This window comes from Arvicanthis niloticus, chromosome Y, assembly GCF_011762505.2.
Source record: "Arvicanthis niloticus isolate mArvNil1 chromosome Y, mArvNil1.pat.X, whole genome shotgun sequence".
Taxonomy (NCBI): domain Eukaryota; kingdom Metazoa; phylum Chordata; class Mammalia; order Rodentia; family Muridae; genus Arvicanthis; species Arvicanthis niloticus.
This window is the reverse complement of record NC_133431.1, coordinates 11400860-11472948: the sequence shown is the minus strand read 5'-3', so window position 1 is coordinate 11472948 and position 72089 is coordinate 11400860. Positions and strand designations below refer to the sequence as shown.

The 72089-nt window shown below is 39.5% G+C and overlaps 1 protein-coding gene across 1 annotated transcript; it reads left to right on the top strand.

Annotated features, from left to right (window-relative positions):
* The first annotated feature begins 24273 nt into the window (after positions 1–24273).
* Positions 24274–50361, top strand: LOC143437398 (uncharacterized). The gene is made up of 6 exons (XM_076922234.1): positions 24274–24307; positions 24513–24573; positions 25841–26079; positions 26578–27249; positions 36925–36931; positions 49989–50361. Exons 1-6 carry the CDS (start codon positions 24274–24276, stop codon positions 50359–50361), a joined length of 1386 nt encoding a protein of 461 aa, XP_076778349.1.
* The last annotated feature ends 21728 nt before the right edge of the window (positions 50362–72089 follow it).

Genomic DNA, 72089 nt, shown 5'->3' with positions numbered 1-72089 from the left:
TTACCTGAGATGCTTTTGCTTAGATGATTCAATCACAGCAGCAGAGTAGCAAGTTAGAACAGCAACAACAACAAAATGGTATCAAAGGGTTATTTTGCTGTTGTACAGAATCTATGTTGTAGGTTGTATTCTTGTGGACAGGTCAAATTTTGGGTAGAAAGGTATTTGGATTGGTTGGTGTCTCTAACTCCCCACTGGGGGTCCTGCTTGACTGCATACGTGGTCTCTTCTGCATCCATATCTAACTCCTATGCATCTCAGCTAAGATCAACCTTAGACTCCTTGTCGTCCTCCAATTTGTGGTCTCTGACACATCCTAAATATACCCCCTTCCCCCAGCCAGCTGCAGATTTTGATTCATTTTCCCCCTCTGGCCCTCTGTTGTCTCTCACCACACCTGTTCCTGGTTCTCCCCCATTCCTTCTTCTTATCTGCTCGAACATCCAGTTTTCTCTCTTTTATCTGTTTTCTTTTATTGCTTTATTCCCACTTTTGAGTGAGATTCAACCATGTTCATTTGGGTCTTTTTGCTTGTGTAGCTTCTTTGGGTCTATGAAGTGTAGTGTGGGTTTCCTCTACTTAGTGGTTATTATACACTTGTAGGTGAGTACATACATGCATGTGCTATTAGGTCTGGGTTACCTAACTCTGAATGATAGTTTCTAGCTGTATCCATACACCTGCAAAATTCAAGATGTCCTTGTATTTAACAGCTAAATAGTTTCTGCTTTTGTAAATTAACCACATTGTCTATATTCATATTTTGGTTGAGGGGCATCTGGATTCTTTCCATTTCCAAGTTGTTATAAATAAAATGGCTATGAACTTAGTAGAGTCCCTACTCTAGGTCACCTGCCTTCAAAGAGTCCCTCCAATATCACCTATTTGTCCCTTGAGAGGGTGTGGGCACTTAGCTACCCATGATGGTGTATCAAGTCTCTATTGGGTTAGGTGCATCCTCTCCACTGAGGCCAGATGTGGCAGCCCAGTTAAAGTAATAGATTCCAGTGACAGACAGCAGCTTTAGGGACAGCTCCTGCTGCAGTAGTTGGAGGACCATCATGAAGACTGAGCTGCACATCTGCTACTTATGGACCATGGTCTTTTTTCCAGTCTCTGTATGTTATTGTTTGTGACTCAATCTCTGAATGTCCCCAAGGATCAAGGTTAGTTGTGCCTGTCGGTCTTCCTGTGGAGTTCCTATCCACTTCAGATCCTTAAATCCTTTCCCCAACTCTACCATTAGAGTCACCAAGTTCTATGTAATTTTTGACTGTGAATCTCCTCTTCTTCTTCAGTCAGCTGCTGGGTGGAGCCTCTCAATGGATAATTATGCAAGGCTTCTGTGTGGGAGCATAACAGAGAATCCTTAAAAATATCAAGGATTGGAGCTTGTCTATAATGTGTGTCTCCAATTGTAAGAGGTTTCATTGTCTATTCCTTCAGTCTCTGCTCCAGCTTTACCTCTGCATTTCTCTTAGACAAGATAAGTTTTGTAATGACTGCCTCCAGTGTTGTGGTTGAATCTGATCCTTGGTCTATAATTCTCGTTTGTTACTGAGTCTTTATATGACTTGATATTTGAGTAACCATGGGTTCACAAAACAAATTGGCTAAAGTTTCTTTTTTTATCTATATTGTGGACTACTTTGAGGAGTATCTCATGAACTCCTCTTTGGAAGTCTGGTAGGATTCTACCCTAAAATTCATGGCCCTGGGCTTTTTTTGGTGGCAGACTTGTAATGACTTCTCTTTTTCTGGATGTTTAGGCAGTTTGAGTTGTTTCCCCTTAGTTTGATTTAACTTTGGTAATAGAAACCTATTGAGGAAATTTTCCATTATTTTTAGTAATTCCACTTAGAGGGAGTTGAGGCTTTTTAAAACTATGTCATTACCATTCTTTAGATTTCTTCATTGTCTGTTATTTTGTCACCACTTTTATTTTAGATTTCATTAATTTGGATATTCTCCATCTCTTACTAAGGGTTTGACTATCTTATCTAAAAATGGCTCAAAGGACCAATTCCATGTTTCATTAATTTTTTGCATTCTTCTCTTTCTATTTTGTTGATTTCAGTCCCCAATTTGATAATTTACTGATATCTAATCCTTTTTTCATTGCTCACTTGTTTCTGTTCTAGAATTTAAAGCATGCTGTTGAATTGTCAGTATGCGAGCTCTCCAGATTTTTCATGTAGGGCATTTTTGCTATGACCCTTCATCTTAGAACCAGTTTCATTTGTTTATATTTTGTAAAATTGTGCATGTTTCATATTCACTTGCATTGAATTCTAGAAAGTCTCAAATATCTACCTCTATGTTTGTCTTAAGCTATTTTTCAATCACAGCGAGGTGTTCAGCTTCCATGAGTTTGTAAGCTTTGTGATCTTTCTGGTTTTGTTGATATCCAGCTGTAATCCATGGTGGTTTGATAGTATTCATGGTGTTATTTCAGTTTTCTTGTATGTATTCAGGTTGGCAGTGTGTCTGGATATGTGTTCAGTTTACAAGTAAGTTTCATGAGGTGCTGAGCAGAAGGCATATTCTCCTATATTTCAGTAAAATATTCTCTAAGTATCAGCTGGACTCATGTGCATGTTGTCAGTTAGCTGGAATATTTCTCTTTTTTTGGAGGGTAGAGGTGTCTGGAGAATTTGCCCACTGGTGAGAATGGGGTATTTAAATCTTGGAATATAAGTGAATAAGTGTTATGTGATTTTAGGATTAAAACACTTTCTTTAACGAAGGTTGGGGACCATGTGTTTAAGGCATAGATGTTAAAACTTGAAATGGCATCTTTGGTGATTGTTTTTTCCTTTAAGAAATTTGTAGTGTCTTTCTCCAATTTTTTTGATTAATTTTGTTTAATATCTATTTTGCTACATTTTAAAATGACCACACCAGCTTGCTCCTTTGGTCCATTTGCTTGAAATATATTTTTACATTCCTTTACCTTGAATTAATGCCTATTCTCCATGTTGAGCTGTATTTCTTGTCAGCAATTGAAGGATAGATTTTATTAGCATCTATTTGGTTAGCTTTTGTCTTTTTATTGGTGAACTGTGGTCATTGATTGATACTGAGGGAGTCAATGAACAGTGATTGTTAACTCCTTGTATTTTATTGTTGTTGCTGCTGGTGGTGGTGATGCTGGTGTTGGGGTATTTGTGTGCTTTCCTTTCTTTTGCAGATAATACAAGATTATTTACTACCTGTGTTTTCATGTGTATTGTTGACTTTTTTGGGTTGGATTCTTTGTATATAACTTTGTGTAAGTTTGTATGTGTAGATAGATATTGTTTAAATTTGACTCTAGCATGGATTATCTGATTTTTTCCATTAATAGAGATTAAGGTTTTTTTTTTTTTTTTCATTTTTTTTAGACAGGGATTCTCTGTGTAGCCCTGGCTGCCTGGAACTCACTCTGTAGACCAGGCTGGCCTCTAACTCAGAAATCCTTGCCTGCCTCTGCCTCCCAAGTGCTGGAATCAAAGGCATGCACCACCACTGCCTGGCCAGCTTTTTTTCTACATATAATCATCTGGGCATCTGTAGCTTCTGCCTCATATATGTCTAAGCCCTTCTTATGTTTACAGAATCCTGTGAGAGGCCATCTACAGTTTTAATAGATCCTTATTGATATGGATCTTGGCTTTTGATCTTTGCAGCTTTTAGTATTCTTTCTTTGTACTGGATGATTTGATTATTATACAGGAAAGACAGATCATTTTATGGTTCATTCTGTTGGTGTTTTGATGATCCATTTACTTTGATAGGTTCCTCCCTCCTTATGTTAGAAAATTTTTCTTCTAAGATTTTGCCATCAATGTTTTCAAATATGAGCATTTGATCTAATATTCTCCTTTCTTTAGTCCTACTAGTCTTATGTTTTACCCTTTAACAATGTCCTAGATTTTCTGGATATTTTATGTCAGGAAGTGTTAGATTTAACATTTTCATTGTGTGATATTTCCATCCCTTTTATTGTAATCTTCAATGCTTGAGATTTTTCTTCTATCTCTGTATTGTGTTTGTGAATTTTGCCTCCATAGTTTTTTTTTCCAGTCCTAAACTTTTGTTTTCTTCATTCCTTCACTTTGTTTTTTTGTTATTGTTTCTGTTTGTACTTTTAGGTATTAAACAGTTTTGTTTCCTTTTAATCTTGGTTTGTTTTTCTTGTCCTTATTTATAAGATTGGTTGGTTTCCTCCACTTTTTTGTTTGTGTTTTCCTGGCTGTCTTTGAGGTATTTATTGATTTTCTCCAATTGTTTGTGCTTTCCTTGATTTTTAAAAGTGATTTCATCAATTCTACTTTAAGGACCACTATTATCTTCATACAGTTGGTTTCAAAACCTTTTTCTAGTACTTCAGCTATGTTAGAATATTTAAGACCTTCTTTGGCAATATAAATGGGTTCATGATCATTCACCAGAGCATGATAAATGTTAGTCCTTATTACAGAATCAAGTACCAACATCAGGTAATGGAATGTGCCTATAACTTCTGGAAGTGAAAGGGTCTATTTTATGTCAATATACTTTATATACTATAGTTTGTGTTCACACAGTGAAATTTATGGTGGGACCCACCATAGGTTCCATGATAGATTCTATGAAGTATTCAGCTTACTTTTAACCCAATGTTTGATTAATGCCATGGTTGTTTTTTTCTCCTTAAATTGGGCAGGGAGGCAAATGAAGCACTTTTAAAATAAGTTACTTTGTTGAGATGATGGTTTTAATAACATTGCTTCCAATCACTAACCCTGGAGTCACCATTACAAAAAGAAAGACCAGATGGTGATAGGGTAATAATTTTCTAAATTAAAATTTAATAAATTTTCTTATTTATTTATGTCAGGTGAATGAATGAAGACAAACTAGATTAATATGTTTATAATTTATGAACTTTTGCATATCCAAGGAATATTGAATTTCCATCTTTGAAGACATGTCCAATGCACTTTCAATGTTAAGTTAGGTCAGATGATTGAAACATAGGCCATTGGCTGTAGCTGTGTGTGTCATGTTACACATCACAGAAGCTAACATTGCACATAGCAGCCATGTCAAAGAATAATAAGTTAATGCCAATTTTTTCTGCCAGGAAACAATCTATCTGCTCTTTTTCAAACTCAATGTAGATGTATATTTTTTCAATTACTTTTTAAAATTTTTTTAATTAAATTTTAAAAAAAAAATGTTTTACATTCCAACATTGCCCCCTTTCCTGGTCCCTCTTCCCTGAGGTCTTCTCCCCATCATCTTCCCTGTTGACTTTGAGAGGTTTCTCTCCCACCCACCCACCCTCCAGGATCTCACCTCCACTAGCTTCCCTTTTCCCTAGGGCTTCAAGTTTTTACAGGGTTAAGTGCATCCTCTCCCATTTTGGCTGCAGATATGCCCAAGGCCCTGAATTATCCCTTCTGTGCCCCTTGGTTTTTGGCTAAGACTCTGAAAGCCCTAATGTGTCCAGGTTAGTTGACACTGTTGTTCTTCCTATGGGGTTGCCATCCTCTCAACTCCTTAAGTTTTTCCTCTGACTCTTCCATATGAAACATTTTACCCTACAATAATATAGATAGATGATAGATGATAGATAGATAGAAGATACCTCATGGTATCTTCTCCAAAAATTGACCATGTAATCTGTCACAAATCGTTGGGCAATGCTGGTATACTCTTTTAATCCCAGCACTTGGGAGGCAGAGGCAGGTGGATTCCTGAGTTCCAGCTAGCCTGGTTTACAGAGTGATTTCCAGCACAGCCAGGGCTACACAGAGAAACACTGTCTCTAAAAAAACACACAAAAATTCTGTCACAAATGAAGCCTCAACAGATACAAGAAAACTGACATATTCTCATGCATACTATGAAATCAGTACAGAATAATCTGGACTTAAATAATAACAAAAACATCAGAAAGCCACATATTGAACAACTTCCTATACAATGATAACTTGCTCAGGAAATAAAGAAATAAAAGACTATACTCTAGAATTCAATGAGAATGAAGACACAGCATACCCAAACTTTTGGGACACAGTGAAAACAGTGGTAAGACAAAAATTCACAGCTCTAAGTGGCCTCATAAACATACCAGAGAGACCCTACACAAGCAACTTAACAGGACACCAGAAAGCTTTAGAACAAAAAGAAGCAAACACACCTAGGAGACATAGACACCAGGAAATAATCAAACTCAGGGCAGAAATGAACCAATTACAAACAAAGAGGACAGTACAGAGACTCAACAAAACCAAGAGTTGGTTCTTTGCCAAAATCAATAAGATAGAAAAACACTTAGCCAGACTAACCAGAGGGCACAGAGACAGTATCCAAAATAACAAAATCAGAAAGGAAAAGGGAGACATAACAAGAGAAACTCAGGAAACTTGTAAAAATCATTAGTTCTTTCTAGAAACTGGAAAATCTAAATGAAATATGTAGCCAGAAAAAATGGATAATTATCTAGACAGATGCTATAAACCCAAATTAAATCAAGATCAGGTAAATTATATAAACTGTAGTATAACCCCTAATGAAATCAAAGCAGATATTATAAACCTGCTATCCCAAAAAAGGCAAGGGCTAGGTAGTTTTAGTGCAGCATGCTACCAGACTTTTAAAGAAGAGCTAAGACCATGTTGGATTATTCCACAAAATAGAAACAGGAAGAAGACTACCTAATTCATTCTATGTGTATTTGTTTTAAACATCAATTATTGATTTCAAATGCAACACTGCTATATTCTCCTTTTTGTTTTCATTCACCTTCAATTCCAAGTCATTAAGAATTTGTTTTTATTTTTTTCAACTCCTGCTGATTATTTATTTTTGTTCATAGGAATATTGTCTGTAGCTGAGGCTTGCCTCTTTGTATGTGATTGAGAATTGGTTTGAGCATCAATCATTTCTCTGCTTCTCAGTGATGAAAAGAGTGTCTTCCATCTCTTCCAGACTGGTCCTTGACTTGTCAGTTCAAAACAAAAATAAAACAGTGAGTGATTTTCCTCCAACCTCTCTGGCTTTTCTTGGGCCTTAAATTCAAGAGGGCCTGTGCAAGAATCAAGTTCTATGACCAAGGTTGAAGCAGGGTTACTCACAGCACAAAAACAGATGGAAAAATAGGGTAAAAGCTTCCCTGAATTGACAGTGATTGATATTAACAAGGAGTTGTGAGGTAATTAATTGTAGATGATCAATGAATGTCCTGATTGGTAATTTCTTGTGTCTGCACACTAGGCAATCAAGAGTCTGGATAAAAAACTGAACTTCTGTTAAATCAATTTACACTAGTTACACTAGTTCAACCAAAAGAGATAATCTGGGTATCATGATGTGACCCTGTTTAAAAAGACTATTATTTTCTGGGTTTAATATGTTCAGCCTGAGAGAAAAAGTAAAAATAATATTTGATGTGTCCAATACAGGATCGTAGACTCTGGACACATGATATAAAGCCTGGTTCAACTTTGTACAATAATTTTTGGGACAGTAATTACATCATTTCTATTTTTTTACTGTCTTCCATGTTTGCTTAATAAAGATGCCCAAAGCCTGAAGCTGGGGAGAAGAAAGGTAGATGGTGCTTCAGGTCCCCAGTTTGGTGTCTGGGGAAGAGACCATGAAGCAGAGAGAAGAGGGAAAAGGAAGAAGGCACCATGGGGAAGGTGGAGTGTGAGTGCATGGCAAGTAGGTCTGGCCTGGGAGTATGAGCAGCCTAGGAAGAACATGGAATGTGATATCTCACAGATATTAACAGGGAAATAGACAAAATAGCAATAGGGGGTTGATATCTGTCCAACACTGTTGCTTTACTGCTTATTGTAAATACAAAGTCTTTTGTGTCTTTTATTTGGTAACTCTATAAGTGGGGTAAGAAACTCCCAAATAATATTTAACCACAACAAAATGGCTGTTATTACGGTTTGTGTCCAGTGATTGAGATGGAATGGAAAGTAAGATGATAGAGGATACTCAGTAGTCCTGGCTCTGGTTCTTTCTAGAAAATGTCACACTGTGCTTTCAGATGCCTTTTCTTCAAAGAAGATGAAAGGAAGTGATTGTTCCAGTAACCATTATTAGATGTTGAAGCTGAAACACGAGGTGCTGCTCCCTGTGGTGGCCATGCCTAAAATCTCAGAACCCAACAGACAAGGCTAGATGATCATAAGGCCAAAACCCAGCTCAGCTATGTAATGAATTTGAGGCTAGCCTAAGCTAAATTAAATTCAGTTTCACTTCCACCTCAAATATGTTCCTCCAAAGAAGATGGAAAAATGTGTTATATTCATCTATTCATATGTACATATGCCTTTCTAATTAATATTTTCATGTCCATATATCAGCATAGGGAAAACAAGGAGAATCAGTAATGTTATATTAAAACAATTCTCTGTGTGGGGAAAATAAAGTTTACTTTAGATTTGAGTTTTCTATTTGCATCTGTATTTCATCCTTTTCTGTGTCATTAAGTTAGTTAGAAAGGATCTTGATCATCTGTGTCTTCCATAAAATATGATATTAGTGCTCTAAAGTACACATTATGTAGAATTGACCTAGGGAACATGAGGTATCAACAAATTGGACTCACTGCAAACCCATAAGGGAACCAGAGGACAGAAAATAAACCCATCCAAAATTTAGTAGTTTTTTTTTTTTCTTTTTTGGTTGTTTGACACAGTTTCTCTGTGTAAGCCTGGCTGTCCTGGAACTCACTCTGTAGACCAGACTGGTCTCAAACTCAGAAATTTACCTGTCTCTGCCTCCGAAGTGCTGGGATTAAAGGTGTGAGCCACCACTGCCAGGCAATAGTCTTCTAATTTAGTAAAATGCTTAGGAATCTAGTGCTGTAGGGTATTCAGAGATATTAATTCTAAGGTGAAAGATAAGTCAGTGCACCTGGCCAATCCCACTGTAAAGAGAGAAGCACAACATTTACCGACCAATTAGGATTTTGGAGACAGCACACTCCTCATTTGGGTGTGTTACCCCAGTCAGTATATCTAGTAGCTCAGAAAGCTAGAAGAAGGCTCTGTAACAGGACCAGGCTGCTGTGCAGGCTGTGCTACCAGTTTCATGGTTAGATAGGAATGTTATTTGGAGCCTTTGGCACATATTTATTGTGAATCATAGATTTTGAATATTGGAGCAAGGCACTACCATCAACTCTATCCAACTATCTTCCCTTGAAAAGAAATATCTTGGCCTGCTATTCCATGTTAGTAGAAATTGAACATGTCATGCCAGGGAAATGTTAGTGATCCCCAAAAGACACACACAGGAGCCGATCTGATGCAACTCACAGCAGGGTCTTTATTCTATTTGACCTAGCTTGCCCCCATTCCCAATGCACCAGCATCAGCCAAGACTGTTTTGGTGATGGTGGAGCCCCATATGTCTATGGGGAAAGGATTTATTGTAAGCAGCAAGTGGGGAATTGTAGGAGGAGGTAAGGTGGGTGGAGTCAGAAGAGGAAGAGGAGGAGCTAGGGGAAGGTGACATGAGAGAGGGGGAACATAGAAGCAGAAGTGCCTGTGTCTCTAGCACCAAAAAGGTAGTTGGTATATCTAGATTGGGTATTGGGTTACATCTCTGATTGTATAGGCATCTTGTTATTGAGCATTACCAAACATAGAGAGCCTTTGGATAACCTAAGCATTGGCATAGCCATATCCCATGCTGGCATCTTCTGGGTGGCAGGGCTTGTGTCTCTGACCACCTGAGCAGACAGCTTGAGCTGAGCAGTGGGGGATACAGCCACAGCCAATTCTGGCCACAGGCCTAGGCTAGTCAAGGATATTGCATGTGATTAAGAAAAGCAAGATTGAATGCCGCCATTTTAAATGTCTCTTGCAATAGGGAGGATGTGTGCAAGCATCTAATTAGAAAGTTGCTGTGGCCTTTAACCTAAATGGCTGGTGCTGGGAATCACATCATAAACTTAACTTCACATCCCCTCTGCATTAGTGGTTGTTAGGCACGGTCTTGTAACCCAAGGTGCAGGTTTGTTGGGGGAATAACCTGGAGACCCTGGTATTGTTGACGGTGTAATTTGAAAACTCTAGTCTTGTTTGAGATTAGCCTAGAGAGTGAAGCTAGGCTTGGGTATTGCTGGGGAGGGGGCAACTTGGAAACTAATGCTAAGTACCTGACTTGCCTAGAAGCCTATAGTTTCTATTCCTGTACAATGCCCCTAGTGTTATACATGCACCTAGGACTTCCTGGTACAGGCCCTATCATCAAATGACTGAGGAAGAAATAACTAGGCCCTGCTTTACTAAGGGTTCTGCCTGTTATGCAAACCCCATCAAGAAGTGAACAACTGCAGCATGAAAACATGTTTCTGGGACAATCCTGAGAGACACCAGTAAAGGGAAATCACCACACTTCAGAGCTTCATGCAGTAGTCATGCTCATGCATTTGTCTGGAAATGTGTGATCATTCACTGAATCATCAGCTATAAACAGTGGGACAGCTTAACTGTCAGAGACTTGGAGACAGAACAATTAGAATATTGATGAGAAAGTCATAAAAGGAAGAAGTATGTGGATAGATCTCTCACAATGGTCAAAGAAGCCAGGCAGTGGTGGCACATGCCTTTAATCCCAGTACTTGGGAGGCAGAGGCAGTGGGATGACGGTGATAGAATAACGATCAATAATCAATGCTGATCTGTAATCAATAATCAACAAACGGTAATCAATAATTATCAATACGAAGGCAGAGGCAGGGGAAGTTGGTGATGGAATAACGATCAATAATCAATGCTGATCAATAATCAATAAACGGTAATCCATAATTAATAATACTAATTGATAACCAGTAATGATCAATAACTGATGGCATGCAGTTTTAATCCCAGCATTCAGGAGGCAGAGGCAGGTGAATGACGGTGATGTAATAACGATTAATCATCATGTTAATCAATAATTAATACTAATCAATGGCCAATAACCAATGGTAGTCAATAACCAAAAGTGATCAATAGTCATAATAATCAGTAATCGATAGTGTCCCATGTAAATGCTGATCAAAAAGTAAGTTCAGCTTTGTATACACTCAGTAACCAAGTAGTTGAGGTGATCTATTCTGTGGGAAGTCAGCCATGTCCTCAGCTATATCTGTCATTTTCCAATGGGACCATGAACATAGTGGCCATGGTGGACACAGTGGGGTTTATGCATTGATACAACAGTAGTGTCGTCCTCTCACCAAGCCTGACATGGCCACATCTGCTGGTGAGTTCCAGATCTACCAGCAGTAGAGACCAACACTGAGCCCTAGATATGGAACTATATCCTGGGTTAACTGTGTGACAGGTTGACTACATCGGATCATTGCTCTTGGGCAAAGAACAAAGATTTCTACTTCCAGGAATAGATACATATTCTGCTTATGATTTTGATTTTCATGCACACATGGCTTCTGCCAAATCCATGATCCATGGACATACCTAGTGCCTCATTCACCACAATGGCATTCCACACAGTATTGCTTCTGACCAAGGAACTCATTTCACAGCAGAGAAGTGAGACAGTGGGCCAATGATCATAAATTATAATGGTATTAATTACCATTAATACCATAGTCCTTGTTACCCTGAAGGTGCTGAACTGAGAACAAAATACAATGACCTTTAGAAGACACTTTTACACAGCCAATTATGGGACATCCACCTGGAGAGCTGGGCAGGGTCCTAGGCTGTATGTATTTTGAATCAGCTTCCAATATTTGGTACAGTTCCTCTCACAGCCAAGATCCATGGTTTCAGGAATCAAGGCTGTTGGAAACCTGTGTGAAGGTCACAGTCCCCCAAATCTGAGTGAAACTCAGCTCAAAATGGAGGACTCCCTTTATCAGAAGGACTTCAATTTCTTTCTTTTGTTTATTATTTATTTATTTATTTTTATAGGGCTTCCATTTCTTTCTGTTATTTATTTATATATTTATATATTTATTTTTTACATATTCCATTTCTTTTATTTATTTATTATTTTTTTATTTAGGGCTTCCATTCCTTTCTTTTATTATTTATTTATGTATTTATTTTTATTAGGGTTTCCATTTCTTTTATTTATTTATTTATTTATTTATTTTATTTTTTAGGGCTTCCATTTCTCTGCCTCAATGTATCTAGACATTGTCCCTGAACGCGGGTGGATGTACTTATCAAAAGATTGTCCCTGTGTGAGCTACTTAAACTCAGCACACAAGTCCCATTCTGGCTTCCCTGCCCACATGATACTTAGATATACTATTATGACCAATTAATCCTTTCCACCTGTACCCATAAAAGCCCTCATATACCTTATTTCTGGAACAATAAAGTAGAATTGACTCACTGTGCTGGTCTCCGGAGTTAATTTTATAATACAGCCATCTCAAGCCAGATTGCCATGGCTGTTCCCTTTGTCCTCACTGTTTGGTGGCTAACAACCACCCAAGAATAAAGAAGACCCACAACAAAGCTGCCACCCTTAGTGGCCCAGTAGGAAAAATGTCAGTGTGTTTTACATTCCTTTGTTTAGCCTTTCCCATTCTTCAGGTTTCTCACAAATTCTCCTGTCTTTCCATGAATCCATCACTGGTGATGCTGTGACAAGATGAATATGAGTAGACTGGCACTGCAGTCACCTTTGAGAGGATATCTGTCCTTTTTGGTGTTTGTACAATGGATCCTTCTACATTGTTAAACTGACCAAAGGGGTGATATAGAAAGAGCAGCAGTTATGGTGCCTCAGAGAAGAGTCCTTTTAAGGGGACAAAATAAAACAAAAGAGATGACAAAGATTCTTCAAATAAGACAGTCATGGAAGGCAGCACACATGGAAGAATTCTGTTATGTGAGTCGGGTAACATTCACAATACACAAAAGCCAGACTGTTAGGACCATTATAATTTCTATTCAGGACTTAGTTAAGAATATAATCAGTGTGGGGAGCAGCTCCGGATGGGTTCCACCAGAATCTCCAGCTTGGATGAGGACAGGTCTCTGTTGATGCCTCTGCCTGCAGGGGGTAGAGGGTGGAGTGCCAGCAGGGAAGGTCTACTGCTGCCTCTGTCACAGCCTCCCACCAAGTCTCTGCAGTGGAGAGGGGAGAATCCTGAAGGCGTTTTGGGAGAGCTGGCATCTTCTGAATTGTCACAGCTGTTTGCTAAGTCAGGAGGTGCCAGCCAGGTTGTGGGGAAAAGAACAGATATCTAGCACAGTGTTAACAGCTCTCACTGAGCCAGTGAGGTGCCCTGTGAGACACCACTGTGAAGAGTGGAGGATCCGTGACAGAAGCTCTCAGGCAATGGGATGATTCTTTCACTCACTTTACTTCTGAATGAGGCTCAATATATACTGTTGGTGGTGGGTTAAGGTTTTGGCAGCAGGTAACCCCTACTGGCTTGGTCTGAGAACTTGGGGATGCCTCATCTGCATGTGGGGAGAGCCTGAGGCATTATTCCTTATGTGACCGATGGCCATAGACCTTTCTCTGTGGGAGGGGCTGTGGAGGGCTGAAGCTGAGAGAGCCAGGAGCACAGGCGGAAAGCTGACTGCCTTCCATCCCAGGGGGTTCTCTGGGGTTCAAAGCTTATTCAACCAGGCACCCAGCTGTCTCTCATAGCTCAGAGCCCCACAAATTAGGGCAATATTATGCTTCTTATAGGAAGAAAATAGGCAAGAGTCCCACCTAAAAACCAATGTCATGCTTTGTATTGGGTGTTAGAAGACTGACATTTTTGACATTTTTGTAAGGCCAGTACTTTGGTGAAAAAAATTGAGAAATTTTGGACAACCCCTTATAAGGTTAGATTCAACCACTGATTCTCTTCTATTACAATCTTGTGTGATATATGAAGAATTAAATTTTGAGGAAATACTCCTAGCATCATTTTAACATGGGTTATGTTTTATCAGGTGAAATGTGCACCTATTATGAGTTGGACAATATTCCATAGCCCTTCACAAAAGGATATAACTTGAGCCAGCTGTTCGCTTCATCAGAACTTGCATGAAGAGCCTGTACCTGCTGCTCCTACATCACATTTAAATCAGGGAGCAGGTATGGTTAGTGTAGTGAAGGACACAGTCTATTAGTGAGAAGTACTCTTTGATAGAGAGATGGTGTTCTATATTTGATAAATATTCATTGCTGTTGATTATTGATTACTATCGATTATTGATTAGCATTGACTATGATCAGCATCAATTATTGATTATTGATTGGTATTGATTGTTGATGGCTATTGATTACTTATTAACATTGATTATTGATCAGCATCAATTATTGATTATTGATTGGTGTTGATTATTGATTATCATTGATTTAGACTTGGCCTCAGTATTTAAAAAGGCTGTTCAGTTTTCCTCAGCTGTATGTAGACCCTGGCATGCTGAAGTAAGCAAAGGGCTTTTCTTTCATCTGGGATATTGAGATACGTCTATATATGACAAAGAGAATCAAGAGTGAGAATTTATTTTCTACATAACATTTCACAAGATCAAACATAAGTTTGAGGACTTTTGTCCCTTGAATTACTAAAGAGACTCACTGCAGTTTGAAAGTGATCATCCTTTACACATGCCTGCTTAGGCTTAAGATTACACATTTAGCAAAATCAACTTCTGTTAAGGTCTGTTGAAATTTCATGTCTAGGTTATCCCTTGATCTTCTGAAGAATCTCTGTATCTTCAAGCTTTTCTTTGTACTATTTTACCTCTTAGTGAACATTACTCGATATCCTTGCTTGGGCTGAGTATGACTTCCCTTGAGTATGACTTCTAATGGAATAATCCTGTGTTTTGACTCTCCTCAATGTAGACTGGATACAGGATATGATTGAACTTAGATGACAGCCAGTTTGTCATAAATGTTGATCTGAAGACAGATACTTTAATCCCATAGGTATTTCCCAAAACTTTTATGATCTAAGTGCCTTAAATAACTCATTTATTTCTTCAGAACTTCCAAAGGCTTTATATGCTTTCTTTTCCAAAGGCTTTATATGCTTTCTTTTTCAAAGGCTTTTGTATGCTTTCTTTTTCTTTATTGAAATCATTTACATCTTTAGATCATTCTAACATTTTATAAATGTTAATACCATAGCATACAATAGGGTTAACAAAAAAATTTACAATCTATTGTGAAAATATTTATTCAGGGGTGGGAAAGAAGCAAATTATTCTCTCTCTCTAAGTTCTCAGTGGCACCACATTTCAAAATTATCATAATTCACCCTAGGATAATGGTGAACTAATTGGTTTTAAATACAGAAAATTGACAAAGTGTTTCTTATGAGACTGTAGACATCCTGCAATCAGTCACATTAAAAATACTTTACTCAGTACATCTGGAGACAAATTTACATTACCTTAATAGTTATTCCCCTTCCAAGTTGTACAAATACTGGACAGGCATGTCATGGTTTTTTGTTTTGTTTTTTGATCGAGGTTTAGTAACAGTTAAAAAGCCCTGCTGTGATTATTTTAATTCAACAAAGCTGAAGGTATGAAAATGGTTGTGGTTTAATTTAGAAGATAAGATAAGCCCTGTGCTGGATCTGCCTATCTTTGTATATTTATCTATTTTTAAAGAGGTTTTACTAGATATAAATATGTTTTAATTTATTAACATGTTTATGCCTGCATAAAATTTAAAATATGTATATATCATAATAAAGTCATAGATGTGTTAGTCTTGTATGAGTGAGGAGAATGTCCAGTATTAATAACATCTTCTGGTCTAGGAGTAGTAAACTCTTTAAAACATGTTACCCATTCCAAGGAAAGATTCAGCCCCATGTTATCATTTTAAAATTTTTGTCCAACATATCCCTGTGTGGATATGTTGACTAAATATATTTTTGTCCTTTCATATCAATTTTTAAGTTTATATTCATTAGGAACAAAAAGGAACTAGGGTCAACTTCACAAGTTTAATTTAATTTTGAAGTGAGAAACCCTTTATTAATCTTGCTTTTTTGAGATGTTCAGATTCACCTTTAATCTGGGCTACAGATTCTTTTGACAACCTACATATATAAAGGACATTGGACAGGGCAGTGTTTTTGTTTTTTCTACTTGTCCTACATTTTTACAAAACAAAGGTGATTTGTTTGTGTTTTAAGACTGGCATTACAAAGTACTTCTCTCTTCAGAATCCCATATACACTGCATATCAGCTGTAATATCCTGCATCATGAAAATAACCAGTCCTTGTTTTTCTAATTTACCTTGTCTAACAGCCTTTATTGGGAGATTCTATTAAATCCCCTTTTTACATACATAGATTCATTCTCTCTAAGATTTGAGATATGTTTATCAAGAGAACCTGTACTAATACAACTCAGGTTTTTCTGCACTTTGCCACTGATGTACTGGCTAACAGTAGTGCTTAACTGTGTTTCCCTTATGAACCTGGATTTTTTTCCATGTTTGATTGAATCCTATCATCTGGTAAAAGGAAGCTTCAGTTTCCCTGAGCCTAGCATGAAGCCACAAAATAAGTCTCTTGTTTCCTAAAATCCCTCTTTAGTGTTAATGGTTTTATCATTCTGTTTAAAACTCTACCTCACAGTTACCTGGTGACAGCCAGGTATCCTCCTCCCCATAGTTACCTCTCTTTAAAGAGAGATGGAATATGTTCTATTGGTGTGAGGGGAGGTGTGGGGGAAGGGGATGATTCAGCAGGCTCATGCCTCCTGCTGAGATATTTCTTCCCCTGGAAGGACCATGCCTCATGCTGAGACAGCTCTTCCCCAGAAGCAACCCACCACAAGACAGTACAGTATAGAATATAGTTTATTCAGGACATGGAGAGGGGAGTTAAGAGGGTAGTAGAGGCAGAGAAAAGCAGAGAGAGGCAGAGTAGAGAAGTAGAGGCCAGGCATGAGCATGTGGAGAGAGAGAGGGGGAAGGGAAGAGCCCAAGAGGGCAAGAGAAAAAGAGAACAAGAGATCAAGAGATCAAATGAGAGGAAGGGGCAAGTAGACACATTTACAGGGCGTCAGTCCTACCCTGTATTTGCCAGGTAACCGTGGGGAGGAGCATACCTAGCTGTTGCCAGGTAACTGGGGTGGACTTTAGACAGAATGCTAAGAAACAGCTGGAACATCCTTCCTCTTGTGGGTCAGATTGATGCCTCCACTGCACACTGAGTACTGGGGTATGGAAGCTGTTCACCTTGATTACAGGAAGAAGAAGGCAAGTGCTGTGAGGAAAACTCAGGTAAGGTCTGGAGTCAGGTCCTGGTATCTGCAGAATCATTGCTCTCAGAGGGGAGGAGCAGGCAGCTGAACAGCCAGAGCTGGAATGCTGAGTTCTCCCCGAGGGCTGGGTGGGGTGAGATTCCTCTTTGAAGACAGAAACAAATGCTAATGGGGTGCAAACCCCACCCCCAGATCTAGAAAAAGTCTGACCCTGGACCGGAAGCTCACTTTAACCTTGAGGAGTGCTAAGACTCACTGGCCAATCAAGGCTTCCAGGCAGACCTGCCAATCAGACAAGGAGGCAGATTCTTCCGGGTGCCAATCTGCAAGTTTGCTGTGCCTGTGCAGGCTTGTATGGTCATCTGTGTCCTGCTCTGAGCTCTGCTGTGGGTGCTGTGTGGAGACCTCAGGGAAGCTCTGAAATCCAGTCATGGTGAGCACAGGATCACTGCCCACAATGGGTAGGGGCAGGTGGGTGAGCAGTGGGAGCTGGGGTGGGGGGTCCTCTCTGGGGCTGTATGAAAAGCATCAGCCAGATGTGACCACCGGTGAGGTCCCTGGTGATGCTCCTCACATGTTAGGTCAGGAGGTGACCTCTGAGTAACTTCACTGTCATCGCTGATCCTGAATCTGCCCCAAACATTTGGACCAGTTGCTTTCTTGTAGAAACATGGGTGGTTTCTCTGACTCTGCAGCACATGTGTCCAAACCCTGCTGTCTTTTATAGTATACATTAAGAAGACAGGCGTAAATCTAAGAGATCTGCTTTCATACATTACTTGTTTTGTTTTGTTTAGTTTTTGTTAATTTTTTTCTGGAACAGTTTTTTATGTTGTTTTATTTTTTATGTTTAGTGTTTGATTATTATGTAGTAACGGGACTTTTGTTTTTCTCCAATATTTTGAGTGTTTTGGATGTTACGTGTACATTAACAGTCATCTTCTTTGGTTTAGGAAAAGTTTCCTGTATGATTTCGTTGAAAATATTTTTTATAAGCCCTTTGTGCTGATAATCACCTTTCTCTATTCCAATCATCTATAGTTTCCCCTTCTCATATGTTTCAGAATTTCTGGTTGTTTAGGGCCAGAAAACTTTTCGAATCCACATTTTTTGATAATGTATCCATTTTGTCATAGTCATCTTTAATGTCTGAGATTCTCTCTTTTTTTCCTGTTCTCTGAGTGAACCTTGTCTCTGTAGTTGTCAGTGCACAGGTAATTTCAATGCTCTGCTCTCAGGGACTTAGCAACTGCTTAAGTCATTCCCTGCCTCCATCAGCTGCTGCTGTTGTCAGGTGTGCTTTATATACACGAACCACCAGCTACACAACTCTCTCTGTTCCCTGTCTAAGTTCATGCCTTCTCTCTATTCTCTTTGTTTACTCTCAGCTCTCTCTCTCTCTCTGCTCCCTGTTTCTCTGTCTGTCTGCAGGTCCTCTTCTGTGCCTGTATCTCTTCCCCAGGTTCTCACTCATCTCCCTGCCCCCAAACAACCTCTTTTGCACCATATCTGTTGCATGTTTTAATTCCTCAGGACCTGCTGTGATAGGATAGCTTGGGGATTTTGGTGACTTATTTTTCAGGCTGTTATTTATTATATTCCTATGCTGGTGTCTAGGCCTCTGAGATTGAAGTGATTATTATCTCGGTGGTGATTTCCGTATTTGTCTTGCTTGGGTGGGAGTTATGCTCCTGGGTTGCTATTTGATGTCTGGATTTACAGAGAAAGTTGCCCTGATGTAGCCTCTTTTACTGACATGTTTAGTGGGTATCCTCAAGAGGGAATGCTTGCTAATGTTGGGAGCAGGAAGAAGCAGTGGGCAGAAAGAGATGATCTTAGCAATCCACAGGACAGAGGTGAAGCTGCCTCTGGTGTTTAGTACAGTGCTAGGGGAAACTGTGATCATTGCATCTGGGATAACAGACAGTGTGGTAGATCTATAGAAAGCTTACCTGTGTCCTGGCAGGTAAAGCATGTGGTTGAACAGGAACTGTCTGCCCAAGTGGGGCTGAGACACAGGGATGAGGCAGGAAAGGAAGGGCAGGTGGGCATTGTCTATCTTATCTATAAGATGATGCACAGGGAGACAGGCAACTTCCACTGGTATTCTGTCTCAGAGTAAGTGCAAATGATATTAGGATCTGCAGTAAGAGATAGTGAAGTAGGTCTTTGGACAAAGTACCTTTTCTACTGAAATGCATAGCTTGTGGTTGAACAGGAGCATCTTTCAATAATAAGGGCCTCAGGCACAAAGATGAGTTTGTAAATCCCAATTAATTGTGTTTCTGAGAGTACACAATGTCCACTTGAGCAAACATCCTATGACAAGCCCACCTTGTCCACAGCCAGTCAAGGTACAACTGCAGGGTTAAGCTACATATTGATAACTAATACACCTTACAGAGAAAAAGTTAGTCTACCCATTATGGTTGTCAGATGATTTTTTGCCCTTTTGATTGGTTCCTACAGATTATGCCAGACATGTAGTTTTTAAAATGTTAAGTTGCTGACCTGTGTGTTAATGTCCCAATCTCACTGTAACTACAATAAATACCCAGCACCTCTAGACTTGTTCTCTCAGTTTAGATCTCATGTGAGGCTGACTGGTGAAAATCCTTATTACAGAGCTCATAGTAAAGACCTCCATGTGTTTGCATTGCAATAGGCTCCTTGTTGGTCATTGTGCCCTCTGTGGCTTGGACATAACATCTTAGTGCATTGACCCAAGATACTCAGGACTCCCAACTAAAGGATTGAAAGGCCGGTTGTTAAGATGAACCATTGTTCTGCCTGTGTCAGTGACTTCTCTGCCAGATTTTTGTGAATGCCTTGGTTTTCAGGTTTTCCTTGAGTATATGTGGAGGGAGATGACTAAATTGAACCTGGAACCCTGCTATACTGGATATGCTGGACAGTCGCAGCCCCAAAGGGCTTCAAAGGTGTTTTAGAGCTTGGTATAGTGGACAGTGTTTCTCTGGTCTTAATTTCTGGTAAGGGTAGAGAAGACTTGGAACCCTGCTACAGTGCTCACAGCTACCTGCCTGTCTTCATTTTCTCCACTGTCCAAGTGGTAGAATCGGCTGGGTAGCCTTTACTGTCCCCTTGTGGCTGTTTATTTTGTGTGTGGCACTTTGTTATTCTCTCATTGATGATATAAGACAGACTCCACCCTAGTCGGTTTAGTTACTAGCCCCACACCTTGGGTTAAATCCTTCTTAACAACAGGACCTAGACCCATTGACTAGTCCATGACAGAGAGCTCTTCCAGACAGCATCCTGGGCAAAGTCAGGCTCTGCCTACCTTGTTTTATAGCGTGGAAAGAGAACGATCTCATTTCCCACCTCATGAACTACCCTCTGCCCAGTCCATATGTGACTCTGTAGTTTTGAACTTGGAGCTGTCATAAGATGGAAAGTCATTCTTCATCAATTCTAACAAATTTAGCATATCTTCCTTGGACCAGAGATCCTGACCTTTGCTGGTGGTCATTTGAGTTGTGTTGGACAATCTGCTTTTCTGTCTACCTTCCAGCTGCTTTAGCCACATCTTTGGTAGCACTGGCCTGGGAACCCAGTGTTAAAGACACCTCACCCCAGAGCAGCACAGTCTCTGAGGTCCCCATTCCAGTGTATCCTTCCCTGCTCTGAGCCAGGTGACATCCCTATTTTGTCCTTGCTCAGCCACAACTCCAACTTTTTCATGGGGTAGCATGGCCTCTTGTATTGACATGGTTACCCCATTGGTTTTGGGATGTTACAACTTTCTTATTTATTATTGTGTCTGTGTCACAGTTGTCTTAAATTCTCAGAACTTCAGAGCTACAGTCATCTGAAGGAGCCTCAATCGAGGGTGTGTCCTCATCAGAATGGCTGGTTGCTATGTCTGTGAAAGATAGTGTTGATGATTGATTAGGAAGGCTCTTCCACTGAGGGTGGCAATATCCCTAAGCAAGTGGTCCTGAGCTGGATGAGAGAGCAGGCTAAGCATGAGACAGTGGTCAAGCAAGAGAGCAAGCCAGGAGACAGTGTTTTTCCATGCTTTTTGCCTTCATTTTCTAACCTAGCTCCCAAAATAATAGACTGATCTGACCGAACCATGCAGAACAACCATTTATTACCTGAGAGGCTTTTGCTTAGAGGATTCAATCACAGCAGCAAAGAAGCAAGTTAGAACAACAACATGGTATCAAAGGGTTATTTTGCTGCTGTACAGAATCTATGTTGTAGATTGCATTCTTGTGGATAAGAACAAATTTTGGGTAGAAAGGTTTTTCTATTGGTTAGTGTCTTTAACTCTCCACTGGGGGGTCCTGCCTGACTGCAGATGTGGCCTCTTCACCATCCATATTTCACTGCTATGCATCTCAGCTAAGATCAACCCCATAGACTCCTTGTCACCCTCCAATTCATGCTCTCTGGCACATCCTAAATATACCCCGTCCCTTCCCCAGGCAGCTGCAGATTTTGATTCATTTTCCCCCTCTGGCCCTCTCTTATCTCTCACCACACCTGTTGCTGCTTCTACCCGATTCCTCTTTCTTATCTGCTCTCCCATCCAGTTCTCTCTCTTCCATCTGCCTCCTATGATTGCTTATTCTCCCTTCTGAGTGGGAATAATTCAACCATTCTCATTTGGGCCTTCCTTCTTGTTTAGTTTCTTTGTATCTATGGAGTATAGTGTGTGTTTCCTGTATTTTATAATTATTATTCACTTGTGAGTACATACATGCACGTGCTTTTAAATCTAGGTTACCTCACAGAGATGATAGTATTTAACTGTATCCATTTGCCCACAAAATTCATGATGTCATTGTATTTGATAGCTGAATAATGTTTCATTTTATAAGTGAACCACATTTTCCATATTCATATTTTGGTTGAGGGGCATCTGGATTCTTTCCAGTTTTAAGTTTTTGTAATTAAAATGACTATGAACTTAGTAGAGTCCCTACTCTAAGTTGCCTGCCTTCACAGACTTTCTACTGTATCTTCTGTTTGTCCTTTGAGAGGATGTGGGCCCCTGGGTACCCATGATGGTGTATCAAGTCTATATTGGGTTATATGCATCCTCGCTACTGAGGCCAGAAGTGTCAGCCCAGTTAAAGGAACAAATTGCAATGATAGACAGCAGCTTTGGGACAGCTCCTGATACAGTAGTTGTAGGACCATCATGAAGATTGAGCTGCACATCTGCTACTTATGGGCCAGGGTCCTTTGTCCAGCTTGTGTGTGTTAGTATTTGTGGCTCAGTCTCTGAATGTCCCCAAGGATCAAGGTTAGTTGAGTCTGTTGGTCTTCCTGTGGAGTTCCTATCCTCTTCAGGGCCCTCAATCCTTCCCCCAACCCTTCCATTAGAGTTACCAAGGTCTATGCAATGTTTGACTGTGGATCCACTACTGCTTCAGTCAGCTCCTGGGTGGAGCCTCTCAATAGACAATTATGCAATGCTCCTGTGTGGGAGCATCAAAGAGTATTCTTAATAATGTCATGGATTGGAGCTTGTCCATGTATGTCTCCAATTGAATGAGTTTTCATTGGCCATTCCTTCATTCTCTGCTGCAGATTTACCCCTGAATTTCTCTCAGCCAGGACAAATTTTGTTCTGGGTGTCTCCAGTGTTGTGGTTGAATCTGATCCTTCTGCTCTCTTCTCATGCTCCCATACATTCCCCATTTGGATTCTGTCCTTAAATCACATAAGATAGTGTGCACTTATTTGCAGTTCAATGCTATGCTATTTTGCAAACCTGGTGGTTTTATATTTTAACTATATTCATTCTGTTTTTGCATTTCTAGACCAAATTTCCCTGTGAAGCACTTCCTGTTCTAATTGTAGATATAGGAACCACATAAGCCACCTGACATATATTTGTTAAGTAGGCACATGATTTTGTGCTGCTCTTAGTCTACATCTTTCATTTTGAAATTCAGCAAAATATATAGATTATATTCTATTTCTCCAGGTGGCTTCTGCTCACATCATTAATATTATCTGATTCTTCAGAGTCATTGAATTGCAGGTGTATGATATTCTGCCTAACTCTTGTGTTTCTTCTGAAATTTTGGATAAATAAGTGTTTTATACATGTGTGCATGAATGTGTGCCTCAACTTTACTGTTGTCAGAAGATGGCCTCAGAATTTATGATCATGAAGAAATGGACAGGTGTTGGTCCACATGTGTATGTCAGAAATTGACCACGATTATGTGGAAGACCAGCAAGAGCTTTCAACTCCTAAGCTATATCTCCTGAACTACGTTCTTTATTTCTGATCAACATATACATTACTAATATTTTCACTTGTCTATTTTTAACTGTTTAAACATACATTCCTTTCTAGTAAAATTTAATTAATATTGCTGTTTAAACTGGTTCTCTGCATGTTTTTGCAAGATGAATACAGTACTGCAGTGAATGCATAATTCTTTGCAGTAACTTCATTAAAGAACTGTGAGTTCATTCTGTCATTTTTGTTTCCTGCTTTATTTTTGTAGCAGAGTTAGGTTCTTAACATGTAACTTTTGCTGTCCTGAAACTCATTGCATAGACCATGCTGGCATCCAGCTCAATGATACCCACCTGCCTGTACCTCTGCAATTAAAGACATGAGCAAATACACACAGCTTGCCCATCACTTTTGTAGTTAGTAATTTTTCATCCAGCTTTTCAGATGTATGCTCAGTACAGTTGATCTGTTTCCCCCTGCATATCCCTTTCGATTGCCATTTGTGTTGCAAGGCTATATCCTATTCTAAGGGTTCAGGAGTGACACAGGTGAACCCTGTTTCAAGGGTTCAAGTGTCAATATTTCAACTTTCTTCTAAACTAACATGGTGATTATATTATAAATCATGTGTCAGCAAATAATTGAAGGAATCATGTGAATTATAAGAATATATTGTCTAGAAAGCATAATGTTACTTTGTAGTGATGTCAGTATCGTGCATTGTGTTGTATACATGTATGTGATATTTTAGGAAGCAGTGAGTTTTGATGATGTGCATGTGAACTTCACTGCAGAAGAGTGGAATTTGCTGGATCCTTCCCAGAAAAATCTCTACAAAGATGTGATGCTGGAGACCTACTGGAACCTCACTGCTATTGGTAAGACTGATTTTTTTTTTTTTTTTTTGCTTCTCAAAATAAGGGAAAAATGTTTCTGGGTTACTGATGATCATCTCTTATTTCAATAGAGAACAAGTAATATTGAGTTGAATAAATCAGGTTCATTGCTGTGAAAATTCAGAGTAACTTGAATTTTGTCTAATTCCAATACCATATCATTGATTTTCTTGTACCTTGGTTTTAGGCTATAATTTGGAAGTCCATCATACTGAAGAACAACATCAAACTTCTAGACGTCATGAAAGGTATTTTGGGGGGGGGGGTTCAAGACAGGGTTTCTCTGTGTAGCCCTGGCTGTCCTGGGACTCACTCTGTAGACCAGCTGGCCTCGAACTCAGAAATCTGCCTGCCTCTGCCTCCCAAGTGCTGGGATTAAAGGTGTGCACCACCACTGCCCAGCTATGAAAGGTAATTTTAATGTTTAGTCGAATACAAATATGCCTGTGAGAAAATTTTAATATGATCTGGATGCTCTAAAGGACAGCAAGTTTGTAAAATATGAGTCATTTTATTGTAGCTATGATTATAATATTCTCCCAAACCTATGTACCTCCATGTCAGTTATCTGATTGGTGTTTGCAAGGCATTTCTGTAAGCAAGAAGAGAAGGAAACAATGCCTTAAGAGATTCCTTTAATTGATTTGTATCTCCATTAGAGCTATGTTGTGGAACTACCAATTTGTATAGTCTCATAATATTTAGATGTTGCACATTGAATAGTGATAAACATATATCGTATCCATAACCTTCTAATAATCAAATAGTCCATGATAAAGTTGGTGACACTCGTATTCTTATAGTGAAATTTTTAATTTTATTGTTTTGTCAGTTTATGAGAATCGAGAATGTTATTTTGGAGAAACATTAATCACGTCTACAATGAACAAAAAGTCAATGCATATGAATTCAATGTGGAAACATTCCATTTGTTCTGCTTTTTTAATGGCAGTATCAGTTGTCAGAATGGATGAAACCATGTGAGCATAGGGATACTAAAAAAAACCAACCTCTGTCTATTTCACAACAATGAGAAGATATGTAGTATTCTGCCGTTGGTAAACTTTCTGAATATGATAGGTGTTTACAATTAATTGGTTTTCTGACTTTACCCAAATTCACACTGCAGAAAATCTTTATGGGTACTAGAAGTTTGCAGTTCTTCTGTTCATCCTGTTTCACAGTGCTGTTGTGGTGCGATGCACACTACAGGAAAAACTAAGTATGCAATCAGAGTTTTAATGATCTTAGTTGTTCCATTTTATTCTGACCTGTGAATGCATCATGTAGAAATCTCATATAGAAAAAGGATGTTATAAATGTGAGCCATGTAGTAAATACTCTTACTATCACAGGTATTTTCAAGTACAACAGTGAACATCAAGGTGATAAAAAGCATAAAATCTGAGTGTTCTTTATTATGAGACCAACTGTAAAATTTATTCATATGGATAAAATGATTGATCAGGCTAATAAATGTGGTAAAGCTTACACATGTGCCCATTACTGTTGCAGGCATGAAAGAAGTCATACTGGAGAGAAACCTTATGAATATAACCAATGTGGTAAAGCCTTTTCATATCACAGTTATCTCCAAAGACATAAAAGAACACATACTGGAGAGAAGCCTCATGAATGTAATCAATGTGGTAAAGCCTTTTCATGTCACAGTAGTCTCCAAATTCATAAAAGAACACATACTGGAGAGAAACCTTATGAATGTAATCAATGTGGTAAAGCCTTTTCACAACACAGTAATCTCCAAAGTCATAAAAGAACACATCTTGGAGAGAAGCCTCATGAATGTAATCAATGTGGTAAAGCCTTTTCATGTCACAGTAGTCTCCAAATTCATAAAAGAACACATACTGGAGAGAAACCTTATGAATGTAATCAATGTGGTAAAGCCTTTTCACAACACAGTAATCTCCAAAGTCATAAAAGAACACATCTTGGAGAGAAGCCTCGTGAATGTAATCAATGTGGTAAAGCCTTTTCAGATCACAGTAATCTCCAAAGACATAAAAGAACACATACTGGAGAGAAACCTTATGATTGTAATCAATGTGGTAAAGCCTTTTCATGTCACAGTAGTCTCCAATGTCATAAAAGAACACATACTAGAGAGAAACCTTATGAATGTAATCAATGTGGTAAAGCCTTTTCACAACACAGTAATCTCCAAAGTCATAAAAGAACACATACTGGGTAGAAACCTTATGAATGTAATCAATGTGGCAAAGACTTTTCAGATCACAGTAATCTCCAAAGACATAAAAGAACACATACTGGAGAGAAACCTTATGATTGTAATCAATGTGGTAAAGCCTTTTCACGTCACAGTAGTCTCCAATATCATAAAAGAACACATACTGGAGAGAAACCTTGTGAATGTAATCAATGTGGTAAAGCCTTTTCAGATCACAGTAATCTCCAAAGACATAAAAGAACACATACTGGAGAGAAACCTTATGATTGTAATCAATGTGGTAAAGCCTTTTCACAACACAGTAGTCTCCAATATCATAAAAGAACACATACTGGAGAGAAACCTTATGAATGTAATCAATGTGGTAAAGCCTTTTCACGTCACAGTAATCTCCAAAGACATAAAAGAACACATACTGGAGAGAAACCTTATGATTGTAATCAATGTGGTAAAGCCTTTTCACGTCACAGTAGTCTCCAATATCATAAAAGAACACATACTGGAGAGAAACCTTGTGAATGTAATCAATGTGGTAAAGCCTTTTCAGATCACAGTAATCTCCAAAGACATAAAAGAACACATACTGGAGAGAAACCTTATGATTGTAATCAATGTGGTAAAGCCTTTTCACGTCACAGTAGTCTCCAATATCATAAAAGAACACATACTGGAGAGAAACCTTATGAATGTAATCAATGTGGTAAAGCCTTTTCACGTCACAGTAATCTCCAAAGTCATAAAAGTACACATCTTGGAGAGAAGCCTCATGAATGTAATCAATGTGGTAAAGCCTTTTCAGATCACAGTAATCTCCAAAGACATAAAAGAACACATACTGGAGAGAAACCTTATGATTGTAATCAATGTGGTAAAGCCTTTTCATGTCACAGTAGTCTCCAATGTCATAAAAGAACACATACTAGAGAGAAACCTTATGAATGTAATCAATGTGGTAAAGCCTTTTCACAACACAGTAATCTCCAAAGTCATAAAAGAACACATACTGGGTAGAAACCTTATGAATGTAATCAATGTGGCAAAGACTTTACAAGTTCCAGTTATCTCCCATATAATAAAAAACCCATACTAGAGAGAAACCTTATGAATGTAATCAGTATGGTAAAGGCTTTACACAACTGGGTCATCTGCAATATCATTAAAAATCCATACCAGAGAAAATTCTTAGATATGTAATCAATGTGGAAAAAATCCTTTATAATTGAAAATTCTCCAAAGACATAAACGTTCACATACTGGAGAGAAACTGTGTGAATGTAATTAATATGGTAAAAGCCTTTTCAGAAAATTTTTGTCTCCAAAACCATAAAACAACCCATATTGGAAAGAAACATATGAATGTAATCATTGTGGTGAAAGTGTTAAAATTTTTCAAAAATTTCTCACATGCTGAGCAGAACCAAGAATACAGGTCAGCTCATTCGTGAACTCTGTGTTTCAGAAATTTGGCTGACCACAAGATGGTTGAGTATGAATAGGCTGTTGAGAATAGTCTATACAGAATATCCTCCCTGACTGTTACTTAGACCCTGTCACAAACTGAATAATATGCTGGGACTTTCCACAGGTGCTTTCCAATAACCCCCCTTGACTCCCCCTGGATCATGGTTTTTTCCTTGTGGTTTTGCCTTTAAATTCCCTGTGCCTCCAAAGCTCGGGGTCAAACCCCACTGCCCCTGCATGGGTTCTGGGTCTTGACCTCAGCATGCTGGTCAAAATATACCTCTTGCTGATTACATCAACTTCTGTGTCTTGTGAGTTATTGGGTGACGATGAATTCCTGAGGCTTGGGTGGGGGGAGTTCCTCCCTTTTGTGAGGACTTTATAGTGGTAAAAGTCTTTCTATAAAGATTTTTTCCAAAACATAAAAGAACCTGTATTGGACAGAACTATGAATGTAATCTTTGAGCTAAAGCCTTTGCATGTCCCACTAATCTCAAAAACATAAAAGATCCCACATTTGAAGAAACCTCATGAATGTGATCAACATGGTAAAGACTTTTCAGAACTTTAGCATCTCCATTATTATAAAAAAAACATGTACTGGATAGAAGCCTCATGAATATAATCAGTGTTGTAAAGCATTTGCAAGTCACAGTCATCTGCAATGACAGGAGGGATCACATACCAGAGAGAAACCTGCTTGAATATTCACAATGTGGTAAAGACTTTGCATGTCAGAATTCTTTACACACACACAAAGAAATCACACTGGAGAGAAGCCTCATTAATGTAATCACTGTGGAAAAACTGACAATTCAGTTTTATCTGCGACTATATAATGGAACACATTCAAGAGAGTGACTCAGTGTCATCAAGGTGCTAAGCCCTTGCATGTCACAGGCATCACCAGATACATAAAAGAACACATAATGTAGAGAAACTGCATGAATGCCATGAATGAGGTAAAGTCTTTGCATGACATTGTACTCTCCAAATACTTCAAGTAACTTACTTTTCAGAGAAACCTTATGAATGTGACAAATGTGGAAAAGCCTATCACTGTAGTCTCCAAAGAGATAAAAGACCACAAATTGCACAGAATTCTTGTGAATGTACTCAATTTGGAAAATCCTTTACATGCCACAGTATTCTCTGAATAGAAACATCAACACATACTAGAGAGAAACCTTTTGAAAGTAATCAATGTGGTAAAGCGTCTACATGTCCTATTCATATTTAAATGTATGAAAGAATTTAAAGTAGGAATATACTGTGGTGATTTAAATATGCTTGTCCCTAAGAAGTGACAATATTAGTATGTTTGGCCTTGTGGGAGTAGATATTACTGTTTTGAAGAAAGTGAACTCCTAGGGTGGTGGTCTTTGGAGCTCCGGCCAGTACAAAGACTCTCCTACCACCTGGCTGGAAGACAGTCTCTTCCTAGATGCCTTCTCATGAAAATGAGAAGCAAAACTCTCAGCTCTTTCTCCAGCATCATGGCTGCCTGCATGCTGACATTCTTCCTGCTATGTTGGTCATGAACTAAACACTTGAAAGTGTAAAACAGACTGAATTAACTATTTGCCTTTAAAACAGTTGCCTTGGTCACAGTGTCTCTTCTTAGCAATGGAAATTCTAAGACAGAAGTTGGTACCCCAGGCTTAAGTATTCTTATTGGTAGGCCTGACCATGCTTTTGTTGGAAGCAATGTGGGTTTTTAGACTTTGGATTTGTACATGCATTAAGTGGAACTTCATGGGGGGTCCTAGTACAACACATATGCGCTAAGGGTGATTTGCATTTTGTATATAATTTTTATAATGTTTTGATGAAGAATGTTACTGTCTTTTGCTCTCATCTTAAGGTAAAGAGGTTTACTTTGTTAATTGCATTGAGAAGGAAATCTCAGGAAAGCCACGCATAGTCTTTGGCCTGTGTTTTCTCTCAGGGTGTTTGTTTTGATCATGCTTAGTAATCTTAAAAAGGAAAAATATAAAATGTTAGGCTCAAAGAGAAAATCTCACCAGGAAGTTGAATGAAGCTAAATTTTATGATCAAAGATACACAATGGTATTAAAGAAATGGTGATATTATGGCAAGATTCCATCCACCTAAATATATAGTTGTGATGTTCTATGCATAAGAACTGTATAATATTAGGCATTATTATTAACTGGTTATTGTTTTTATGTGCACATAAGAAGGTACAAGTATGTGTCAAAATGACAATGGACAGATTGTGGTTACTATACTGGGTTTTCAATTTAAAATCTAAAAGGATATAGGATATACTTAGGTCCAGGTATGGTGGTTGTGCCTTAAATCCCAGGAGATCAGAGTCAAGCAGATTTCTGATTCAAGTCATCCTGGTACAGAACAAGTTTTAGGTAATGAAAAGCTTAGGTATGGGCAAAGTGTTGCACACATTATATTCAAGCATTCAGGAGACAGAGCAATGCAGATCTGAGTTCAAGTTTTATCTACAGAGTGAGTTCAAGGACAGCCAAGCTTAGGCAGTGAAGTTGTTGCAAAATAGAAACCTGGTGATGATATAATAGAAGGGGCCATGTTTGGGCCCCAGCAAGCAGAGGAACTCAGAAGTTTTGTCCATGTGACTCTGCTTTTAGAGGAAAGAATAGAAGGACTGACTGAGACAATTGATGCTGGTTAGCCATAGTTAAAATATTAGTGGTGATGAAGAAACCAGCATCACTAAGGTGAAATCTTCTCAGAAGTGTTGTCTGAGAGGACAAAGAAGCTGTGTTCCAGAGGTAGCTAAGTTTGTACCTTGTTGTTCACCTGGAGTTGATCATGTGTGAGAATCACCCAGGTGGTATTGGTTTCAGAGGCATAAATGAATCTGTCATGCACAGCAGCTAAGACTTGGCCCTGTGAAGAGAGTGTAGGAGAGCAATGCAGTGATTCTTAGTTACAGCAGAAGAACCCAGTGTATTGAAGATGTCAGTCCCATGGGATGAGCAGAAAGAACAGCAGCAGCAGTAAAGTGGAGTCAAGTAGAACCTAGAGTGGAATAGATGGACGAGCAGCAGAAGTGAGCAGATCTCTTTTGAGGAGCGCAGATGATCCTGAGTGGATCCCAGATACTGGAACAAGAAGCTGTAATATTGAAGTTACCTTTGAAGCCCTAATACTTTGAGATTCCAGAGCTGTGGGGTACCTGCTCAGGTAAACAGTTTTAGGGAATAAAACCAGCCAAAGAGAAAGAATTGTGTTGTAGTGAGCAAAGCAGGAAGGAGTTGGAGATCTGAAGAATGCTTTGAGATCAGACATGAAGATGCAGTTTGGAGATTTCCTTGTTGGCTTTTGGTCTTCTTTTAGCCCAGTACTTCCTCACAATGGCATTTAAGGATAGTGAAGTACGTCCTGTGAATTTGGATGGATATGATATGCTATTTGTTTTTGATGATGTAGGGGATTACAGTTACATGATTGTATAAAACTCAAAACATACTTTGAACTTGAGGAATTTGTAGTGTCTTTCTCCAATTCATTTGATTAATTTTGTTCAAAATTGATTTTGCTATATTTTAAAGTGACTACATCAGCTTGCTCCTTTGGTCCATCTGCTTGGAAAATCTTTTTACGTTTCATTACCTGGAATTGATGCTATTCTCAATGTTGAGCTATAGTTTTTGTATGCAATTGAAGGATAGATTTTACTAGCATCTATTTGGTTAGCCTTTGTCTTTTTACTGGTGAACTGTGATCATTGATACTGAGAGAGTCAATGAACAGTGATTGTTAACTCCTTGTATTTTGTTGTTGCTGCTGCTGGTGGTGGTGCTGGTGTTGGGGTAATTGTGTGTTTTCCTTTCTTTTGCAGATAATACAAGATTATTTACGACCTATATTTTCATGTGTATAGTTAATTTCCTTGAAGATCATCTGCAATTTTAAAATATCCTCATTTATATGTTTATTGGCTTTTGATCTTTGTAGCTTTTAATATTTTTTCTTTGTGCTGGATGTTTTGATTATTGTACACGAAAGAGACTTCATTTTAGGGTCCATTCTGTTAGGTATTTTCATGATTCTTTTACTTTGATAGGCACCTCCCTCCTTATTTTGGAAATTTTTCTTCTAAGATTTTGTTATCATTATTTTCTGAGAATTTGATCTAATATTGTTTTTCCTCTAGTCCTAGTATCCTTATATTTTATCCTTTCACAGTGTCCTAGATATTCTGGATATTTTATGTCAGGAAGTTTTATGTTTAACATTTTCTTTGTGTGATATTTCCATACCTTCTATTGTATCTTCATTGCTTGAGATTTGTCATTCATCTCTGTATTCTGTTTGTGAATCTTGCCTCCGTAGTTCTTCTTTGCAGTCTTAAAGGTTTGTTTCCATCATTCCCTCAGTTTGTGATTTTGTTATTGTTTCTATTTCCTTCTAATCTTGGTTTGTTTTTCTTGGCTTTATTTATTTATTTTCATTTGTTTTGAAACAGGGTTTCTTTGTATAGCCCAGGTTATCCTGGTACTCACTCTGTAGACCAGGCTGGCCTCAAACTCAGAAATCCACCTACCTCTGCCTCCCAAGTGCTTGGATTAAAGGTGTGTGCCACCACTGCCCAGCTCTTGCCTTTATTTATAAGATTGATTGGTTTCTTCCACTTTTTTGTTTGTGTTTTTCTGCTGTCTTTGAAGTATTTATTGATTTACTCCAACTGTTTGTGTTTTTCTGAATTTCTTTAAGTTAAATAGTCATTTCTACTTTAAGGGCCTTCATCATCTTCATGCAGTTGGTTTCAAAGCCTTTTTCTTGTACTTCAGCTGTGTTGTTGGATTATCTAAGACCTTCTTTGGCAATATAAATGGGCTCACACTCATTAACTTGTGGGTGATATATGTTAGTCCTTATTACATGATCAAGTACAAACATCATGGAATGGAATGTGGCTATAATTTCTGGAAGAGAAAAGGTCCATTTTATGTCAATGTACTTAATATAAAGTAGTTTGTGTTCACACAATGAAATTTATGGTGGGACCCACCATAGGGTTTATGATGATAGATTCCATGAAGTATTCAGCTAACATTTAACCCAATGTTTGATTAATGCCATGATTGTTTTTTTCTCCTTAAATTGGACAGAGAGGCAAGTGAAGCACTTTTTAAAATAAGTTACGTTTGTTGTGATGATGGTTTTAATAATGTCACTTCCAATCATTAACACTGGAATCACCATTACCAAATTTAAAAAAAAAAAACTTGTGGTGACAGGGGATTAATTTTTTAATTTGCCAGTGTGTATTTATTCAGATCAGGTGAATGAAGACAAACTAGATTAATAGGTATAATTTTGGAACTTTAGCATAATCGACAAAATGTTGAATTTCCAACTTTGGAGATCTGTCCAATGCACTTTCAGTGTTAAGTCAGGTCAGATGATTGAGACACAGGTCATTGGCTGTAACTGTGTGTGTCATGTTACAGATCACAGAAGCTAACATTGCACATAGCAGCCAGGTCAAAGAGTAGTGAATTAATGCCACTTTCTCTGCCAGGAAGCCATCTGCTCTTTTTCAAACTCAATGTAGATATATATTTTTTCAATTCTATTTCTATTTTTTCTTTTTAATTAAATTTAAAATTTTTTTTTTACATTCCAAAGTTGCCTCCCTTTCTGGTCCCTCTTCCCTGAGGTCTTCTCCCCATCTTCCTCCCTGCTGCCTCTGAGAGGTTTCTCTCACACCTGCCCACCCACCAACACCTCATCTCCACCAGCTTCCCTTTTCCCTGGGGCATCAAGCTTCTACAGGGTTAAGTACATCCTCTCCCATTGTGGCCAGACAAGGCAGTCCTCTGCTGCACACATGCCTGGGGCAATGAACCATCCCCTATATGCTTCCTGGTTTTTGGCTTAGACTCTGGAATCCCTAAAGTGTCCAGGTTAGTTGACACTGTTATTCTTCCTATGGGGTTGCCATCCTTTTCACCTCATTAAATTTTTCCTCTGACTCTTACATATGAAACATTTCACCTGAGAGAGAGAGAGAGAGAGAGAGAGAGAGAGAGAGAGAGAGAGAGAGAGAGAATAGATAAAGAAAATCAACAAGATAGGAAAACTTTTAGCCAAAGTAATAAAAGGACACATTGACAATATCCTAATTACCAAAATCATAAATGAAAAGGGAGACATACAATTATATATATCTTCTCTGCAGCATCTCATGTCATCTTCTCCAAAATTGACCATGTAATCTACCACAAATCTTCGGGCAGTGGTGGCACACTCCTTTAATCCCAGGACTTGGGAGGCAGAGGCAGGTGGATTTCTGAGTTCCAGGCCAGCCTGGTCTACAGAGTGAGTTGCAGGACAGTCAAGGCTACACAGAAAATCAAAGTCTCAAAAAATCGACAAAAAAATCTGTCACAAATCAAGCCTCATCAGATACAAGAAGACTGAAGTATTCTCATGCATCTTATGAAATCAGTACAGAATAACCTGGACTTCAATAATAACAAAAACATCAGAAAGCCACATACTGAACAACATTCTACACAATGATAACTTGCTCAGGGAAGAAATAAAAAATAAAATACTTTCTAGAAGTCAATGAGAATGAAAACACAGCATACCCAAACATGCGACACAGTAAAATAAAATCAGTGGTAAGAGAAAAGTTCATAGCACTAAGTGCCCTCATAAATATATCAGAGAGATCCTACAGGAGAAACTTCAGAGCACACAAGAAAGCTTTAGAACAAACAGAAGTAAACACACCTAAGAGACATAGACCTTTTGATTATTTAAGGAAATAATCAAACTCAGGGCAGAAATGAACCAATTACAAACAAAGAGGACAGTGCACAGACTCAAAAAAACCAAGAGCTGGTTCTTTGACAAAATCAATAAGATAGAAAAGCCATTAGCCAGACTAACCAGAGAGCACAGAGACAGTATCCAAATTAACAAAATCAGAGGTGAAAAGGGAGGCCTAACAGGAGAAACTGAGGAAATTTTTAAAAATCATTAGTTCTTTCTATAAACTGGAAAATCTAGATGAAATGTGTAGCCAGAGAAAAGGATAATTATCTAGACAGATACCATACACTTAAGCTAAATCAAGATAAGGTAAATTATCTAAACTATAGTATAACCCCTTAGGAAATCAAAACAGGCATTATAAACCTCATGTCCAACAGAAGGCAAGGACTAGGTAGTTTTAGTGCAGCATTCTACCAGACCTTCAAAGAAGAGCTAAGACCAATACACCTTGGACAATTCCACAAAATAGAAACAGAAGGAATGCTACCTAATTCATTCTACATATATTTGTTTTAAAAGTCAATTATTGATTTCAAATGCAATACTGCTATATTCTCTTTTTGGTTCTCATTCGCCTTCAATCCCAAGTCATTAAGAATTTCTTTCCAGGCTGGAGAGATTGTTCAGTGGTTAAGAGCATTGACTGCTCTTCCAGAGGTCCTGAGTTCAATTCCCAGCAACCACATGGTGGCTCACAACCATCTGTAATGGGATCCAATGCCCTCTTCTGGTGTGTCTGAAGACATCAACAGTGTACTCAAAATAAAATAAATCTTTTTAAAAGAATTTTTCCACTTTTTCAAACTCCTGCTTATTATTTATTTCTTTTTATAGGAATGTTGCCTGTATCTGAGGCTTGCCTCTGTATGTAATTGAAAATTACTTTGAGCACCCAATCCTTTCTTTTCTGCTCAGTGCTGCAAAGAATGTTGTTTGGAGCCTTTGACAGCTGTTTATTGTGAATCATAGATTTTGAATATTGAGGCAAGGCTCTACCAGCAACTCTATCCAACTATCCTCCCTTGAAAAGAACTGTCTTGGCCTGCTATTCCATGTTAGTAGAAATTGAACATGCCATGCCAGGGAAATGTTAGTGATCCCCAAAATGAAAACACACAGGAGCTGATCTGATGCAACACCCAGCAGGGTCTTTCTTCTATTTGAGCTAGCTTGCCTCCATCCCCAATGCACCAGCATCAGCCAAGACTTTTTTGGTCATGGTGGAGCCTCAAATATCTATCAGGGAAAAGTTTAATTGTAAGCAGCAAGTAGAAAGTACTAATTGGAAAGCTGCTGTGGCCTTTAACATAATTGTCTGGTGCTGGGAGTCACATCATAAACTTAACTTCACCTCCCCTCTGCATTAGTGGTTGTTAGGCATTGTCTTGTAACCCTAGGGGCAGGTTTGTTGGGGGAATAACCTGGAGACCCTGGTATTGTTGAGGGTGTACCTTGAAAACTCTAGTATTGTTTGGGATTAGCCTAGAGAGTAGAGATAGGCTTGGGTTTTGCTGGGGAGGGGGCAACTTGGAAACTAATGCTAGGTACCTGAGTTGCCTAGAAGCCTGTAGTGTCTATTCCTGTACAATGCCCCTGGTATTATACATGCACCTAGGACTTCCTGGTACAGGCCCTATCATCAAGTGACTAAGGAAGAAATAACTAGGTCCTGCTTTACTAAGGGTTCTGCCTGTTATGCAGGCCCCATTCAAAAGTGAACGACTGCAGCATGAAAACATGTTTCTTGGACAATCCTGAAAGACAGCAGTAAAGGGAAATCACCACAGTTCAGAGCTTCATGCAGTGGTCATGCTCATGCATTTGTTGGGAAATGTGTGATTATTCATTGAATCATCAGCTATAAACAGTGGGACGGCTTAACTCTCAGAGACTTGGAGACGGAACGATTAGAATATTGTTGAGAAAGATATAAAAGGAAGAAGTATGTGGATAGATCTCTCACAATGGTCAAAGAAGCCGGGCAGTGGTGGAACATGCCGTTAATCCCAGTACTTGGGAGGCAGAGGCAGGGGAATGATTGCGATAGAATAACTATCAATAATCAATGCTGATCTATAATCAATAATCAATAAAAGATAATCAATAATTATCAATACCGAGGCAGATGCAGAAGGAGGTTGGTGATGAAATAACTGTCAATAATCAATGCTGATCAATAATCAATAAATGGTAATCCATAATTATTAATTCTAATTGATAACCAATAACGTTCAATAACTGATGGTGCACACTTTTAATCCCAGCATTCAGGAGGCAGAGGCAGGTGAGTGACAGTGATGGAGTAACGATTGATCATCCTGTTAATAAATAATCAATACTAATCAATGGCCAATAATCAATACTAGTCAATAACCAAAAGTGATCAATAGTCATGATAATCAGTAATTGATAGTGTCCCATGTAAATGCTGATCAAAAGTTAAGTTTAGCTGAGTATACACTCAGTAACCAAGTAGTTAGAGTGATATATTCTGTGGGAAGTCAGCTGTGTCCTCAGCTATATCTGTCATTTTCCAATGGGACCATGAACATAGTGTCCATGGTGGACGCAGTGGGGTTTATTCATGGATACAACAGTAGCGTCGTCCTCTCACCAAGCCTGACATGGCCACATCTGCTGGTGATTTCCAGATCTACCAGCAGTAGAGACCAACACTGAGCCCTAGATATGGAACTGTATCCTGGGTTGACCAGCCAGTGACTTGGTGGCAGGTTGACTACATCAGATCTTTTCTCTTGGGCAAAGGACAAAGCTTTCTCCTTCCTGGAATAGATACATATTCTGCTTATGATTTTGACTTTCATGCACATATTGCTTCTGCCAAATCCATGATCCATGGACATACTGAGTGCCTTATTCACCACAACCGCATTCCACACAGTATTGCTTCTGACCAAGGAACTCATTTCACAGCAGAGAAGTGAGACAGTGGGACAATGGTCATGGATTCTAATGGTATTGATTACCATTAATACCATATTCCTTGTTGCCATAAAGCTGCTGAACTAATAGTAAAATAGAATGACCTTTAGAAGACATTTTTACACAGCTGGTTATGGGACAGCCACCTGGAGAGCTGGGCAGGGTCCTAGGCTGTATGTATTTTGACTCATCTTCCAGTATTTGATACAGTTTCTCTCACAGCCAAGATCCATGATTTCAGGAATCAAGGTTTTGGAAAACCTGTGTGAATGTTGCAGGCCACAAGGCTCAGTGGAACTCAGCTCAAAATGCAGGGCTCCCTTTATCAGCAGGGCTTCCATTTCTCTGCCTGACTTTGTCTGGATTATGTCCCTGAACACAGGTGGCTGTCCTTATCTAATAAATATCTTTTTGCAGAGCTGCTTAAACTTAGCACACAAGTTGCATTCTGGATTCCCTGTGCACATGAAGCACATGTATCTGCTGCATTATAAGAAAAGAGAGTTGAAGTTCAATAGCATGAGACAGGATATTTGAATAATTCTATAAATCTGTGCATTTGATGGTAGAAACTCCTGTGATCATTTAAATCAGGAAGCATGCATAGTTAGTGTAACAACGAACACAATCTATTATTGAGAAGTTCTCTTTCATACTGAGATGGTCTTTCATATTTGCTGAGTATAGGTTTTAGATTTGACCTCAGTATTTAATAAGGTTGTTAGTTTTTCTCAGCTGTATATAGACCCTGCCATGCTGAAGTATTCCAGGGACTTTTCTTTCATCTGGGATATTGAGATGCATCTATATATGACAAAGAGAATCAGGAGTAAGAATTTATTTTCTAAGTAACATGTCACAAGATCAAACATAATTTTTGAGGACTCTTGTCCCTTCACTTGCTAAAGAGTCACACTGCATTTTGAAAGTGATCATAGTCATACATGCCGGCTTAAAATTCCACATTTAGCAAAATCAACTTCTGTTGATCTTCTGTTAAGGTCTATTGAAATTTCTTGTCTAGGTCATCACTTGATCTTCTGAAGAATCTCTGTATATTCAAGCTTTTCTTTGTCCTATTTTCCCTCTTTGTGAACATTACTCCATATCCTTGCTTGGACTGAGTGTGACTTCCCATAGAAGCTCTGAGAGAATCATCCCTGTATTCTGACTCTCCTCAATGTAGACTGGACATAGGATAGAACAAAACTTAGATTATACACAGTTTTTCATAAATGTTGATCTGAAGACAAATACTTTAATCCCATAAGTTTTTCCCTAAACATTTATGATCTAAGTGCCTAAAATACTTCCATCGGCTTTGTATGCTTTCTTTTCTTCTCATTTGGAAAATTTCCATCGTAATCTATATATAACTCTTTTATTAAAGCCATTTAGGTAATTTAACATTTTATAAATGTTAACACCATAAGGTACAATAGGCTTAACAGAAAAAATTCACAATCTTTTGTGAAAATATTTATTCAGGAGTGGGAAGTAAGCAATTTATATCTCCTCTTTCTAAGTTCTCATTGGCACCGAATTTAAAAATTATCATAGTTCACCCTATGATAACAATGAGATAAGTGGTTTTACATACAGAAAACTGACAAATTGTTCCTTATGAGACTGTAGACATCCTGCAATCAGTCACATTAAAAATACTTTACTCAGTATATCTGGAGACAAATTTACATTACGTACACAGTTATTCCTCTTCCAAGTTTTACAAATACTGGCCAGCCATGCCATGGGTTTTTGTTTTGTTTTGTTTTGTTTTGTTTTGTTTTTGATAGAGGCTTAGTAACAATTAAAAAGCCCTGCTGTGATTATTTTAATTCAACAAAGCTGAAGGTATGAAAATGGTTGTGGTTTAATTTAGAAGATAAGATAAACTCTGTGCTGGATCTGCCTATCTTTGTATATTTATCTGTTTTTAAAGAGGTTTTACTAGACATAAATATCTTTTAAATTATTAACATATTTATGCCTGCATAAAATTTAAAATATGTGTATATCATAATTAAAAACATAGATGTGTTAGTCTTGTATCAGTGAGGACAATGTCCAGTATTAATAACATCTTCTGGTCTAGGAGTAGTAAACTCTTTAAAACATGTTACCTATTCCAAGGAAAGATTCAGACCCATATTATCATTTTATATTTATTGTACCTGTGTGGATATGTTGATTAAATATATTTTTGTCCTTTCATATCAATTTTAAGTTTATATTCATTAGGAACAAAAAGGAACTAGGGTCAAATTAACAAGTTTAATTTAATTTTGAAGTTGAGAAACCCTTTATTAATCTTGCTTTTTTGAGATGTTCAGATCCACCTTTAATCTGGGCTACAGATTCTTTTGACAACCTACATATATAAAGGACATTGGACAGGGCAGTGTTTTTGTTTTTTGTACTTGCCCTACATTTTTACAAAACAAAGGTGATTTGTTTGTGTCTTAAGGCTGGCATTACAAAGTACTTCTCTCTTCAGAATCCCATATACACTGAATATCAGCTGTAATATTCTGCATCATGAAAATAACCAGTCCTTGTTTTTCTAATTTACCTTGTCTAACAGCCTTTATTGGTCACCTTTTTACATACATAGGATGATTCATTCTCTCTAATATTTGAAATATGTTTATCAAGAGAACCTGTACTAACACAACTCTGGTTTTTCTGCACTTTGCCACTGATGTACTGGCTAACAGTAGTGCTCAACAGTGTTTCACTTATGATCCTGGATTTTTTCCAGGGTTGATTGATACCTATCATCTGGTGAAAGGAAGCTGCAGTTTCCCTGAGCCCAGCATGAAGCCACACAATAAGTCTCTTGTTTCCTAAAATTTCTCTTTAGTGTTAATGGTGTTATCATTCTGTCTAAAACTCTACCTCACAGTTACCTGGTGACAGCCAGGTATCCTCCTCCCCATGGTTACCTCTCTTTAAAGAGAAATGGAAAATGATCTATTGGTGTGAGGGGAGGTGTGGGGGAAGGGGATGTCTCAGCAAGCTCATGCTTCCTGCTGAGATATTACTTCCCCTGGAGGGACCATGCCTCATGCTGAGACAGCTCTTCCCCAGAAGCAACCCACCACATGACAGTACAGTATAGAATATAGTTTATTCAGGACATGGGGAGGGGAATTAAGAGGGTAGTAGAGGCAGAGAAAAGCAGAGAAAGGCAGAGTAGATAAGTAGAGGCCAGGCATGAGCATGTGGAGAGAGGGGGGGAAGGGAAGAGCCCAAGAGAGCAAGAGAAAAAGATAACAATAGATAAAGAGATCAAATGAGAGGAGGGGGCAAGTAGCCACATTTACAGGTTGTCAGTCCTACCCTGTAGATGCCAGGTAACCATGGGGAGGAGCATAACTAGCTGTTGCCAGGTAACTGGGGTGGACTTTAGACAGAATGCTAAGAAATAGCTGGAGCATCCTTCCTCTTATGGGTCAGATTGATGCCTCCACTGCACACTGAGTACTGGGCTATGGAAGCTATTCACCCTGATTACAGGAAGAAGAAGGCAAGTGCTGTGAGGAAAACTCAGGTAAAGTCTGGAGTCAGGTCCTGGTAACTGCAGAATCATTGCTCTCAGAGGGGAGGAGTAGGCAGCTGAACAGCCAGAGCTGGAATGCTGGGTTCTCCCCGAGGGCTGGGTGGGGTGAGATTCCTCTTTGAAGACAGAAACAAATGCTAATGGGGTGAAAACCCCTCCTGAGATCTGGAAAAAGTCTGACCCTGGACCGGAAGCTCACTTTAACCTTGAGGAGTGCTAAGACTCACTGGCCAATCAAGGCTTCCAGGCAGACCTGCCAATTAGACAAGGAGGCGGGTTCTTCCGGGTGCCAATCTGCAAGTTTGCTGTGCCTGTGCAGGCTTGTATGGTCATCTGTGTCCTGCTCTGAGCTCTGCTGTGAGTGCTGTGTGGAGACCTCAGGGAAGCTCTGAAATCCAGTCATGGTGAGCACAGGATCACTGCCCACAATGGGTAGGAGCAGGAGGCTGATTGGTGGGAGCTGGAGTGCTGGGTCCTCTCTGGGGCTGCATGGGAAGCATCCGCCAGATGTGACCACCTGTGAGGTCCCTGGTGATGCTCCTCACATGTTAGGTCAGGAGGTGACCTCTGAGTAACTTCACTGTCATGGCTAATTCTGAATCTGCCCAAGACATTTGGACCAGTTACTTTCTTGTAGAAACATGGGTGGTTTCTCTGACTCTGCAGCACATGTGTCCAAACCCTTCTGTCTTTTATAGTATACATTAAGAAGACAGGCATAAATCTAATAGATCTGCTTTTATATGTTACTTTGTTTTGTTTTGTTTAGTTTTTGTTAATTTTTTTCTGGAACAGTTTTTTATGTTGTTTTATTTTTTACGTTTAGTGTTTGATTATTATGTGGTAAAGGGACTTTTGTTTTTCTCCAATATGTTGGGTGTGTTGGATGCTTCTTGTACATTAACAGGCATCTTCTTTGGTTTAGGAAAAGTTTCCTGTATGATTTCGTTGAAAATATTTTTTATAAGCCCTTTGTGCTGATAGTCACCTTTCTCTATTCCAATCATCTGTAGTTTCCCCTTCTCATATGTTTCAGAATTTCTGGTTGTTTAGGGCCAGAAAACTTTTCGAATCCACATTTTTTGATAATGTATCCATTTTGTCATAGTCATCTTTAATGTCTGAGTCTCTCTCTTTCTTTCCTGTTCCCTGAGTGAACCTTGTCTCTGTAGTTGTCAGTGCACAGGCAATTTCAATGCTCTTCTTTCAGGGACTTAGCAACTGCTTAAGTCATTCCCTGCCTCCATCACCTGCTGCTGTTGTCAGGTGTGCTTTATATACACGAACCACCAGCTACACAACTGTCTCTGTTCCCTGTCTCAGTTCATGCCTTCTCTCTATTTTCTTTGTTTACTCTCAGCGCTCTCTCTCTGCTCCCTGTTTGTCTGTCTGTCTGCACATCCTCTTCTGTGCCTCTATCTCTTCCCCAGGTTCTCACTCATCTCCCTGCCCCCAAACAACCTCTTTTGCACCATATCTGTTGCATGTTTTAATTCCTCAGGACCTGCTGTGATAGGATAGCTTGTGGCTTTTGGTGACTTATTTTTATGGCTGTTATTTATTATATTCCTATGCTGATGTCTAGGCCTCTGGGATTGAAGTGATTATTATCTCGGTACTGATTTCTGGATTTGTCTTGCTTGGGTGGGAGTTTTGTTCCTGGGTTGCTATTTGATGTCTGGATTTACAGAGAAAGTTGCCTGATGTAGCCTCTTTTACTGACATGTTTAGTGGGTATCCTCAATAGGGAATGCTTGCTAATGTTGGGAGCAGGGAGAAGCAGTGGGCAGGAAGAGATGATCTTAGCAATCCACAAGGAGATAGATTCAAGACAGAGGTAAAGCTGCCTCTGGTGTTTAGTACAGTGCTAGGGGAAACTGTGATCATTGCATCTGGGATAACAGACAGTGTGATAGATATATAGAAAGCTTACCTGTTTCCTGGCAGGTAAAGTATGTGGTTGAACAGGGACTGTCTGCCCAAGTGGGGCTGAGACACAGGGATGAGGCAGGAAAGGAAGGGCAGGTGGGCATTTTCTATCTTATCTATAAGATGATGCACAGGGAGAGAGGCAACTTCCACTTGTATTCTGTCTCAGAGTAAGTGCAACTGATATTAGGATCTGCAGTAACAGATAGTGAGGCAGGTCTTTGGACAAAGTACCTTTTCTACTGAAATGCATAGCTTGTGGTTGAACAGGAGCATCTTTCAATAATAAGGGCCTCAGGCACAAAGATGAGTTTGTAAATCCCAATTAATTGTGTTTCTGAGAGTACACAATGTCCACTTGAGCAAACATCCTATGACAAGCCCACCTTGTCCACAGCCAGTCAAGGTACAACTGCAGGGTTAAGCTACATATTGATAACTAATACACCTTACAGAGAAAAAGTTAGTCTACCCATCATGGTTGTCAGAAGATTTTTTGTCCATTTGATTGGTTCCTACAGATTATGCCAGAAATGTAGTTTTTAAAATGTTAAGTTGCTGACCTGTGTGTTAATGTCCCAATCTCACTGTAACTACTATAAATACCCAGCACTTCTAGACTTGGTCTCTCAGTTTAGATCTCACGTGAGACTGACTGGTGAAAATCTTTATTACAGAGCTCATAATAAAGACCTCCATGTGTTTGCATTGCAATAGGCTCCTTGTTTGTCATTGTGCTCTCTGTGGCTTGGACATAACATCTTAGTGCATTGACCCAAGACCCTCAGGACTCCCAACTAAAGGATTGAGAGACCGGTTGTTAAGGTGAACCATTATTCTGCCTGTGACAGTGACTTCTCTGCCAGATTTTTGTCTATGCCTTGGTTTTCAGGTTTTTCTTGAGTATATGTGGAGGGAGATGACTAAATTGAACCTGGAACCCTGCTATACTGGATATGCTGGACAGTCACAGTCCCTAAGTACTTCAAAGGTGTTTTAGAGCCTGGTATAGTGGACAGTGTTTCTCTGGTCTTAATTTCTGGTAAGGGTAGAGAAGACTTGGAACCCTGCTACAGTGCTCACAGCTACCTGCCTGTCTTCATTTTCTCCACTGTCCAAGTGGTGGAAACTACTGGGTAGCCTTTACTGTCCCCTTGTGGCTATTTACTTTGTGTGTGGCACTTTATTATTCTCTCATTGATGAAATAAGACAGACTCCACCCTAGTCGATTTAGTTACTAGCCCCACACCTTGGGTTAAATCCTTCTTAACAACAGGACCTAGACCCATTGACTAGTCCATGACAGAGAGCTCTTCCAGACAGCATCCTGGGCAAAGTCAGGCTCTGCCTACCTTGTTTTATAGGGTGGAAAGAGAAAGATCTCATTTCCCACCTCATGAACTACCCTCTGCCCAGTCCATATGTGACTCTGTAGTTTTGAACTTGGAGCTGTCATAAGATGGAAAGTCATTCTTCATCAATTCTAACAAATTTAGCATATCTTCCTTGGACCAGAGATCCTGTCTTTTGTTGGTGATCATTTGAGTTGTGTGGGACAATCTGCTTTTCTGTCCACCTTTCAGCTGTTTTAGCCACATCTTTGGTAGCACTGGCCTGGGAACCCAGGGTTAAATACACCTCACCCCAGAGCAGCACAGTCTCTGAGGTCCTCATCCCAATGTATCCTTCCCTGCTCTGAGCCAGGTGCCCTCCCTATTTTGTCCTTGCTCAGCCACAACTCCAACTCCCTCATGGGGTAGCATGGCCTCTTGTATTGATATGGTTAGCTCATTGGTTTTGGGATGTTACAACTTTCTTATTTATTATTGTGTCTGTGTCATAGTTTTCTTAAATTCTCATCATTTCAGAGCTACAGTCATCTGAAGGAACCTCAATCGAGGGTGTGTCCTCATCAGACTGGCTGGTTGCTATGTCTGTGAGAGATAGTGTTGATGATTGATTAGGAAGGCTCTTCCACTGAGGGTGGCAATATCCCTAAGCAAGTGGTCCTGGGCTGGATGAGAGAGCAGGATAAGCATGAGACAGTGGTCAAGCAAGAGAGCAAACCAGGAGACATTGTTTTTCCATGCATTTTGCCTTCAGTTTCTAACCTAGCTCCCAAAATAATGGACTGATCTGACCGAACCATGCAGAACAACCATTTATTACCTGAGATGATTTTGCTCAGAGGATTCAATCACAGCAGCAGAGAAGCAAGTTAGAACAACAACATGGTATCAAAGGGTTATTTTGCTGCTGGACAGAAACTATGTTGTAGATTGCATTCTTATGGATAAGAACAAATTTTGGATATAAAGGTTTTTGGATTGGTTGGTGACTTTAACTCTCCACTGGGGGTCCTGCCTGACTGCAGATGTGGCCTCTTCAGCATCCATATTTCACTGCTATGCAACTCTGCTAAGATCAACCCCATAGACTCCTTGTCACCCTCCAATTCATGCTCTCAGGCACATCCTAAATGTACCTCCTCCCTTCCCCAGGCAGCTGCAGATTTTGATTCATTTTCCCCCTCTGGCCCTCTCTTGTATTTCACCACACCTTTTGCTGCTTCTACCCAATTCCTCTTTCTTATCTGCTCTCCCATCCAGTTCTCTCTCTTCCATCTGCCTCCTACGATTGCTTATTCCCCCTTCTGAGTGGGAATAATTCAACCATTCTCATTTGGGCCTTCCTTCTTGTTTAGTTTCTTTGTATCTATGGAGTGTAGTGTGGGTTTCCTGTATTTTATAATTATTATTCACTTGTGAGTCCATACATGCACATGCTTTTAAATCTAGGTTACCTCACAGAGATGATAGTATTTAGCTGTATCCATTTGCCTGCAAAATTTTTGATGTCATTGTATTTAATAGCTGAATAATGTTTCATTTTGTAAATGAACCACATTTTCCATATCCATATTTTGGTTGAAGGGCATCTGGATTCTTTCCAGTTTTAAGTTTTTGTAATTAAAATGGCTATGAACTTAGTAGTGTCCCTACTCTAAGTCGCCTGCCTTCACAGACTCTCTACTGTATCTTCTGTTTGTCCTTTGAGAGGATGTGGGCCCCTGGGTACCCATGATGGTGTATCAAGTCTGTATTGGGTTATGTGCATCCTCGCTACTGAGGTCAGAAGTGTCAGCCCAGTTAGAGGAACAAATTCCAATGATAGACAGCAGCTTTGGGACAGCTCCTGCTACAGTAGTTGTAGGACCATCATGAAGACTGACCTGCAATCTGCTACTTAAGAGCCAGGGTCCTTTGTCCAGCCTGTGTGTGTTATTATTTGTGGCTCAGTCTCTGAATGTCCCCAAGGATCAAGGTTAGTTGAGTCTGCTGGTATTCCTGTGGAGTTCTTATCCTCTTCAGGGCCCTCAATCCTTCCCCCAACCCTTCCATTAGAGTTACCAAGGTCTATGCAATGTTTGACTGTGGATCTCTGCTTCTGCTTCAGTCAGCTGCTGGGTGGAGCCTCTCCATAGACAATTATGCAAGGCTCCGGTGTGGGAGCATCACCGAGTATCTTTAATAATGTCATGGATTGGAGCTTGTCCATGTGTGTCTCCAATTGAATGAGTTTTCATTGACCATTCCTTCAGTCTCTGCTCCAGATTTACCCCTGAATTTCTCTTAGACAGGACAAATTTTTGTTCTGGGTGTCTCCAGTGTTGTGGTTGAATCTGATCCTTCAGCTTTCTTCTCATGCTCCCATACATTCCCCATTTGGACTCTGTCCCTAAAAACATAAGATACTGTGCACACATTTGCTGTTCAATGCTATGCTATTTTGCAAACCTGGTGGTTTTATATTTTAACTTTATTCATTCTGTTTTTGCTTTTCTAGACCAAATTTCCCTGTGAAGCACTTCCTGTTCTAATTGTAGATATAGAAACCACATAAGCCACCTGACATATTTTTGTTAAGTAGGCACATGATTTTGTGCTGCTCTTAGTCTACATCTTTCATTTTGAAATTCAGCAAAATATATACATTATATTCTATTTCTCCAGATGTCTTCAGCTCACATCATTAATATTATCTGATTCTTCAGAGTCATTGAATTGCAGGTGTATGATATTCTGCCTAACTCTTGTGTTTCTTCTGAAATTTTGGATAAATAAGTGTGTTATACATGTGTGCATGACTATGAATGTGTGCCTCATCTTTACTGTTGTCAGAAGATGGCCTCAGAATTTATGATCATGAAGAAATGGACAGGTGTTGGTCCACATGTGTATGTCAGAAATTGACCACAATTATGTGGAAGACCAGCAAGAGCTTTCAACTCCTGAGCTATATCTCCTGAACTATGTTCTTTATTTCTAATCAACATATACAGTACTAATATTTTCACTTGTCTATTTTTAACTGTTTAAACATACATTCCCTTCTAGTAAAATTTAATTAATTTTGCTGTTTAAACTGGTTCACTGCATGTTTTTCAAGATGAATACAGTACTGCAGTGAATGCATAATTCTTTGCAGTAACTTCATTAAAGAACTGTGAGTTCATTCTGTCATTTTTGTTTCCTGCTTTATTTTTGTAGCAGAGTGAGGTTCTTAACATATAACTTTTGCTGTCCTGAAACTCATTGCATAGACCGTGCTGGTATCCAGCTCAATGATATCCACCTGCCTGTACCTCTGCAATTAAAGACATGAGCAAATACACAAAGCATGCCCATCACTTTTGTAGTTAGTAATTTTTCATCCAGCTTTTGAGATGTGTGCTCAGTACAGTAGATCTGTTTCCCCTGCATATCCCTCTCAATTGCCATTTGTGTTGCAAGGCTATATCCTATTCTAAGGGTTCAGGAGTGACACAGGTGAACCCTGTTTCAAGGGTTCAAGTATCAATATTTCAAGTTTCTTCTAAACTGACATAGTGATTAAATTATAATTTGTGTGTCAGAAAATAAGTGGAGGAATCACCTGAATTATTTGATTATATTGTCTAGGAAGCATAACTTTACTTTGTATTGATGTCAGTATCAGGCTTTGTGTTGTACACATGTATGTGATATTTTAGGAAGCAGTGAGTTTCGATGATGTGCATGTGAACTTCACTGAGGAAGAGTGGAATTTGCTGGATCCTTCCCAGAAAAATCTCTACAAAGATGTGATGCTGGAGACCTACTGGAACCTCACTGCTATTGGTAAGACTGAATTTTTTTTTTTTTTTTGCTTCTCAAAATAAGGGAAAAATGTTTCTGTGTTACTCATGATCATCTCTTATTTCAATAGAGAACAAGTAATATATGAGTTGAATAAATCAGGTTCATTGCTGTGAAAATTCAGAGTAACTTGAGTTTTGCCTAATTCCAATACCATATCATTGATTTTCTTGTACCTTGGTTTTAGGCTATAATTTGGAAGTCCATCATACTAAAGAACAACATCAAACTTCTAGACGTCATGAAAGGTATTTTTGGGGGGGAGGGGTTTCAAGACAGGGTTTCTCTGTGTAGCCCTGGCTGTCCTGGGACTCACTCTGTAGACCAGCTGGCCTCGAACTCAGAAATCTGCCTGCCTCTGCCTCCCAAGTGCTGGAATTAAAGGTGTGCACCACCACCGCCCGGCCATGAAAGGTAACTTTAATGTTTAATCGAATACAAATATGCTTGTGAGGAAATTTTAATATGATCTGGATGCTCTAAAGGAAAGCAAGTGTGTAAAATATGAGTCATTTTATTGTAGCTATGATTATAATATTCTCCCAAAACTATGTACCTCCATGTCAGTTATCTGATTGGTGTTTGCAAGGCATTTCTATAAGCAAGAAGAGAAGGAAACAATGCCTTAAGAGATTCCTTTAATTGATTTGTATCTCCATTAGAGCTATGTTGTGGAACCACCAATTTGTATAGTCTCATAATATTTAGATGTTGCACATTGAATAGTGATAAACATGTATCCATAACCTTCTAATAATCAAATAGTCCATGATAAAGTTGGTGACACTTGTATTCTTATAGTGAAATTTTTAATTGTATTGTTTTGTCAGTTTATGAGAATCGAGAATGTTGTTTTGGAGAAACATTAATCATGTCTACAATGAACAAAAAGTCAATGCATGTGAATTCAATGTGGAAACATTTCATTTGTTCTGCTTTTTTAATGGCGGTATCAATTGTCAGAATGGATGAAACCATGTGAGCATAGGGATACTAAAAAAAACAGCCTCTGTCTATTTCACAACAATGAGAAGATATGTAGTATTCTGCCTTTGGTAGACTTTCTGAATATGATAGGTGTTTACAATTATTTGGTTTTCTCTACTTTACCCAAATTCATACTACAGAAAATCTTTATGGGTATCAGAATTTTGCACTTTTTCTGTTCATCCTATTTCACAGTGCTTTTGTGGTGTGATGCACACTACAGAAAAAAAACTAAGAATGCAATCAGAGTTTTAATGCTCTTAATTGTTCCATTTTATTCTGACCTATGAATGCATCATGTAGAAATCTCATATAGAAAACGGATGTTATAAATGTGAGCCATGTAGTAAATGCTCTTACCATCACAGGTATTTTCAAGTACAACCGTGAACATCAAAGTGATAAAAGCATAAGATCTGAGTGTTCTTTATTATGAGACCAACTGTAAAATTTATTCATAATGATAAAATGATTGATCAGGCTAATAAATGTGGTAAAGCTTTCACATGTGCCCATTACTGTTGCAGGCATGAAAGAAGTCATACTGGAGAGAAACCTTATGAATGTAACCAATGTGGTAAAGCCTTTTCATATCACAGTCATCTCCAAAGTCATAAAAGAACACATACTGGAGAGAAACCTTATGAATGTGATCAATGTGGTAAAGCCTTTTCACAAAACAGTAATCTCCAAAGTCATAAAAGAACACATACTGGAGAGAAACCTTATGAATGTAATCAATGTGGTAAAGCCTTTTCACGTCACAGTAATCTCCAATATCATAAAAGAACACATACTGGAGAGAAACCTTATGAATGTAATCAATGTGGTAAAGCCTTTTCACATCACATTAGTCTCCAATATCATAAAAGAACACATACTGGAGAGAAACCTTATGAATGTAATCAATGTTGTAAAGCCTTTTCACAACACAGTAGTCTCCAAAGACATAAAAGAACACATACTGGATAGAAACCTTATGAATGTAATCAATGTGGCAAAGCCTTTACAAGTTCCAGTTATCTCCCATATAATAAAAAACCCATACTAGAGAGAAACCTTATGAATGTCATCAGTATGGTAAAGGCTTTACACAACTGGGTCATCTGCAATATCATAAAAAAACGATACCAGAGAGAATTCTTAGATATGTGATCAATGTGGAAAAAATCATTTATAATTGAAAATTCTCCAAAGACATTAATGTTCACTAACTGGAGAGAGACTGTGTGAATGTAATTAATATGGTAAAAGCCTTTTCAGAAAATTTTTGTCTCCAAAACCATAAAACAACCCATATTGGAAAGAAACCTATGAATGTAATCATTGTGGTGAAAGTGTTAAAAATTTTCAAAAACTTCTAGCATGCTGAGAAGAACCAAGAGTACAGGTCAGCTCATTCGTGAACTCTGTGTTTCAGAAATTTGGCTGACCACAAGATGGTTGAGTATGAATAGGCTGTTGAGAATAAACTATACAGAATATTCTCTCTGACTGTTACTTAGACCCTGTCACAAACTGAATAATGGGCTGGGACTTTCCACAGGTGCTTCCCAATAACCTCCTTGACTCCCCCTGGATTATGGTTTTTTCCTTGTGGCTTTGCCTTTAAATTCCCTGTGCCTCCAAAGCTCTGGGTCAAACCCCACAGACCCTGCATGGGTTCCGGGTCTTGACCTCAGCATGCTGGTCAAAATATATCTCTTGCTGATTACATCAACTTCTGTGTCTTGTGAGTTATTGGGTGACCATGAATTCCTGAGGCTTGGGTGGGGGGAGTTCCTCCCTTTTGTGAGGACTTTATAGTGGTAAAAGTCTTTCCATAAAGATTTATTCCAAAACATAAAAGAACCCATATTGTACAGAACTATGAATGTAATCTTTGAACTAAAGCCTTTGCATGTCCCACTAATCTCAAAAACATAAAAGATCCCACATTGGAAGAAACCTCATGAATGTGATCAACATGGTAAAGACTTTTCACAACTTTAGCATCTCCATTACTATAAAAGAACAGGTACAGGAGAGAAACCTCAAGAATGTAATCAGTGTTGTAAAGCATTTGCAAGTCACAGTCATATGCAGTGACAGGAGAGATCAAGTACTACAGAGAAACCTGCTTGAATATTAACAATGTGGTAAAGCCTTTGCATGTCATAGTTCTTTACACACACACAAAGAAATAACACTGGAGAGAAGCCTCATTAATGTAATCACTGTGAAAACAACTGACAATTCACTTTTATCTGCGACTATATAATAGAACACATTCAAGAGAGTGACTCAGTGTCATCAATGTGCGAAGTCCTTACATGTCTCAGGCATCACCAGATACATAAAAGAACACATAATGTAGAGAAACTGCATGAATGCCATGAATGAGGTAAAGTCTTTGCATGACAGTGTTCTCTCCAAATTCTTCAAGTAACACACTTTTCAGAGAAACCTTATGAATGTGACAAACGTGGAAAAGTCTGTGCCTATCACTGTAGTCTCCAAAGACATAAGAGACCACAAATGGTACAGAAATCTTGTGAATGTACTCAAGTTGGAAAATCCTTTACATGCCACAGTATTCTCTGAATAGCAGCATCAACACATACTAGAGAGAAACCTGAAAGTAATCAATGTGGAAAAGCGTCTACAAGTCCTATTCATATTTAAATGCATGAAAGAATTCATAGTAGAAATAAACTGTGGTGATTTAAATATGCTTGTTTCTAAGAAGTGACAATATTAGTATGTTTGGCCTTGTGGGAGTAGATATTACTGTTTTGAAGGAAGTGAAATCCTAGGGTGGTCGTATTTGGAGCTCCGGCCAGTAAAAAACAGACTCTCCTACCACTCAGCTGGAAGACAGTCTCTTCCTGACTGCCCTCTTATTAAAATCCAGAACTCTCAGCTCCTTCTCCAGCATCATGGCTGCCTGCATGCTGACATTCTTCCTGCTATGTTGGTCATGAACTAAATACTTGAAAGTGTAAGACAGACCCAATTAACTATTTGCCTTTAAAACAGTTGTCTTGGTCACAATGTCTCTTCTTAGCAATAGATATTCTATCTGAGAAAGAAGTTGGTACCCCAGACTTAACTATTTTTATTGGTAGAACTGACCATACTTTTGTTGGAAGCAATGTGGATTTTTAGACTTTTGATTTGTACATGCACTAAGTGGAACTTCATGGGCCATGCTATTCGAACACATATGTACTAAGGTTGGTTTGAACTTTGTATATAGTTTTTTAATGCTTTGCTGAAGAATGTTGTTGTCTTTTGCTCTCATCTGAAAATAAAGAGGTTTATTTTGTTAATTGCATTGACAAAGGAAGTCTCAGGAAAGCCAATCATAGCCTTTGGCCTGTGTTTACTCTCATGGTGATTGTTTTGCTCATGCTTAGTAATCTTAGAAAGGAAAAATATGAAATGTTAGCTTCAAAGAGAAAATCTCACCAGGAAGTTGAATGAAGCTAAATCCTGTGTTCAAAGATACACAATGGTATTAAAGAAATGGTGATATTATGGCAAGATTCCATCCATCTACACATATGGATGTGAAATTGTGTGGATGAGAACTGTATAATGTTATGCATTATTATTAACTGGTTTATTGTTTTTATGTGGACATAAGGAAATACAAGTATGTGTCAAATTGACAATTGACGGATAATGATTACTATACTGGGTTTTCAATTTAAAGTCTAAAAGGATATAGGATATACTTAGGTCCAGTAATGGTGGTACACACCTTAAATCCCAGGAGATGAACATCAAGCAGATCTCTGATTCAAGTCACCTAGTACAGAAAAAGTTTTAGGTAATGAAAAGCTTAGGTATGGGCAAAGTGTTACACATGTATTACTCAACATACAGAAGACAGAGCCATGCAGATCTGAGTTCAAGGTTCATCTACAGAGCAAGTTCAAGGACAGCTGAGCTTAGGCAGTGAAGTTGTTGAAAAATAGAAAGCTGGTGATGAAGCAATAGAATGGGCCATGTTACAGCCCCAGCAAGCAGAGGAACTCAGCTGGTTTGTCCATGTGACTCTGCTTTAAGAGGCAAAAACAGAAGGGACAACTGAGACAACTGAAGCTGGTTGGCTGTAGTTAAAAAAATTAGTGGGGATGAAGAAGAAACCAGAATCACTGAGGTGACATCTTCTGGTAAGTGTTTTCTGAGAGGAGAAAGGAGTTGTATTCCAGAGGTAGCCAAGGTTGTCCCTTGTGGTGCAGCTTGACTCAGTCCTGTGTAAGACTCACCCAGGTGGCACTGGTTTTAAGGCATGAATGTTTCATGCAGTGCAGCTAAGGCTTGGCACCATGAAGAGAGCATGAGAGGAACATAGTGAAGACTGTTTGTCACAGAAGAACCCAGCATGTTGAAGATGTAAGTCCTGTGGGATGAGCAGAAAGAACAGCAGCGGGAGTTGAGTGGAGTCAAGCAGAACCTAGTGTATGATAGAGGGAAGAACTGGAGATGAGACCCAGCTTCTTTTGAGGAGCACAGAAGATCATCTGTGGATCACAGATACTGAAACAAGAAGCTGTAATTTTGAAATTATTTTGCAGACCCCAAAAGTTTTAGGTTACAGAACTGTGGGATACCTTCTCAGGAAAAATACTTTCAGAAAATATAATCAGCCAAAGAGAACGAATTGTGCTGCAGTGAGCAGAGCAGAAAGGAGTTGGAGATCTGAAGAACACTTTTTCATCAGACATGGAGATGCAGAGTTTGGAGATTGCCTTGCTGGCTTTTTGTCTTCTTTGGCCCAGTATTTCCTCACAATGGTGATTAGGAATGGTGACCTATATCCTGTGAATTTGGATGGATATTATGTGCTTTATTTTTGAAAGTATAGGGGATTGTAGTTACATGATTGGAATGGCCTCAGAAGAGACTTTGAACTTTGGACTTTTAACATTTATGAGACTGGTATAGATGATGGAGCCTTTTAATTTGAACCTCTCATATTTTATACTATGCTATTTTTAAATATGGTCCCTATACAATCATGTGTTTGCACAATCATATGTGGGCCAGGCAGTGGAATGTGGTAGTATAAATATGCTTGTCTAAGGGAGTAGGAGGAAGTTATTATGAGATGTGGCATTGTTGGAGGAAGTGCATCACTGTGGGGTTGGCCTTTGAAGTTTGGCACAGCCCACAATGGTCCCTCCTACTAGCTCCCTGGAAGACAGTCTCTTCCTGGCTGCCTTTGGATCAAGATGCAGAACTCTCAGCTTCTTCCCAAGCATCATGTTTTCTTGCATACCTGCCTTGCTTCCTGCTATGATGAAAAAGGACTAAATCTCTGAAACTGTAAGCCAGTCCCAATTAAACTGTTGCTTTTATAGGAGTTGCCTTGTTCATGATTTCTCTTCATAGCAATGGAAACACTAAGACAGAAATCCTGTGAGTGTATTTAATATGGTCAAGCCTTTGCACAATCCTCTAGTCTTGATTCTCATGAAAAAATACATGCTAGAGTCTAAGCACGCCCCCTGTGACAGAGGACATGACTCCAGATACACAGGACATGCCTCCTGAGTCTTAAACATGCCCTGAACATGTTCCCTGTGACTCAGGACATTCCTCCAGTTACTCAGGACATTCTTCCTGAGTCTTAAACACACCCCCTGTGGCTCTGGACAGAGTTCTAAACAAGCTTCCTGTGTCACAGGACACACTCCCCTTATTATTTTTTTTTTTTTTTTTTTTTCCGAGATAGGGTTTCTCTGTGTAGTCCTGGCCGTCCTGGAACTCACTCTGTAGACCAAGCTGGCCTCAAACTCAGAAATCCGCTTGACTCTGCCTCCCAAGTGCTGGGATTAAAGGCGTGCGCCACCACGCCCGGCCCTCCCTGAGTCTTAAGCAAACTCTCTGTGACTCTGGACAAGCTCCCTGATTCTTAAGCTTGCCCCACTGTGACTCAGGACACACCCTCTGTGACTCAGAACACACCTCCTGAGACTTAAGCACACCCCCTGTGTATCAGGACACACCCCCTGAGTTTTAAGCATACACACTGTGACTCAGGACATGCCCCCCTCAATCTTAAACATACCTTCTGTGACTCTGGACATGCCCCTGAGTCTTAAGCATGGCCCCCATGACTCTGGACTCGCCTTCTGAGTGCTAAACATGCACCCTGTGACTCAGGACACGTTAACTGAGTTTTACACACATCCCCCTGTGTGTCAGGACACACCCTTGAGTCTTAAATACACCTTCTGTGACTCAGGACACACCCACAGAGTCCTAATGGACATGTTTAGTATAATGAAGCCTTTGCACACCTCTGTAGTCTTCATCATTATGAACTATTCATACTGGACAGTGGTTACATACTGCCTTTACATCACAGGGTCCATTGAGATCCATCACAACTCAACCACAGGACAAGGGAAATGATAAGAATTTATTGTAATCAAGTCATTACTGATAAATCAGAGCCACAAAATTATACTCAGAAGCTTAGCTGCAATACCCCAGCCTCAGCCCCACCCTGAACCAGAAAGTTATATAGCTTCCAAAAGTCAAAACCACAAAGTCCTGTGCCAAGTTGCAGCTACATTTTTCTCCCAATCACATTTTTTTTGTTGTTGTCACTTTATGTCATATGATACAGAATGTAGGTTGTATGGTCAACATTATCACAGCCATTTGTTCTTTTGTGGTTAGGAGCATGCATTCTATTTTGAGAAATAAAACATGAATAGCAGAGTTTATTGTTAGGAATGAGGACCCCCCAAACTTGGGAAACCCTTACTCTAGTCTCAGGAAGTAACGGCCACCCACAGACTCACAAGACACCATACCTGGATGCAATCAGCAGACGTTTATTAGGGAGGAGAGTTGGCAACCAACAGTCAAACAGCTCACTCTCCCAGGAGTAGAGTTTGACAAAAGACCAGCAAGCTGAGGGGCTTTTGAAAAAGTGAAAACCATAAACCAGGGGAGTGAGAAGGGGGTGTGTGTACCAGGGATTGTCAAGGATATATAACATAAAAATAGTGGAACATTCCAGAGGAGCCCAAACCTAAATAATTCAGGATCATGTAGAAAGCACTCTGCAACCCATTCCTCACAAAAATGTGGTCTTGCCATGTCAGTTGTTCAACTATTTTTTGATTAACTAGTTGATCCAATTTTTAAGTCCTTGCTTTTTGAACAGTTAACCAGTAAACAGATAGTGGTGAGATGGCTCAGAAAACCAGTGTTCAAGTCCCAGCAAAGACATGGTGGCTCATGACAAATGGATCTGATGCCCTCTGCTGGCATGCAAGGGTACCTGCAGAAAAAAGCCATCTAAATTAGCCATTAGAATTAGCAATCAGTTAACTAGTAAAGGGCAATTTCACTTAGACAATCTTAGTATTACTTGGTGAGGTAACCTGTGGAGTGTCTAACACTTGAGTTGTTTTATTTGTTATTTAGGGGGAAAGGGCAAGGGATCTATTAAGTTCTACTTTCAGAATAAGCTAGGGCAAAGAGATGGCACAATTGTTAAGAGTGCTTGCTACTCTTGCAGAGGAGCAGAGTTTAGTTTGGTTACCAATTGAACCAGAATCAGAAATTTTAAGGCATATTTGGAATAATATTTAGTACACTTATCCATGGTTTCAGTTACTTGCAACTATAATCCACTTCAGAAAATTGTGTGTGTGTGTGTGTGTGTGTGTTTGTGTATGTGTGTGTATTTCTGTGTGTATGTGTGTCTGTGTATATGTTTGTGTGTGTGTGTATCAGCTCTAATCCAACAATGCTACATGGAAACTTCCAGAAAACACTCCATACTTTTAAACCAATACTGTTCTTAGCTGTATGTTGTCACCTCTTATCACCTCACACTATTTTGTCAAAATGAATCATCCATCTTGCTTTATAAACTAGAATAGGGTCCAGACCTTGGGCACTTTTGACATCAGGATAGGAAGCTGAGAAAAGTAGTCATACGCAAGCCTGAACCTCTTCTTGCCTCTGCAGCAGTCTGAACCTCTTCTTGCGTCTGCAGCAGTCTGCAGTGTTTATAATTTATTGAAAAGCCTCAGGTGTATGGGGATCATGAATTGCATTCAGGATTTGCTTTCAGAAATGCCATCTAGGAGCCCAATGAACAAACAGAAAAATGTACAATGGTAAACATTCGTTTAACATTCAGGTCTGACTTTGATTTTTCATTTTGCTACTTCATTCCTGTGAGAATTTAGAAGGGGTAGAGGAACCATTCTGAGCCTTGGTCTCCTTATACACAAAGGAGGATACTAGGACTTCTCCTACATGGTGACTGTGCAGATCAGCTGTGATAATCTTTATGGAGCTTAGCTCTAAGGAGATAGACATTCAGTATATCATAGCTGTTTCTATTATTCATATAAAGTTGTCCTTGACTAAATTCACATAAAAATGACAGAGGAATTGGAGGTCAGCAACAGAGTAAGCCCCACAGACTAACTTGTGACCAACATGGCTACCTAGCAGATTTCCACCATGCAGGACTGAATCCTCTCCACAAAACAATGGTGAAATGGGGAGGGTATTCATAATAAAAAAAATGTACCTGGCTGCTGCTTCCAGTTGTTCCTATTCCAAGGAAAGTTTCAGACCAATATTACCATTTTATATTTATTCTACCTGTGTGGATATATTGATTAAATATATTTTTGTTCTTTCATATCAATTTATATTTTCATCAGGAACAAAATGAACTAGGGTCAAGTTAACAAATTTAATTTACTTTTAATTCATTTGCTATTAAGTACATCATGTAAATAACAAATCATGTCTCAGGTGTATATTCTACGTGTAATTAATAAAAAGTCAAAATTTATAAGACATGAATTTGTGTCTATTGTGTCTGTGGGTTTTCTGTTTCAGAATTTTCATTCTCAAGTGAAAACTTCAAATAGAAATCTTTAATAAGCATATTTTTAGGTTGGGGAGAAGTTAAACCAGACATGCCTAGAGCAGAAGAGTACTGAGGGCATTTTATCTCAGAAGAAAATTAACTGCAGCAATAGCTAACAGTGAGACGCAGCATAGGGCAGCATAAATGTTCTTTGCTGGCAGCAGGCTGTGTGGCTCTTGGCAACTTATCCTTTGATTATCTGTGGGGTTCTGTGAATATCAAAGTCTTTGCTTCCTTTGTTAGTATGCTAGTTTTGGATGCAAATAGCTGGGATAACTTTTAGGTTCTTTTGAGAAGTTTTTCTCTAAGTAAGAGAGAAGCTATTAGAATAAGAATAAAACAAACCATTAAGATATAAAATGAATACCTTTTAGGCATGATATTTTGTTGAGGGCTCCACTGTGCCTCAACACTTTGGGGGCTAAGTGCTCTGGTCAAGAGAGAGAGAGTAGAGCCGGAGGGGCAGGAGACACAAATACTGGAGACAAGACAGGGTGTGTGGTCAGGTCTTAAGTCTCGTCCCCTCTCTCTCTCTTCCTGTCTCATTTATTGAAAGGAAATCTGGGGTATATATAAATGCAGGCAGGAGAACACAGGTGAAAACACTTTACCATGTGCACCAGGCAGCTGGGGTCAGTAAACAGCAAAACAGGCTATGTGGGATAAACAATATTCTTATCAGAGTGTGCTTCAGCTGTTATAGGCTTTTGAAAACCAAGTCTTTCATCAGGGTGCATGGTTCCAGATGGCTGCAAAGTTGATCTACCCACTTTCTGCTAAAAGTCGGCTCCCCAAAATATTTCTTCTTTGTGTAATAGGGATAATATTGACTCAGTGGGACCATCAAGAATAATGATGGCCACCTTAACCTTAACCCTGAGCCCAACCCTAACCTAACCCTCACCTCTTAATTTCCTAACTTCCTAAATCCAATTCTACAAACCCTTATTCTAATCCTACCCATGATTGTCTAATCCCCTAACCCTAACTCAAATCCTGCTTGTTGTGGGGCATATTTTTTATTACAATTTTTGAAGTGAGAAAGCCTTTATTAATCTTGCTCTTTTGAGATGTTCAGATCCACCTTTAATCTGGGCTATAGATTCTTTTGACAACCGACACATATAAAGGACATTGAACAGGGCAGTGTTTTTGTTTCTGTTTTTGTTTTTTGTATTGGCCCTACTTTTTGTACAAAACAAAGATGATTTGTTTGTTTATTTGCATTTTAAAACTGGTATTAGTAAGTACTTATTTCTTCAGAATTCTGGCATACACTGAATATCAGCTGTAATATCTTGCAGCATGAAATCAACCAGTTCTTGATTTCCTTGATCTAATTTCCCTTGTCAAACAGCATTTATTGGGACATTCTATTAAATAGCATTTCTGTTTACAAAGATTTATTCTATGATTTGAGCTATGTTTATCTACAGAACCTGTACTAATACAACTGTTGTTTTCTCCACTGTTACACTAATGAAGATGTGCTGGCTAACTATAGAGCTCACCTGTGTTTCCCTTTTGATTCTGGCTTTTCTTCAGGGTTGATTGATACCTGTCACCTGGTGAAAGGAAGCTGCAGTTTCCCTGAGCCCAGCATGAAGAAACAAAACTAGACTCTTGTTTCCTAAAATCCCTCTTTAGTGTTAGCATTCTGTCTAAAACTCTACCTCACAGTTACCTGGTGATAACCAGGTATGCTGCTCCCCACAGTTACCTCTTTAAAGAGAGACTGAATGTTTTCTATGTATGTGGGGGAGGTGTCGGGTAAAGAGATGTCTCTGCAGACATGCTGAGATATCTTTTCTCCCTGATGAACCAGCCAGATGACATTATAGTATAGAATATAGTATATTTAGGACATGGGGAGGGGAGTTAAGAGGGTAGTAGAGGCAAGCAAAGACAGAGAGAGGCAGAACGTAGAAAAGTAGAGGCCTGGCTTGAGCATGTGGAGAAAGAGGGGAGAAGGGAATGGAAGAGAGTGGGCAATTGATGAACCTAAGATGGCAAGATAAAGAGAGAGCAAGAGATCAAAAGGGAGAGGAAGGGGTAAGCAGCCACCTTTACAGGGGGTCAGTCCTACCTGGCTTTTGCCAGGTAACCATGAGGAGGAGCATACCTGGCTGTTGCAAGGTAACTGGGGTGGAGTTTAGACAGAATTCTAAAGAAATAACCAGTGCATCCTTTGACTTGTGGGTCAGATTGATACCTGCACTGCACACTGAGTACTGAGCTATGGAAGCTGTTCACCTTGATGACAGGAAGAAGAAGGCAAGTGCTGTGAGGAAAGCTCAGGTAAGGTATGGAGTCAGGTCCTGGTAACTGCAGGATCATTGCTCTCAGAGGGGAGGTGCAGGCAGCTGAACAGCCAGAGCTGCAATGCTGGGTTCTCTCCCAGGGCTGGGTGGGGTGAGATTCCTCTTTGAAGACAGAAACCAAAGCTAATGGAGTGCAAACCCCTCCTCAGCTCTAGAAAACATCTGACCCTGGCCCAGAAGCACACTTTAACCTTGAGGAGTGGTAAGACTCACTGGCCAATCAAGGCTCCCTGGCAGACCTGCCAATCAGACAAGGAGGCCGATTCTTCTGGGTGCCACTCTGCAAGTTTCCTGTTCCTGTGCAGGCTTGAATGGTCATCTGTGCCCTGCTCTGAGCTCTGCTGTGGGTGCTGTGTGGAGACCTCAGGGAAGCTCTGAAATTGAGTCATGGTGAGCACAGGATCACGGCCCACAATGGGCAGGGGCAGGCGGCTGAGCAGTGGGAGCTGGGGTGCTGGATCCTCTCTAGGGCTGCATGGGAAGCATCAGCTAGATGTGACCACCTGTGAGGTCCCTGGTGATGCTCCTCACTTGTTAGATCAGGAGGTGACCTCTGGGTAACTTCACTATCTTGTCTGATTCTGAATCTGCCCAAAACATTTCGAATTCCTAGTTGTCCTAGTTGTTTAGTACCAGGAAACTTTTAGACTCAACCTTTTTTTATTATTGACTGATGTATCCATTTTGTTTTATTCATCTTTATTGTCTGAGACCCTCTCTTCCTTTCCTGTTCCCTCTGTGAACCTTACCTCTGTGGTTGTCAGTGCACAGGTAATTTCAATGCTCTGCTCTCAGGGACTTAGCAACTGCTTTAGTCTTTCCCTGCCTCCATCACCTGCTGCTGTTGTCAGGTGTGCTTTATATACAGGGACCACCAGCTACACAACTCTCTCTGTTTGTTCCCTGTCTCTGTTCTCTGCACATGCCCCTCTCTATTCTCTTTCTCGACTCTCAGGTCTCTCTGCTCCCTGTTGGTCTGCCTGTCTGCAGGTCCTCTTCTGTGCCACTATCCCTCCCCCAGGTTCTCACTCATCTTCCTGTCCCCAAACAACCTCTTTTGTACCATATCTGTTTTTTTTAATTTCTCATGACCTGCTGTGATAGGATAGCTTGGATTTCTTGCTGACATATTTTCCTGGTTATTATTTATTATATTCCAATGGTGGTGTCTAGTCCTCTGGGTTTGAAGTGATTATTGATTTGGATAATGATTTTGGATTTCTCTTGTTTGGGTGGGAGTTTTGTTCCTGGGTTACTGTTTTATGTATGGATTTGAAAAGAGCTTTGGCTGAGTGGTGCCTTTTTTATTAACATGTTTGTTTGTTATGTTCAAGAGGGAATGCTTGCTAATGTTGAAAGCTGGGAGAAGAGGTGGGCAGGAAGAGATGATCTTAGTAATCTACAAGGAGACTTTGTCATTAGTGATGTTAAGCTCCTTCTGTTGATTAGTACAGTAAAATTGTGAAAATTGCATTTGAGATAACAAATAGTGTGGTAGATCTAAAGAAAGTTTACCTTGTGTCCTTTCAGACATGGCATGTGGGTGAACAGGAAGTATCTGCCCAAGTGGGTGCTATGATACAGGGATGAGGCAGGAAAGGAAGGGCAAGTGGGGATTGTCTGCAGTATCTTTAGGAGGCATGCACAAGGGGAGAGGTAATTTCCACTGATATTCTTTTCCAAAGGTGAGGCCACTGGTCTTCTGTGCCAGTTGTCAGGGCAACTGATATTAGGGTTTGCAGTAACAGACAGTGAGGTAGGTCTTTGGGTAAAGTACCTGCTCTACTGTCAGGCATGACTTGCAGGTAAACAGTAGTATGTTTTGATAATAAGGGGCTTAGTCAAAAAGATGAGTTTATGAAGTCCAACCAACTCTGTTTTTGAGATTGCACAAAGTCCACTTGAGCAAACATCTTATGACAAACCCTCTTATCAATCACCAGATAAGGTACAACAGCAGGGTTTAGCTTCAAATAGATAACTAGTAAACCTTAAAGAGGAAAAAAGTTATCCTACCCATCATAGTTGTCAGATGGTTTTATCTCCTTGTTTGGTTCTTGCAAATTATGCCAGACATGCCATTTCTAAAAAATTAAGTTGGTGACCTGTATGTTAATGCCCAATCTTGCTGTAACTACAATAAATACTCAGCACCCCTAGACTCGGTCTCTCAGTTTGGACCTGATGTGAGATTGATTGTGGAGAATCCTTGTTACTGAGCTCAAAGTACAGACCTTTGTGTATTTGCATTGCAATAGGTTCTTGGTGGTCTCTAGGGTCCCAGTGACTTGGGCACAACATCTTGGTGCATGGACTGGAACCCTGAAACCTTAAGGAATCCTAACTGAAGGCTGAAGTGTCATTGTTGTTCTTTGCGTCAGTGTCTTATCTGTCAGATTTGTGTCTGTGTGCCTTGGTTTTTGGATTTTTTGTTGATTATTTGCAGAGGGAGATGACTAAAGTAACTGTGGTAGCAAAGTATAGTGGATGCCTTGGAGAGTTGAAGCCACAAAGGGCTTGGAAAAAGTTTCAGAGCCTGGTGTAGGGGGTGGTATGTCCATGATCTTAATTTCTGGGGAGGTTAGAACAGACTTAGAACCCTGCTACAGGGCTGACAGCTACCTTCCTATCTTCATTTTCTCCTCTAAGTGGAGCAATCTACTGAGTAGACTTTATGTCCCCTTGTGGCTATCTATTTTGTGTGTGGCATTTTGTTATTTTCTGACTGAGGAAATGAGACAGACACTACCCCAATGAATTTAGTTACTAACCCCATACCTTGGGTTAAATCCTTCTAGACCCATTGACTAGTCCATGACAGAGAGCTCTTCGATACAGCATTTAGGGCAAATTCAGGCTCTGCCTACCTTGTTTTACAGGGTAGAAAGACAAAGACTTCATTTCCCACCTCCTGAACTACCCTCTGCCCAGTTCATATGTGACTCTGTGGTTTTGAACTTGGAGCTGTCATAAGATGGAAGGTTGTTCTTCATCAATTCTCACAAATTTAGCATATTTTCCTTAGACCAGAGATCCTGTCCTTTGTTGGTGGCCATTTTCAGTTGTGTGGGACAATCTGCTTTTCTGTCCACCTTCCAGCTGTTTTAGCCTCCTCTTTGGTAGAACTGGCCTGGGAACCCAGGGTTAAAGACACCTCACCCCAGCTCAGCACAGCCTCTGAGCTCCCCACTCCAGTGAATCCTTCCCTGCTGTGAGCCAGGTGAGCTCGCTATTTTGTTCTTGCTCAGCCACAACTCCAACTCCCTCTTGTGGTGGCTGGGGCTCCTGTAATTGATATGGTTAAATCATTGGTTTTATGTTGTAACAACTTCCTCATTTATTATTGTGTCTGTCATAGTTGTTTTCAGTTCTCAGCATTTCAGAGCTACAGTCATCTGAAGGAACCTCTCTAGAGGGTGTGTCCTCATCAGAATGGCTGATTGCTATGTCTGTGAGAGATAGTGTTAATGATTGATTAGGAAGACTCTTTGTCTGAGGGTAGCAATATCCCTAAGCAAGTGGTCCTGGGCTGGATGAGAGAGCAGGCTGAGCATGAGACAGTGACCAAGCAAAAGAGCAATCCAGGAGATAGTGTGTGTCCATGCTTTTTGCCTTCAGTTTCTAATCTAAGCTCCCAAAATGATGGACTGTGATCTGACTGAACCATGTAGAACAACCGCTTATTACCTGAGATGCTTTTGCTTAGAGGATTCAATCACAGCAGCAAAGTAGCAAGTTAGAACTACAACAACAGCCTAATATTGCTGCTTTACAGAATCTATGTTGTAGATTGTATTCTTGTGGACAGGACAAATTTTGGGTAGAAAGACAATAGGATTGGTTGGTGTCTTTAACTCTCCATTGTGTGTCCTGCCTGACTGCAAGAGCTGGCCTCTTCAGTGTCCATATCTAACTGCTATGCATCTCAGCTAAGATCAACCTTAGACTCCTTGGTACCTTTTTATGGTCTCTGGCACATCCTAAATGTACCCCGTCCCCAACACCCAGCTGCAGATTTTGATTCATTTTCTCTTTCTGGCCCTCTGTTTTCTCTCACCACACCTTTCCTGGTTCTCCTCAATTCCCATTTTTTGTCTGCTCTCTCATCCATCTCTCTTCCATTTGCTTCCTATGATTGTTTTACTCCCCCTTCTGGGTGAGATTTAGCTGTGTTCATTTCAGACTTCCTTCTTCTTTAGTTTCTTTGGGTCTATGGAGTGTAGTGTGGGTTTCCTGTATTTTATGATTATTCACTTGTAAGTGAGTACATACATGCATGTGCTTTTAGATCTTGGTTACTTCACTGAGATAATAATTTGTAGTTGTATCCATTTGCCTGCAAAATTCATGATATTCTTGTATTTGATAACTAAATAATGTTTCATTTTGTAAATGAATCATATTTTCTATATTCATATTTTGGTTGAGGGACATCTGGATTCTTTCCAGTTTCAAGCTGTTATAAATCAAATGACTATGAACTTAGTGATGACCCTACTCTATGTCACCTGCCTTCACAGAGTTCCTCCTTTACCTCCTGTTTGACTTTTGAGAGGGTGTGGCCCCTGGGTATCCATGATGGTGTATCAAGTCTCTATTGGGTTAGGTGCATCCTCTCCACTGAGGCCAGACATGGCAACCCAGTTAAGGGAACAGATTCCAAAGATAGACAGCAGCTTTAGGGACAGCTCCTGGTACAAATGTTGGAGGACCATCATGAAGACTGAGCTGCACATCTGCTACATATGGGCCAGGGTCCTTTGTCCAGCCTGTGTGTGTTATTGTTTGTGGCTCAGTCTCTGAATGTCCCCAAGGATCAAGGTTAGTTGAGTCTGTTGCTCTTCCTGTGGAGTTCCTGTCCTCTTCAGGGCCTTCAATCCTTTCCCCAACTCTTCCATCAGAGTTACCAAGGTTCATGCAATGTTTGACTGTGGATCTCTGTGAGGAGCCGTATTTGCCAAAAGATGGCGCAGGCTTCTGCTTCCTGGTTCTTCACGGAAGCTTTACTTGAGAATGCGCCTGCGCATGGCGCGAAAACAGAGTATGACAATTGGATGAAAGATTTGAGCCAATGAGGGATCTGCACGTCTCACAAAGCTCTATTTAAGCAGCGGGCTTTCTAAGCTAGGGGTCCTTCCTCCACCTCACTATTAAGAGAGCTGTTTAATAAATGCTGTCAGAAGAATCCTGAAGTGTGGCGTGCTCCTTATCGGCGAGGCTGCGCGCTACATTTGGTGCAGAAACCCGGGGTTGAAGCCGAAAGTCTCGGAGTTTTGACCAGTAACGAAGGACCCTGTAAGCTCGCAGAGGATTCAGAACTGGCAGCGCGGAGAGTCTAGACGCTTTTCTGCAAGGTATGGTGGATCTTGTTTGGCTTACCATTGCTCTTTCTGTTTGGGTGGCGATAGTCCTTGCTTGTTGTTTGTGTCTTAGTGATTATCAAGAGGGGAAAGAGTGCACTTACCCCCTTCCCCCGCCCCCCCCCGTGTTTATAGGAACTGTAAGTCACAGGTAGATAACTGTGCTAGTTCGTCCACTCCTGTAGATAAAGGAAGCATGGGGAAACAGCAAATAAAGCCGCTTCTCGCAGTGATACAGGCGTTGCTGCAGGAAAATGGTTTGAAGATTCCGGGAAGGGTTTTGATTAATTTTTTAAAGGAAGTGGAACGAGTTGCTCCGTGGTTTATTACTACCACCGGATCCTTATCTAAGGACACCTGGGATAAACTCGGAGCTGACTTGATTAGTGAAAAGGAAAAAGGGAAGTTAAGACCAAGGACATGGCAAATATATAAAATGGTTAGAGCTTGCATAGAAGACGCTAATTGCCAAGAAAAAGTGAAAGAGAGACAGAAAGTTTTGGTGGAACAACAAGATAGCCTATCAGAAGCAGAAAAGGGAGAGAGCGCTAATAAGAATGAGAAGAGGAAAATTGGAAGCTGCTGTGAGAAGGAACCAGCTGTTGGGTTCCAGAACTCTCAGCGGAAAATTGGAAGCTGCTGTGAGAAGGAACCAGTTGTTGGGTTCCAGAACTCTCAGCGGAAAATTGGAAGCTGCTGTGAGAAGGAACCAGTTGTTGGGTTCCAGAACTCTCAGCGGAAAATTGGAAGCTGCTGTGAGAAGGAACCAGTTGTTGGGTTCCAGAACTCTCAGCGGAAAATTGGAAGCTGCTGTGAGAAGGAACCGGTTGTTGGGTTCCAGAACTCTCAGCGGAAAATTGGAAGCTGCTGTGAGAAGGAACCAGTTGTTGGGTTCCAGAACTCTCAGTGGAAAATTGGAAACTGCTGTGAGAAGGAACCGGTTGTTATGAGGGACGTTAAAGTCTTGGGGTTCCAGAACTCTCAGCAGATAGGGCGGTCAACCACAAGCAAAGAAAAGGAGGATACCCCAAAAAGGGATCCTCATAATAAAGTGAAATTTAGCAAATTGAGAATAGATTCGTCCTATTCCTCATCTTCAGAGGAGACGTCCTCGGGGGAGGAGGAGGAGGACACATCATTAACTTCCTAATTGGAGGGGAGTTCCCCTGAGCCTTTCAATTCGGAGGAGCAGAGGGAACTAGAAGAGGAGGTGGCTCGTTATGAGTCCGAGAGATATGGGCGGGACCCGCCTTACGTGCCAGGGTATGTCCCGTCTGCAGAGCTAAGCAGAATGATGATGTTAATTGATTTAACTTTCAAAATGGTTGTGATTCTGAGTTATATAGTTATATTTTTCTGGATAAAAACTCAATGTAAAGGTTTTTCTGGTTACTGGCTTAAGGAAAGGCTAATTTGGAAAAAAAGGTTTTTCTATGTGTTTTCTGATGAGGTCATTAAGGTAGTAGTTATGTCTTCCAGAATTATATGGATCAGACATGACAGAGGTAGGCCTCCAGAACACTAGATTTCAGAGAAACAAAATAATTTATCTAGATACTAAAATTTGTTTTTGAGATTTGTATATTGCAGAATACACAGCTTTGGAGAATGAATCTTATCACCTGCATGTTCACTGATGCCCTGGACTTCCAGCTGGATGCAGTTAAGACAGACTTCAGATGCTTTCAATTTACCCTTCCCCTCATTCCTCTTCTAAAAGTCAATGCCCATGTTCAGCTTGAAGAAGTTAATGAGGAGTCAGCGCCCCAATTCCCTGGACTTGGGGACTGAGGTGGGGGTAGCGTTATTTGGCTGCACAATCTTTGGGGGAGTGCTGTTTACCCTCTGGTTGCTCTGTAAATTCAAACAACAACATCAAAAGGATAAAGTGATGATCACGCAAGCATTGCTTGTCGTGGAGCAGGAATATCCCCTCAAGCCTGGTTGAATCTGCTTAAACAATGAGACACCATCACTTAACAGGATATCCTGAGGGCTCGTGTTCCCATTGCACCAGGTATCCTAGTGGTGGTCCTCCACACTTCCCAGGGCTCAGGTTCCCATTGCACGGGATAAAAGGTGTGGAGGGTCTCATACTGTTTAACTGCCTTGAACGCCTACTGGTAGAACGGTGGGTTAGATCGGCGACCTAACAGACCTTGATTGTTGTTGCAGTTTAATAAGGAAGGGGGAGATGTGAGGAGCCGTATTTGCCAAAAGATGGCGCAGGCTTCTGCTTCCTGGTTCTTCACGGAAGCTTTACTTGAGAATGCGCCTGCGCATGGCGCGAAAACAGAGTATGACAATTGGATGAAAGATTTGAGCCAATGAGGGATCTGCACGTCTCACAAAGCTCTATTTAAGCAGCGGGCTTTCTAAGCTAGGGGTCCTTCCTCCACCTCACTATTAAGAGAGCTGTTTAATAAATGCTGTCAGAAGAATCCTGAAGTGTGGCGTGCTCCTTATCGGCGAGGCTGCGCGCTACAGATCTCCATTTCTGCTTCAGTCAGATGCTGGGTGGAGCCTCTCAAAGGACAATTATGCAAGGCTCCTATGTGGGAGCATCATAGAGTATCCTTAATAATCTCATGGATTCGAGCTTGTCCTTGTGTGTCTCCAATTGAATGAGTTTTTATTGGCCATTCCTTCAGTTTCTGCTCCAACTTTACCTCTGCATTTCTTTTAGACAGGATAAATTTTGTTCTGGGTGTCTCCAGTGCTCTGGTTGAATCTGATCCTTCAGCTTTCTTCTCATGTTCCCATCCAATCCCCATTTGGACTCTGTCCCTCAATCACATAAGATACTGTGCACACATTTCCTGTTCAATGCTATGCTATTTTGCAAACCTTGTGGTTTTATATTTTTGACTTTATTCATTCTGTTTTTGTTTTTCTAGACCAAATTTCCCTGTGAAGCCTTTCCTGTCCTGATTGTAGACATAGAAACCACAGAAGCCCCCTGACATAGTTTTGTTCAATAAGCACATGCTTTTGTGCTGCTCTTCACCCACATCTTTAATTTTGAAATTTGGCCTAATATATACATTATATTCTATTTCTCCCCATGGCTTCTGCTCATGTTATCAATATTATCTGATGCTTCAGATTCATTAAATTGCAGATGTGTGATGTTCTGCCTAACTCTTATGTTTGTTGTGAAATTTTTGAATAAATAAGTGTATTATGGCTGGATGAATGAACATGAATGACATGTGTGCCTCATCTTTACTGTTGTCAGAAGATGGCCTCAGAACTCCTGATCTTCAAGAAATGGACAGGTGTGGGTCCATATGTGTATGCTAGAAATTGACCACCATTATGTGGAAGACCAGCAAGATCTTTCAACACCTGAGCTACATTTCCTGAACTACATTCTTTATTTCTGATCAACATAGACATTACTGCCACACGGTGGTGGCACACGCCTTTAATCCCAGCACTTGGGAGGCAGAGGCAGGTGGATTTCTGACTTGAAGGCCAGCCTGGTCTACATAGTGAGTTCCAGGACAGCTAGGGCTATACAGAGAAACCCTGTCTCGGAAAAAACAAAACAAAACAAAACAAAAAAACCAATAAAACAAAATATATACATTACTAATAATTTCATCTGTTAATTTTTAACTGTTTAAACATACATTCCCTTTTAGTACAAGTTAATTAATGTTGCTGTTTAAACTGGTTCACTTTATGTTTATACAAGATGAATACAGAACTGCAGTGAATGTATAATTCTTTGTAGGAACTTCAGTAAAGAACTGTTAGTTCATTCTAGCATTTTTGTTTCCTGGTTTATTTTTGTAGCAGAGTGAGGTTCTTAACATGTAAGTTTTGCTGTCCTGAAACTCATTGCATAGACGGTGCTGGCATCTAGCTCAATGACATACACGTGCCTGTACCTCTGTGATTAAAGATATGAGCAAATACACACAGCTTGCCCATCACTTTTGTAGTTAGTAATTTTTCATCCAGCTTTTCAGATGTTTTCTCAGTACAGTTGACCTGTTTCCCCTGTGTGTCCCTCTCAGTTGCCATTTGTGCTGCAAGGCTTTATCCTATTCTAAGGGTTCAGGAGTGATATGGGTGAACCCTCTGTCAAGGGTCCAAGTGTCAATATTTCAAGTTTCTTCTAAACTGACATGGTGATTATATTATAATTTGTGTGTCAGCAAATAAGTGAAGGAATCATGTGAATTATAAGATTATATTGTCCAGGAAGCATAACTTTGCTTTGAAGTGATGTCAGTATCAGACTTTCTGTTGTAAACATGTATGTGATATTTTAGGATGCAGTGACTTATGATGATGTGCATGTGAACTTCACTGAAGAAGAATGGAATTTGCTGGATCCTTCCCAAAAGAATCTCTACAAAGATGTGATGCTGGAGACCTACTGGAACCTCACTGCTATAGGTAAGACTATGAATTTTCTTTTGCTTTTCAAAATAAGGGAAAAATGTTTCTGGGTTACTGATGATCATCTCTTGTTTCAATAGAGAACAAGTAATATTGAGTTGAATAAATCAGGCTCATTGCTGTGAAAATTCAGAGTAACTTAAATTTTGCCTAATTCCAATACCATATCATTCATTTTCTGGTACCTTGGTTTCAGGCTATAATTTGAAAGTCCACCATATTGAAGAACAATGTCAAACTTCTAGAAGTCATGAAAGGTAATTTTAATGTCTCAGCTGATACAAATATGCCTGTGAGAAAATTTTAATATGATCTGGAAGCTATAAAAGAAAGCAAGTGTGTACAATATCAGTCATTTTATTGTAGCTATGATTATAATTTTCTCCCACAACTATGTACCTCAATGTTATCTGACTGGTGATTGCAAGGCATTTCTGTAAGAAAGAAGAGAAGGAAACAATGTCTTAAGAGATTCCTTTATTTGATTTGTATCTACATTAGAACTTTGTTGTGGAACTACCAATTTGTATAGTCTCATAATATTTAGATGTTGCACATTGAATAGTAAGAAACATGTATCCATAACCTTCTAATAAGCAAATACTCCATGATAAAATTGGACATACTCATTATTGTAGTGAAATTATTCAGTTTATAGTGTGGTAGGTTTATGAAAATCAAGAATTTTGTCCTGGAGAAACATTAATCATATCTACAATGAACAAAAAGTCAATGTGTGTGCATTCAATGTGAAAAGCTTTCAGTTATTCTTCTTTTTTTAATGGGTATATCAAGTGTCAGAATGGATGAAACCATGTGAGCCTAGGGATATTAAAAGGAACAATGTACCTCTATCTATTTCAGAACAAAGAGAAGATATGTAGTATTCTGCCTTTGGTAAACTTGCTGAATATGATAGCTGTTTGCAGTTAATTGATTTTCTGACTTTACTGGGAACATCCCCAAAGTCACATTGCAGAAAATCTCTATAGGTACTAGAAGTTTGGAAATGCCTCTGTTCATCCTGGTTCACAGTGCTGCTGTTGTGTGATACACACTACAGAAAAATCTAAGAATGCAATCAGTGTTTTAATGCTCTGAGTTATCCCATATTTCTTTTGACATGTTAAAAACAACATATAGGAATCTCATATAGAAAAATGAGGCTATAAATAAGAGCTATGTAGTACATATTCTTACGATCACAGGTATTTTCAAAGAGGTAAAGCAACCCACAGTGAGCAAGTACAACCGTGAACATCAAAGTGATAAAACCTTAAGATCTGAGTGTTCTTTATTATTAGACCAACTGTAAAATTTATTCATATTACTAAAATGATTGATCAGGCTAATGAATGTGGTAAAGCTTTCACATGTGCCCATTATTGTTGCAGACATGAAAGAAGTCATACTGGAGAGAAACCATATGAATGTAATCAATGTGGAAAAGCCTTTTCATGGCACAGTAATCTCCAAAGACATAAAAGGACACATACTGGAGAGAAGCCTTATGAATGTAATCAATGTGGTAAAGCCTTTTCACGTCACAGTCATCTCCAAATTCATAAAAGAACACATACTGAAACCTTATCAATGTAATCAATGTGGTAAAGCCTTTTCATGTCACCATAGTCTCCAATGTCATAATAGAACACATACTGGAGAGAAACCTTATCAATGTAATCAATGTGGTAAAGGCTT

What these genes read in the sequence shown, in the direction of transcription:
- LOC143437398 (XM_076922234.1), top strand. Translation starts at nt 24,274, where the DNA reads ATGCTGGAGACCTACTGGAACCTCACTGCTATTG. An exon ending in ACTTCTAGACGTCATGAAAG is followed by an intron (nt 24,574 to 25,840) that starts GTATTTTGGGGG and finishes TTACTGTTGCAG; the next exon opens with GCATGAAAGAAGTCATACTG. An exon ending in TAAAGCCTTTTCACAACACA is followed by an intron (nt 26,080 to 26,577) that starts GTAATCTCCAAA and finishes AAGACTTTTCAG; the next exon opens with ATCACAGTAATCTCCAAAGA.